This window comes from Siphateles boraxobius, unplaced genomic scaffold, assembly GCF_051911475.1.
Source record: "Siphateles boraxobius isolate OS27281-9 unplaced genomic scaffold, OSU_SipBor_1 9, whole genome shotgun sequence".
NCBI classification, from domain to species: Eukaryota; Metazoa; Chordata; class Actinopteri; order Cypriniformes; family Leuciscidae; genus Siphateles; species Siphateles boraxobius.
In genome coordinates, this window is record NW_027509219.1 from 13645900 (window position 1) to 13717988 (window position 72089).

The 72089-nt window shown below is 40.6% G+C and overlaps 1 long non-coding RNA gene across 3 annotated transcripts; it reads right to left on the reverse strand.

The window, feature by feature from the left end:
- Positions 1-13631: 13631 nt before the first annotated feature.
- Positions 13632-15342, reverse strand: LOC143733019 (uncharacterized). Of its 3 annotated transcripts, XR_013201235.1 has the most exons (4): positions 15244-15342; positions 14266-14343; positions 14002-14124; positions 13634-13894 (listed from the first exon to the last, which is right to left on the reverse strand). It is a non-coding gene; the product is annotated as an uncharacterized LOC143733019 (long non-coding RNA). The 3 variants fall into 3 exon arrangements; XR_013201234.1 differs by having other exon boundaries at positions 13632-14124; positions 15240-15342; XR_013201233.1 differs by having other exon boundaries at positions 13633-14124.
- Positions 15343-72089: the final 56747 nt, after the last annotated feature.

Here is a 72089-nt window from a genome sequence, read left to right on the forward strand (position 1 = left end):
GGAACTACATCTGAGGGGTCCCACTGCGCCACCCACACCCCCAGTTCAACCCATTCCACCAGAGCCGCCACTACAGCGTGAGCCACGCCTACCCGTACCAGAGGGCTATTCAGGTGAGTCTGAATATTGCAGAGCTTTCCTTACCAGGTGTTCCATGCACTTTTCACTAAAGCCACAGACTTTCTGCCAGGAACAGGCTAAGGTGGCGTTCGTGCTCACGTTGCTTTCGGGTAAGGCGGCTCTCTGGGGAACGGCGGTGTGGGAAAACCAAGACCCATGCTGCACCTCGTTCCAGGCACTCTCCGAGGAGATGAGGAGGGTCTACGATCGTGCGTTGGCGGGTAGGGAGGCGGCCAGACTACTCGCCGATCTCCGCCAGGGAGACTGCTCGGTGTCGGAATATTCCATCCAGTTCCACACCCTGGCCGCAGAGTGCCATTGGAACGAGGAGGCGCAGTGGGACAGGTTCCTGCATGGGTTGGCTGACCGTGTCCAGAGGGAAATTTACATGTTGGATTTACCCACTAGCCTTAATGGACTGATCGAACTGGCACTAAGGGTCGACGTTTGGCTGAGCAGGGTGACTCGACTCCACCGGAATCATCAGTTGGGTGTCACGGAGGACGTCCGGACCAGCAGCAGCGACACGGTCAGCCCCGCTTCCGATCACAAGCCAATGCAGGTGGGTAAAGCTCGGCTTTCCCGGGAGGAGAGAGAGAGGCGGAGATCCCAGGGTCTTTGCCTGTACTGTGGCAAGGCGGGCCACTTCATCCACTCCTGCCTGGTAAAAGACCAAGCCCGGTAGTAACTATGAGGCTACTATCGGGTGGGATCTCCGCCGAGAAGACCTCATCATCATCGACACACCTCCCGGTAAGACTTAGGTGGGCAACCAACATCTACGACACTAGGGCTTTACTGGATTCAGGTGCTGAAGGTAATTTTATGGACTCTAAACTGGCTAACCAACTTCAGATTCCCATCTCCCCACTCACCCACAAGATATCCGTCATTGCCCTTAATGGCCAGGAACTTCCTATCATTTCACATGCCACTAAACCCATTACACTCATCACGTCTAGCAATCACACAGAGACTATAACTTTTTTCCTCATGGACTCACCACTGGCACCCATAGTTCTTGGTAACCCCTGGCTCACCCAACACAACCCTAAAGTCGATTGGGGTCACAGTTCCTTGTCCGCTTGGAGTAATTGGTGTCATGAGTCATGTCTTGTGTCTGCGTGTTCGTCTGTACCTGTTTCTATGTTCCAGGAGGAGACAATGAATCTGTCTAACGTGCCCGAAGAGTACCAGGACTTGAGGGAAGTGTTCAGTAAGTCCCGTGCTTCTACTCTTCCTCCGCATCGTCCCTATGACTGTGCTATAGACTTAGTACCGGGTAAGTCTCCGCCTAAAGGCAAGTTATATTCACTTTCTGTTCCAGAGAGGGAGGCTATAGAGAAATATATTTCTGATTCTCTAGCTTCCAGGTTCATTCATCCTTCCTCATCTCCTGCTGGGGCGGGGTTCTTTTTTGTGGGGAAGAAGGATGGGTCTCTGCGACCGTGCATTGATTACCGAGGGCTGAACAACATCACGGTAAAGAATTCCTATCCTTTGCCGCTGATGTCTTCAGCCTTTGCAGGGAGCATCCGTCTTCACAAAATTGGATTTACGTAACGCTTATCATTTGGTCCGCATAAGGAAGGGTGATGAATGGAAAACTGCGTTTAACCCTCTGAGGTCTAAGGGGTTTTTGGGGTCCTTGAGGTGTTCTGACATGCTCTGACATTTGTGCTTTTTTCAGTTATTTATAAACATGTTAATGGCAAAGGTGTAAATTCACTCTATTTAGCACAAACGAGGCTACCGTAATATGTGAGCAACATGTATGTACATGTTTGTATTTTTTAGAGAATAATGTTTATGCTTGGTTATTGAAAAAACTAAAACTTAAAGTGTCTGAAATAAGGCCACAAAACACATACTAAATATGTGTCCACAAGACTTTTGACTAATGGGTGTTGTTGCCTAGAATTTTTGCTTCAAAATGATCTGAAAATCATCCTGCCTAATCATTTACACAAAACAATACATTGATTTAAATTTTATAAGACACCTTTTGTTTGGAAAGGTAATATGCGTGGAGGCGTGTTCACACCTGAGAAGACAAAGGCCGGATAATGTGCCACATACATAATGAGCTGCATATTAATTAACCCTTTCACACAGGTGTGACACTGGGTCCCAAACAATGCAAGGACAAAAGAAATTATCTATATATACATATTTTACAATTAGAAATTGTAACAAATTACAAATAGGTTACAATTATAACAACAATTACAATTTTAACAATATTTCAAGTGTATTTCTTTGTAAAAAGTATACATTTTATCATACGTATTAAAAAAGGTAAGGATTCATTAGTTTGAATATTGGAACAAACACTATAATAACATCTTAGTTGATAATTCAATATACCTAATTTATTTTTGACAAAACATCATACTATAGTATATTTAACTATGAGCAGAAATTGGTGAACAAAACCGTACCTGTTTAATGTGACAGTAGTCTTTTTTTACAGTCAAAACTTTATAATCTATCCAAAACTAATCACAAATGTGTTCATGTGTTCATGAAAACATAACGTTTACTAATGTAGGTGCGAGAGTGAATGAACGGCACAGACACGCGCTGTATAACTGTAGTAAACAAAGCGCTCACGCGCCTGTGCCGTTCATTCATCATTTAGCCTACACACAGACACGCAATTCATATTTAAACAGTCTTTTTGCCGTTTACAGTCAGACACTATTCAATATCGCGATTAGAACAAAGCACTTAAGAATAAATGACTTACTACATCAGCTGGATCCGTTGCTCCGCGAAATGAAATTACCAGCACTTCTGGTACATTTTCCAGGGTTATTCGATAGTATTATTCCTCACAGTGTAGGGATACACTGTGTACACAGCTCTAGTAAGATACTTACTGGACACGATGCGATTTATAATCCAGCTGGTGGGCGTTGGCATGTTTGAATGGCTTGCCTTAGATCATTTGCGTTTGAATACCGCGCGTTTTCCGTGGGCGTGGCACATTAACACGTAATCAGCTATAATGAGCTGGAAAGAAAAAGATTGACATCTCTCCATTTTCATACAGATTACATAAACTGAGAATATTAGTTTTTTTTATATAAATTAATTCATTTAAAAGAAGAGAGTTCCAGCTTCATTATGGAAAAACACTCGTGCCTGTATGACAAGTATTCGCTGAATTACAGTTAATTTTCGGACGCGTTTCAGAATGGACTTAACTGACAGAGAGAAGGCAGAACGCGCATCATGTTTGTTTTTCTTTATTTGGCGACAAGCACAACACTTTATTTTTATTGTGAGTATCCACAAAAAAAATAGACACTTATCAGGATCTTGAGTTTCTTTTGCACTGATAAGAAAAAAAGCGAGACTATCGCGCCGACCTCAGAGGGTTAATACCCCCAGGGGTCACTTTGAATACTTGGTCGTGCCTTTTGAGCTGTCCAACTCCCCAGCGGTTTTCCAGGCACTCGTCACTGACGTGCTGAGAGATATGGTTGATCAGTTCATATATGTTTACCTGGATGACATATTGATTTTTTCATCTTCTCGTCAGGAACACGTGCCGCACGTCAGACGAGTGCTTCAGAGGTTGCTAGAGAATGGGCTTTTTGTCAAGGCGGAGAAATGCGTTTTTCATGCACAGTCTGTTCCTTTCCTAGGGTACATCGTTTCATCTGAGGGAGTAGGTATGGATCCTGACAAGGTTAAGGCTGTGATAGATTGGCCAAGTCCAGATTCCCGTAAGGCCCTACAGAGGTTTCTGGGGTTTGCCAATTTTTATCGGCGTTTTCTTCGCAATTTCAGCCAACTAGCCGCGCCTCTGACTGCCTTGACCTCCCCCAAGAACGACGTTCAGGTGGTCCGATACAGCCGAGGCTGTATTCGCTAAAATGAAAGGTCGCTTTGTTTCGGCTCCCATCCTCGTTGCCCCTGATACTTCACGTCAGTTCATGGTGGAGGTCGATGCGTCAGAGGTGGGGGTAGGAGCAGTTCTTTCCCAACGTGCTTCCACAGACATCAGGATGCATCCTTGCACGTTTTTGTGCCATCGTCTATCACCTGCTGAACGCAACTATGACATTGGTAACAGAGAGTTGTTGGGAGTCAAGTTAGCGTTGGAAGAATGGCGTCACTGGTTAGAAGGGTCAGGGGTACCTTTTATCGTTTGGACCGATCACAAGAACCTTGAATATATCAGAACCGCCAAAAGACTCAACTCTAGGCAGGCTCAGTGGGCACTTTTTTTCGGACGTTTTGATTTTTCCCTTTCGTACCGCCCGGGTTCCAAGAACATCAAACCCGACTCATTATCTCGTATTCTTGACCAATCCGAACGCCCGTCTACTCCCGAGTGCATTTTACCCGAGACCCTATTTGTCTCCACACTCAGATGGGAGGTTGAATCGAAGGTCTTGTCGGCCTTAGAAGGGGTAATGCCTTCGCCCGATTGCCCACCGAATCGTTTGTTAGTACCAGAGGTGTGTCGGTCCGACGTTATTCAGTGGGGACATTGTTCCAACGTAGCGTGTCATCCAGGTGCTAACCGTACCAGCTTTTTGGTAAGACAACGATTCTGGTGGCCATTAATGGCTCGTGACATCCGCAGTTTTGTTTTGGCTTGTTCGATTTGTGCCACTGGTAAGACTTCCAATCGTCTCCCTGATGGGTTACTCTAACCGCTGTAAGTCCCTTCGAGACCCTGGTCCCACATCGCACTAGATTTTATTACCGCCCTCCCAAGGCAAGACGGTCGTTTTGACTGTCGTGGACCGGTTCTCGAAGCCGAGAATTTATTGGAGAATTTATCTAAATGTATTGGCCCGTGTACTGTCACCAAGATTATTAGTCCGGTGGCAGTCCGACTCAAACCTCCTGCGTACAGGAGAATACATCCCGCCTTCCATGTTTCTAAAATAAAGCCCGTGTTTCATGCATGCATTAATCCGCCTGTCCCGGTTCTACCCCCGCCGCGACTCGTAGACGGGGAACCAACTTATTCGGTAAATCGTATTCTGGACTCGAGAAGGAGGGGACGCAGATTCCAGTACTTGGTGGACTGGGATGGTTACGGTCCGGAGGAGAGAAGTTGGGTACCTGCTAGGGACATATTGGATCACTCCTTGATCGATGATTACAATCGGCAGGTAAGTCCGTCGGGGAACGCCAGGAGGCGTTCCTAGGGAAGGGGGTACTGTCACCGTTCATAGATTCACTTTCTCTATCTCGTCCACGTGCTGTTGTTAATTGTTGTCTGTGGGCGTGGTCTCTGATCACCGCTGATTACAGCACCAGCTGTCACTACTTGTTTGTCCCTATATATTGTTCAGTAATCAGGATCTCTGTTTTCAGATCGTTGTGGTTCTCCCCGTGTGTGTTCGTGTGCCGTGTCTGCCTTTCCTGGACTGTGGATTTGTTATCCTGTGGATTTGGCACCTGTTATCTTGCCTCTCTAATAAATGAGTTGACTTGCTTTTGCATCCTGCTTCATTACTGTTACAGTTTTAAAGTAAAAGTGCATTTTTAAAAGTCAGTTAAGAAACATACACCTACAATGATATTGTAGTCTCTCTTTAAGTGCACTTAAGTGGTCTTTAGATTAATCAAAAGGGTCATGAATTGAGAACTCAAATTTTCCTTGATATTTTGACATGTAAGAGGTCATTGTACTATAAAAACATCCTATAAGTTTCAGAACTCAACTTCCTTGTTAGTCCAAAAACAGCTTGTCAGTTTGTCACATTACGACGTAAAAGTGCGCCTGTCTTTCGTCTCACTATTGCATCATAATGGGCCAAAATCCTAGTCAGCAGAATCAGATCAACACCGACTTCTACATCCTCGTGTCTTTGGCCTCACCCACTGGTGTGCTAGTGAGATGAGAATGAGAGAAAAGAGATACAGGATCACTAGACTAAAAATAATATTACCGTCAAAAGGATTATAATGCTAAAGTGGTTATTTATTTCCTATCATGTGAATGTCTCAGTAGAGCATAATTTTTTTGTTCGTATATTTCACTGTGGATTATTTGGTAAAACAGTCACAATTTCAGCGCAGGCTTTGCAAACAGACCTTTTCTGTAAAATTCCAACCCGTGTAAGTAACTGTGCAATTCTAATACCTAATCTGTGATCAGTGATTTCTGATATGTAATGAATGTGTTATGTTCAAGAAAAGACACACAAACACTGCTTTGGCAGAATTATACTTTTACTTACTTAAAACTTCAGCAGCCACAGAATACGGAACCCCTGAGAGAATGACGTCACAACAGTATCACAGCATGATACTGCATGATACATATGAATTATGATAACAGATAATGAAAAACTGGTTAACAACCACAACAGCATGAACCCTCCCTTTATTTTCCCTGGAGCTGCCAATCAAACAGCGTGAGTTTATCAGTGACTGAAATCTGGACTCTAGCCAAAACTCCTGTTATAGTCAATGACACTGTCTACACTAGACAATGAATCTTTTATTTACATAGTGTGTGCACTGTTCATGAGAGTGCAGACATCGAGTTGCAATGAGAAAATCACTGCATTCATGCACTCAACAGACACATTTCTGTCATCAGCTTCAATGCTCATCACTGCAACCTTTCATGCGAAAGAATAAGTAAATGTAGGTATAATACTATAATGAACACTTTTCATGATTAGTTATATCTAGAAAGCTGTAATAGTAAAAATGTAGCAAAAGATTATGAGAGAGTTCCACCTGTAATACTTATTTAACATGCAAATATGTTAGCCAATCATATGCAAATATGTTAGCCAATCATATGCAAATATGTTAGCCAATCAATGGGTGTTTACACTGAAGTTAGACACACGCCCCGTTCAACAGAGCATTCAAAACAGAGAACTGTAATCTGTAATCCTGTAATCAAATCAAATTAACATTATAAGTCCACACTTCTTGACCAAACATCTTATCAGTGTTGGGCAAGCTACATAGAAAATGTAGTGAGCTAAGCTAGCAGTTACTCTACATTAAATGTAGCTTCACTACACTGAAGCTACCACCCTGGGAAATGTAGCAAGCTAAGCTACAGCAATATGGCAAAAGTAGTTTACTACATCTAAAGCTACTTTTTCAAATTTAATTTTTATATTGAACCAACTTAATTCCAAGTCAGTGATATCTCAGTGATCAATAAAATTGTCAATCAAATATAGGCAGGCATAATTTGTCAGTTCAATTGTTTATTCAACAACTGTTCCAAACCAATTTGGCCAAAAAATAAAAAAAAAACATAACTATATAAAACCATAGATCTATATAAAACTATAACAAAACCAGGTTTCTAGAGTGTGTGCATCTTTTTCCATTTCTCACATGTCAGCCCAAGGATTGATACTGGTACGTGATGTCACACCATACGTAATGCACCAAAAAGCTGGTTTGTAGGGCCCTATGAAATCCATTTTATTTTTTCCCACATTCACAATTTAGTTTTATTTTGTTTTAATTTTTCTGGACTCCCATTTTAATGGTTAAATAACATTTTAGTAATCAAAAACGTGTAATTAATTGAAATCATGAAACGTATATAATTTAACAATAATTTATTAACATTTTTAACTAAATTACATTTTAAGGGCTGTATAAAATAGATTTTTTTTAATGGTTTAAATTGTAATGACCAATTATTTAAAATGTAGGCCTAATGATTTAAGCAAAACCTTTTCAAAGGTTAAAACCAACCTTTTATTTTGACAGGTTGCCATGTAGCTAGACCTTTGAGTCTCTGTTTTGTTTTGTTTTTTTGATATGACGATAGTTTTTCTCAAATCAAGCTAAAATGCTGCTAAAGTGACTCTCAGAGCGGCTGTGTAGATCAAGTTCATCGATCCATTAATGAAAACATCGCAAGCGTCATGGGTGCTTATTGTGTGGTAAATGAATCCGCGTGTCTGAGCCATTCATTCACAGAGACACAGAACATGCATGATTCCGTTTTATATAGTCTTTAAGCGGTTTAATATTCACAGACACTAGTCTATATCGCGATTTTATTTAAGTTTAGGCTACTTACTAAGATCTGACAAATTCCGTGAAATTCCGCGTTATACAGTAAATTTTGTTTTTATGCATGGATATCGCAATTCAGTCCATGTTTTCAGTATTGCGGTAACTTAATGAAATCATATGGCCCTATGGTTGCCAACCACCGTAAAACAAGAAGAAGAAGAAGAAGTCACCGTCACTAACTGATCCAGCATCAGTGATACTTAGCAGTTGTATTTCCGATTTGAGCTTGAGCTTTAGAAATGCTTGGAAAAATGTAACGTTAGCTTGTGTGGAAGATACCGCACTACTTGATCAAAAAAATAGCTACGCTACTGAAAAGCTATTTGATTCAGAAAACAGCAACGCTACCACCACGCTACTGAGAAATGTAGTTAAACTAGTAGCGTCACTACTTGTAGCGACGCTACTGCCCAACACTGCATCTTATAATCAAATCTAATGCGATACATCAAGAGGCACCATATTTGATTTAAGAACTACAGCAGAGGACAGGATTATTTGCAACTTGACGAAGTTATACACAAAGCTATTCCATACAGAAGACTTGGAATATAGCCCAAAAGTTTGGACCACTTTTATCCTTATTGGGGCTTGACAGACTGTTGTTGAATGGATTATGTCTGTGTGATTATTTAAAAATTATGCAGCTCTCAATAAAATTACTATGAAAAGGAGGTGTTGTTAACTACTGCACAATAACATAGTAACTCACTGGTTGTTTGTTTCCGTTTAATCTGTCTGTTTTAATTATGCGGTGATGCTTGGATATCACTGCAGAATAGATGGATTGATAGATGAATGAGAGCAGTGGGATATACATTATTGATTGCACAGTATGCCAAGGTTAAAATGTTTTGAACTATGCATCTACTTCCTTTGTGGAAAAGGCTCATGTTTCACAAGCTATTCTCCATTAGGACCCCATTAGGCGGATAGGTGATGGCCATACTGTAACTGACCTTGATTGATTCCGGCACTGTGTGTGTGTGTGTGTGTGTGTGTGTGTGTGTGTGTGTGTGTGTGTGTGTGTGTGTGTGTGTGTGTGTGTGTGTGTGTGTGTGTGTGTGTGTGTGTGTGTGTGTGTGTGTGTTGAGAAGTGAGAAACTGACTCATGAACTCATGTGATGATGTGTCGTTTAGCCTTGGATGGATTTTAAGGAAATGAACACCTCGGCAACTTTTGACTATTAACCCACAAAGACCCGAACATATAAAAAAACAGTTATATATATATTTTAACCTTTTACTTGTTGTTGAAGGAGACCTCTAATGCAGATTTTTTTATTCAATTTTTGACATTTTAGTAAGTTTTTAGGCAAATGTATTATTGTTGGGTATGGCCCGTTGGGTAGAATTTCAGTGATTTCACTCACTGTCTGAACTAATGTAGAGAACATCTAAGGGTTAATTTGCAGGGTGTACTGCTTATGTAGCTCCATAACAGTAGCCTACATATACACTAATAATCACACAATATTAATAATTGGACAAGTCATATTTTTTTAAATAAAATTATTTATTTTTTAGTACAGATTGTATTTACAAAACCTGATGAACTTAATGAAAACTTTGCCATTTATGTGATTTAGCTCTGTTCAATTATGAAGAGATGAATTATGAATGATGTATCAATTATATAGTCCCAAAGGCAGTGAAAATTGACAGAGAAATAGCACATTGCACTTGCTGCAAAGTGTGTTGCTGTAGCCTTTACCACAGTGTCTGCAGCATCCTCTTTTTTGTTCATATCTTCTGGCACAAACTTTCGTAAATACTCCAGTGGTGTTTGAAGGGAGATGGCATCCTTAGTGATATCCTGACCTGAAAAATCAGTGTTGGGAATGATAAAAGCCTTCATCAGCCAGTGATGCCTGTCACGGGGCATGGTCTGTGTTCTTGAATGGCTTGATTTTGTTGGCATTATGTCCACATAATCATAAGTTTGGGGGTCAATGAGTTGTTTATTTTCGTTTTCCTTTTCTCAGGATGCTTAGAACACAACAATGTTATCTGGCAACGAATTCAGTCAGCAAAAAAGGAGAGGAAGGAGCTCCATGTGACATTCCTGGATTTGGCTAATGCATATGGTTCAGTGCCACATGAGCTTCTTTGGGCAGCATTTGATTTTTTCAGAGTACCAATGTCAATAACAAAATTTAGTGAAAGCCTATTTTGGAGATTTGCAATTTAGTTTCTCAACTCCAAAATTCAGCACCGCATGGCAATGCTTAGAGGTTGGAATAATGGCAGGATGCACCATTTCTCTACTGGCTTTTATCATGGCAATGGAAGTAATCATTAGGGCATCAAGATGGGTAGTAGGAGGAGAGCGCTTGGCTTCTGGGATGCGACTACCACCAATCAGAGCATACAAGGATGACATGACAACCATGACTACAACAGTAGCCTGCACTAATCGGTTATTGGGGAAGTTAACAGATAATACTGAATGGGCACGAATACAGTTTAAGCCCTCTAAATCAAGGAGCATCTCGATAGTTAAAGGAAATGTAGTAGATAATACATTCTTCATTAATGGTGAGGCAATACCAACAGTTTCTGAGAAGCCAGTGAAGAGTCATTGGAGATGGTACGATGGGGAATTAAAGGGCACAATTCGAGTGGGAGAAGTTAGACGAGAAGCAGTGGAAGGGTTGAAGAGCATAAACAGCTGTGGTCTATCAGGCAAACTAAAACTCTGGTGCTTTCAGTTTGGTCTACTGCCAAGGTTGCTGTGGCCACTGACTGTGTACGAGGTTTCTTTGACAACAGTGGATAAGCTGGACGCGTTACTAAGTTCATACATCAGGAAATGGTTGGGAGTTTCACGCTGCCTCAGCAGAGTGGGACTTTATAGTAAAGGAGTATTGCAGCTGCCAGTCTCTGCTTTAACCGAGGAGTTTAAGTGTGCCAAGGTCAGACTGGAAATGACTTTAGCAGAGTCATGCGACAAATGTGTAAGGGAGGCAGCCCCTGTGGTAAAAACTGGTAGAAAGTGGTCAGCAAAGAAATCTGTAGGAGAGGCAAAGGCTGACCTTCAAATTGTAGATATCGTGGGAGAGGTACAGCATGGAAGAGGGGGTTTTGGGCTAAGTTTAGCTCCTCCTAAATGGCACAAGGCAGGCCCAGCTCAAAGGAGGAAGCTGGTAGTCAACGAGGTGTTAAATCAGGAGGAGAGGATGAGATGTATAAAGGCCATTTCCCAGGCCAAACAGGGAGAGTGGATGAGATGGGATAGTGTGGAACAACGCAAAATGGGCTGGCAAGACCTTTGGTCAATGGAAGAGAGTAAGATCAGTTTCCTTATTAGGTCAACATATGATGTTCTCCCATCACCGCAGAACCTAAACCTCTGGGTAGGAGAGGATCCCTTTTGTCCTTTGTGTTCATCACCTGCCACATTAAGGCACATTTTGACAGTCTGTAAGGTGGCTCTTGGCCAAGGTCTAGAGATGCGCGGATGGGCTATTATTTCATCCGCATCCGTCCGCCATCCATCCGCACCAACGTTTTTGACCAATTTTCCCGCCCGCCATCCGCTGATACAAGGGGCTGCTGATGACAGCCGCGAGACTAGAAACCACCCGCCACCCGCCTGAATTTAATTAAAATATTTTTTTTCGTCACGTCATCCGCCCGATCCGCGGTTTATCCGCGGAGTCCGCGGCTATAACCGCCAACCGCGCATCTCTACCAAGGTCGGTTTACTTGGCGCCATGATCAAGTATTGCGATGTTTGGCTTTAGCATTGGACGGCAAGCGTAGTATGACCAATAAGTTGCCGCCTGTTCTAGCAAAACATTACACGCAGAAGACAATATTCCTCCGCCCAGGCGAGCAACCACCAAGAAAAGGTGCTAACACCAATTCTCGCCCAGGACAACTGGAAGCTGCTAGGGACTGGAAGATGCTGGCTGATCTTGATCAACGGCTTATTTTTTCACCTGAGTTTGCCACCACTAACCTACGACCAGATATTGTTTTGTGGTCTGGATCAGCACGCATTGTTCAACTGATAGAGTTAACAGTGCCATGGGAGGATGCGGTAGATGAGGCATGTGAGAGGAAGAAACTGTGGTATGCTCATCTGGCCACTGAAGCAGAACAGTGAGGATGGAGAGTTTATCGAGTGGAAGTGGGTTGTCGAGGTTTTGTGGCACACTCTACAACCTGGTTCCTCAGAGACGTCGGATTCAGTGGCCAAGAGTTGCGTCGCACAGTAAAGAACTTATCTGAAGCAGCAGAAAGGAGCAGCAACTGGCTGTGGTTGAGACGGAAAGTTTCTAGCTGGCTGTGTCCAGGCCGCCATGCTAAGGTTTCGTAGAATTCTTGAAAACTTGAAGAGTCTGTTGGTTTATTTGTATAGGTTGTATAGTATTTACAGTCATAACGTTCCTGTGTATATTGCGTAAATGACGGGTGGTTGGGCAGATATTATGTTTTGCGATAGGTGGTATGCCATACGGAACCGTTGCCACTGAAACTGCATATTAACGCACCAGTGGGCTCGACAACTTTAGTCAAACGGGTTGGTGCGTATGGTTGGGTTGCGGAGAGATTGTGAGATTGTGGTTAGGTCTCAGCAGCAGGAGGGATGTAGAGGTCAGTAAGCTGGGCTCAGTTGAGTGGGGGAAGGAGGGGGGTGACTCTGGGATGCCAGAGTCACTGTCGAGCCCTCTTGAGGTGTCGTAGGCTAGTCGACGAAACACTGAGGACGGAAGGTGCCCACTTGAAGACCCTAGAAATGTCCCCTACTTGGCTCAATCCAGACGGTTGTCGCGCTGGTCCACTAGGGAGACCACACTGTAGTTGCAGCCGTCGTGTGTGCTGACGAGCCAAGTACACTGCAGTCGTTAACGCCGGACAGAAGGGGAGTCACACCACCATATGGAAAGAAGCGTAAATGGGTGAAGCATAGTTTACTGTAAAGCTACGTCTTAGTGTTGCTTATCTTGGCGAAAGCCGAGTACAAATCAGCATGAAGTTTTAACATCTACTCTCGTGTAACGGAAATCATTCCAGTTCACAGGCATCTCCACATTCCTCTTCAATGCTTGTATCAGAATCCATTTAAAAATCACTGTTCCCATTTTGGACCACATCAATGACGTCATACACTTTGTAGAATCAGATAATTCAGTCTTTTCTGGCTACTTACACATTTTAAAGAATTCACACATTCCACAGAATTCACACAATACTGTCTGGCTAGCTTGTGCCCTCTACTTATCCCACCAATAGCACTTATACCCTCCACATTCCAGAAACATTATCACCTCTCCCACATGCAGCAAGCAGATATTTGGGCAAACAACAAAAGCCCAGTAAAGAAAACACAACCAGTTAAGTATATTTTTTATAAATGATAAGATACTTTATTGCTGATCAAATATTGCTGCACAAATACTTTCAAATTCTCAAAGAAATAATGTATTCCTTAATTCAACTTGAACTTATCATTTAATAATAATTAAATTTGGATTTAAACTCAAAATTATAAAGAAGACATTTAAAGTATGTGCATGATCAAAAACATTATGTATCTTTTAGTATTTATTTCACATGGAACAGATGAAGGTGAGTAAATTAAGACACCACTTTCATCTTTGGGTGAACTATCCCTTTAAGATTGACCTCTGAAACACTGCCCTCCATGATTAAAACTCTCAGTTGAATATGATGAAACGTTTCTCCGACGAAAGCACTAAACAGGACTTCGAGGACGTCACGCAGATGTCTAAGAAAAATGATCCCAATTCATAACGGCATCAACTTCTCATGCTCATTCCTCTTGTGAGTGTGAGGCTCAAATTGAAGAGCAGCTATATAAAGACATTCATTCACCTTCAATCTGAGTCCTTCATGCAGTCAGCTCTCCGCTTTCCACTGCTGGTATCTATCACCTCTGACAGACTCAAACTGTTTTCTTCCTTTGAAAGACACCTCATGCTCTGCTATCCAACAAACCTGGATCACAAAAGGTCATTGCAAGGTCAAGTGCGCTATAAGGTTTTGAATACACATAACGGACATATTTTCCTTTTATAATCATATTAATATTCATTAAAAGTATAATATGCTTCAATGTTACAGTAAAATAGTTTATACCTTGCTACATGTACAGTAGCAGTCCTTGATCATTCATCTCAACCCTTTATCTCCTTGTGCATGCAGTTGGTAAATCTTCTCACATATCATCATTAAACTTTTAGTTAAAATTTGTTTTATAAATTCACGTTCGCAAAATGTCAAAGCAGTATTTGTGGACAAATAGTAATGACATAGTTTACCCGCTATTAGCTTTAATTCACTTGACCTTATACAAAACTGTTTATGCACATGGTGTTAGACACCTCTTATCAATGAAATATGTTGTGACAAGTTTTTATTTTATAATTCTGCAGAGGCCCTCTGTTTAAAACATTGCAGTGCATTTTGCTCATTTACACAAATTATTATTGTGAGAGCAAAAGGGAACAACAGCAAACTATACTATGCAGTTCAGACGTTTGGGTCAGTAAGATAAATACAAAAATTAATTCCTTCTTAGATACAGTAATTCATTAAATTTATCAAAAAAAGTTTAATTTATTTTACAAAAGACTTTATTTTCAAATAAATGTTCTTGAACTCTCTGTTCACTAAAGAATCCTGAAAAATGGTATCATGGTTTCCACCAAAAAATTAAGCAGCCATTTTATTTAGTATTTAGGACATTACTAAATAACAAAAAAATAACATGCATTTTGTATGATCCCTATTATTTTGTTAAAATAACTATCATTTTGCAGATTCTCCAAGGAGTATGTAAACTTTTGACCATGACTGTATATAAACGTTTCTTGAGCACCAAATCGGCATATTAGAATGATTTATGAAGGATCGTGTGACACTGAAGACACTGAAGTCAGCTTTGCCGTCACATGAATAAATTGCATTTTAAAATATATTAAAATAATAAAAAACCGTAATTTTAAATTATATATTATAATAATATTTCACAATATCAATGTTTTTACTGCATGTTTGATCAAATAGGCAGCCTTGGTGAGCATAAGAGACAAAACATAAAAACATCTTACCGACCCCAAACTTTTGAAACACTGTGTATAATGTGAATAGTTCAGTTGATGTGTCTGGCTTCTCATCCAACTTCATAAAACCATCTGTGTGACCATGAGAAACTGCAAGACAGTTTGGCATGCAGATGGTAAGGACTTCGGCATTCCTAAAACAAGCAACTAACTTAAAGGGGTCATCGTATGCCCATTTTCCACAAGTTGGTGTGATTATTTAGGGTCTTCATGTAAAGTTTGCAACCTACTTTGGTTAAAATTCCTCAATGGTTGTGTAAAACAATACATCTTTTAACTCCTCAAAAACAGCTCTGTTCACAGCGACCTGTTTCGGTGCATTTCTCTTTAAAATGATAATGAGTAACTGTTCACCCCACCCCTCTCTTCCTTGGGGGGTGTCACACAAGACTCATAAAGTGCTGCTTTGGCTGACAGTATACAAATGGCTGGGGGAGGAAATATACTAATACGGGACAGTCCGTCAGTGGTCGTGGGCAGACCATGAGCAATATGACATCATATTGCTCAGAAAATCCAAACGGCTTTGATTATTGAGAGTGTTTAGACTTTTTGAGGATTCAAAAAAAAGGAGTGAATGGATTTTCCATTGTATGGAGGTTGTGTCCACACCCTGTAAAGACACATTTACAGTACATGCAAACACCATATAAAAGTGAATTTTGCATCCGCTGACCCCAGTAAATATTAGGAATATTAATATCATTCTTATCTCATATCTTCTTTGGAAATTAAATGGTGTAACTTTAAGAGGAATCCAAACTGAATGATAAGATCTTTCAAGATTCTATCAGCAGCAATCTGGCCATTTCTTGAAGGGCCATACACCCGTCAGGTGTCTTAACTCATCTGTCAAAAACCTTGATATGTTAGATCTTACCACGGTGGAGTACTGATAAGCACCAATATGCTTGATATTCATTTCTTATTGGGTAACAAATGAATATAGTAAATTAACTAAAACTATTGATTGATCTAATTGGGGTATCTCTCAAGTTCTTAAACACATTTTGTGAAATTTAGTAATTTTGTGAATTTTTTTGTGATATGTTAGTAAAATGTACTCCAGAATAGTTTTCTTAATTAGCATCTTAAGTATTCTTGCGTTTTCCAATAAAAAATATCGAATTACTTTAAATTGTCTGAAAAAAAAAATACATTTGACATTAAAGGGGTCCTATTATGTTTTTTTTTTTTAAGTTTTCAACTTTCTTTAGTGTGTAATGTTGCTTTTTGAGAATGAAAAAAGCCTGCAAAGCTACAAAGCACTAAATACAAGGAGTTATTCTCTATATCAGTAAGCACTGTTTCTGAACGCCTTGAAATGCCTCGATTGTAATTTTGCGGTTTTTTCCAGGAACGTACATGTCACAAGATCCCACATTTAAATAATTCCTGCCCAAAGCATAAAAAGGGGGAAGGCCTGGTTGGGTTGCATTAGTAGTATGTTAAAACTTGTGGTTATGGCAAGGGGTGTGACATTTCTGAAAGACGCTCAAAGTGGTTGACCAATCACAGCACACTGTCAACCAATTGCACATTGCACTTTTCGGAAGGAGGGGCTTCATAGAGACCAGAACTAAAAAGTGTTACTAACAGACTGGGAAGAGAGGTGCTGCAATAATGTAAAATATGTGAAAAATAATGTGTTTTTTAAACATTTAAGCATGACAACATTCTAGTTGAGAACAAAATACTATTTCAAGACTCTGAAAAAGGACATAGTAGGTCTTCTTTAAGGATTATTTTTGGAGAATATATCTTTTGTATGTATCTTTAAAAGGATAGTTCACCCCAAATTGAAAATTCTTACATCATTTGCTCACCCTTGTGTCATTCCAAACCTGTTTAACTTTATTTCTTAATAAAAAACAAACCAAAAAGTTATGTGATGACAAAAATAAACTACATTTAAATATTCACAATTAAGAAGAAACAAATGCATGTTATATGCTACTGACAATTTTGCATATCAAGAAAGTTTACAGTATCTAAGTTGTAAGACAAACAGTCAAAATGTTTCTGGTCACAGGTTACTTGTCTTTGTTGATCCACAATAATCAATAGTTGGCATATAATTCTTCAGCATATCTGAAGTGTCAACTGAAAGTGGAGAAAATCTGACTTATGACCTTGAATGCTGCCTGAATCATAATCATACACTGTTTGTAAAAAAAATTTCTCTTTCCATTCTGTCACCTGATGGAATTTTGGTTCCTTCCCATTGTCGCCTTTGGCTTTTGGCTTGCTTAGTTGGGGACACTTAATATTCAACAATATTATTGATCTGCCTGCATTGACACCATTATATGAGAACAGGAAAAAAACTTTTTTACAACAAAAATGAACCATCACTGAACTTATTTAAACTGGACTATGACATTATTTTCTTCTAGATCTGCTGTACAGCCAAAACAAACTTTTCTGCATTTCTTTTCCTGTTATCACTGTAAAGCTGCTTTGAAACAATTTGTCTGTAAAACTAAATATATAAATAACGGTGACTTGACTTGACTTGACTTGAAAGGTACATAAAGTCACACTTTTAAAGGGAACCTGTACACATACCTCATTACTAGTGCTGTATGTGTTTGGTTAATGACGTAACTTCATGACACCTGATTTGTGAAGAAGATAAAGCTGTAGACTTAATCCAGGAGAGCACGTTTGATCAGGGAAAACTGAGCCCACAGTCTAATAAAGCCCTGACATATTGTGATCTTTCTGGCTTATCATCGCGCCTTGCATCATCTACCTTACGTTTCTTTGGGGAGCAGTGGTGACCTAATGTTTAGAGAGTCAGACTTGGTTCGATTCAGGCAGGAAAAATGTAGTGTGAATGAACAGCGCTCTCTTCCACCCTCAATACCCACGACAATACCCAGCAAGGCACCTAACCCCAAATCGCTCCCTGGGCTCCACAGAAATTTCTCTGGGTGTGTGTGTCCACAGTTTGTAGTGTGTGTGTGTCTTCACTATTCACTGGTTAAATCCAGAGGACAAATTCTGAGTATGGGTTACCATACTTGGCCTTCACGTCATGTAACTTTACTGCTTGGTTAAAGTAATATTACAAAAAAAATTTTTTTCAGTAAAATATCATAAAGATCCATAAAACGTCTCAGGTTATGACTTTAACCATAGTTCCCTGAGAAGGGAACAAGACACTGAGTCGATGACGCTTTGGGAATGCCTCTGCATGATTGCGTCTGAAGGACGTGTGTCAACTAGTCGAATAGCGAAACAGAACATCTCGGGCAGGTGATGTCACGACCAGGAAAATATAAAACCACATCCGGAATGACCAGCTTTAGCTTTATAGGAGAACTCTGGGCAATTTTTAAGTTAATCTTGATTGTTATTACCTTTGTGAGTACTGTCTATAGAAAAAAACAAACGAACCGGATTGGTGATTGCAACACAGAGCTGTTACAGCTAATGCCCAGAACTCCAACTCAGCTAAAACGACAGTTAACGGGGCATATACATAAAGAGTGTCTTTGTGCCTCTTAAAAGACACAAAATGCAATTAAAATGTCTGTCCAACATGAGCAGGGCCCTTACATGTGAACTTAGCAACTTAGCCATTGTTTAAATTCACCTAAATAGTGTTTTAGACGGCTAGCTGTAGTCTCGCGCTGAAGTCCCCTGAGAACTCAGTTGTAGCCGGAAAAAGGTAAATAGAAAGGCAGAAGAAATGGTTCGTGTTTGTGCCGTTCCGAATTGTGGCAACAGTATGCGAAAATACAAGAACTGAAATTTTCATCGTCTTCCTTTCCATGACCTCGAGATTCTGTAGTTGTGGCTAGTTGTACTTCAACTTGATGTGCAAACTCCCATATAAGTACTACGCGCTAAAGATTACCGCATATGCAGCGAACACTTTGACAAGGATGACTACACAGACACAACACAGCGGGACAAGTTGAAGCACCGGTTGAAGAAAAAAGCCATTAAGTGGAAGAAGACGGGTGCAACCACTGTGGAGGTAATGTAAACTGTATTTATCCTTCCATTTGGGCACACACGGCTTGAGGAGAGATATTTACCTTTTTCCGGTTACAACTGAGTTCCCACGGGACTTCAGCGCGAGACTACAGCTAGCCGTCTAGAACACTATTTAGGTGAATTTAAACAATGGCTAAGTTGCTAAATGCATCTTGTTCACATGTTAGGGCCCTGTTCATGTTGGACAGACATTTTAATTGCATTTTGTGTCTGTTAAGAGGCACTAAGACACTCTTTATGTATGCCCTGTTAACTGCTGTTTCAGCTGAGTTGGAGCTCTGGGTATTAGCAGTAACCGCTCCGAGTTGCAATCACCAATCCGGTTCGTTTTTATTTTTATATACAGTACTCACAAAGGTATAACGATCAAGATTAACTTAAAAATTGCCCGGAGTTCTCCTTTAATTAGCCGAAGCAAGTCGATCACAGGGGTGAAGGAAGTATGGCAGACACAGCGTCTCATTCCCTTGTCAGGGAACTGCAAATATTATGATGCATTTTAACGTGTTACATTGTTTATGAAAAGATAGATCGCAGTGCCGTAGATCATATGTATTTGCATTTCATATTACTTTTTTCATTCAATTTGTTAACATTTCAAAGATTCCTCCTTGCTTGTTCACATTCCAATCAAGTAAAATTCCATCCAACGAGACTTCAATTTTCGCTTCTGCTTGCATGTACATGCACACGCACACAAATACACAGACAGAAATAAACACATTCCCCTATAGAAAGCTTTCCTAAAGCTGCTCTCTGCCTGTGTTTTGCAGGAAGTGTTGCAGTCAGCAAATAAATCACCAACTCAATGCACAGCTATATGTCTCGGTGGAGCTGGTCATCTCACCACACACACACAAACACTTACACAAACTCTGGTCAGAGGTAAGAAGAGTTCTAGATACTCAACCCTGAATTAAACTCAATAACACAGTGAACTCATGCTAGTTCATTGTGGCAGATTAGATCTCATGTTCTATGTGTCACGTTCAATTCTCAAACAAATAAAATTTAAGACTATGATAAAGTCATGCGTGCAGATTAAAGCTTTGAATTGCCTTTGAACAAGTAACATATAAATCAATATATTTAATCCATATGACACAAGCAAGAATGCTGTTATTCAGAATATAAGCACAGCTGTGATCATATTTTAATTTTAGTTTTGAGTAACTTACATTTTAGATACAATTTGGCTAGTTTGACTGGTTTTGCCCCATTAAAGAAAATAGTTCAAAAAAAAAAAAAAGCCACAGAAGAATGAACCGTATAGCATGTCTCCAAGCTACAGGTATTCGTGAATGAATCAGTGTTTTTGTATGAATCATTTAAGTGAATGATTCAATGTCTCAATCACAAAAAAACAAACAAAGAAAACAAACTAACACTTGGACTACATCCGAATATGGATACTGCCCTACTATTTAGTGGGCATAAAACAGTATGTGAAAAGGTTAGTATGTCTAAATTCACAGTAGTCTATTCATAGAACGATAGGCAAAAAAGTACCCAGATGACTTCTGTGTGGACAAAGTGTGGACAATTTAGTAACAATCCAGTCACATGACAATAATAACATGACTAATGTAATATGTTGAAATTTCATTCATACTACACACTTTCATATGATAGAGAACACTATTTTAATTTTCCGCAAAACAATAAATTATGGAAAAAAGTACCTACTCATATATGTGAGTATATGATTTCAGATGCAGCCTTGTTTTGCTCCTGAATGAATCAGTGGTTTTGAAAAAATTTATTGAATGAATGATTTAGTGACTCAGTAATGAAGACAGTTGCCACCTACTGGCATTACTAAAAAATCACCACCACTAATTGTGTCTTGTCCTTTTTAGTTTCTTGCTCCATGTTTGTAATTTAAATAATATGCTTGATGTTTTTATCAAGACATTTTCTTTGTGCAGAATATGTAATAATGTGCCTTTCCAAACATTAATACTACATTTTTTGCAAATTTGTTTTTATTCTCTAATGTTAAACTCTTAAGTGTACACACTACCGCTGTTCAGTGCTTTTACTAGGTCTCCATAAGCTGCTGATGTTCTCTGCAGGAAACCTTCACAGTCTATGACTATAATAAACAGACCCCACCAGCTAAGACAAAATATGTCCTTAATCTGAGATCACAATGATGTGTTTTTACGTATGGGATTCTCTGTGGTTTGGTAACTACTCACTTACTGACACACACATTTTATTGATGGCTGTCTGGTGAAGAGCAATAGGTCAGAACAGTCATGCATTTAAACTGAAGTCATTAATCTACTTGTTTGATGGAGAGGAAAGCTGGACAGTTTGTCATCAGAGCCTTCTGATGAATGCTAAGTCTACACAGAAGACAGAAGCAGCCGCATATAAATTAGTTTTGCATTCATGAACCTTCATAAAGCACCTGTTATTCTTTATTTTAGCATCAGGTTTAAACAATTGCATTCTGATAGGATAATGTGTTAGCCTGTTGATTTCTGGAGTCAATAACAACAGAAACGAATACACGACATTATTTATTACTGCACAATGCTATTTCAGATAATAAGACACCACTGGATAATAAGACACCACTGGATTGAAGCTCTCTGGAATGAAGACTAGATGAATATTTAATATCACAGGTGTGTGTTCGACACACTCCGACCCCATTGTGTATCAGCTGACACCTCAAAGGCTGTTTTGTATTCAAATGAAAATATCCTGTTGGTCTTATACTGTACATCTGCTGACACAGAATAGCTGTTTGTTGTTTGGCACGGAGGTAATCTACTGGCCACAAACAAATCCAGTCCTTTCAGGTTCACATAATCAGAGGCTATTCACATTTTTTTCCACTTTGAAAGCATTTTGTCCACTTTGGTTATAAAAGTTGAGAGTTGCTTTTCCACTATTTCTGTGACAAATTGCGAAATGCTGCCCGTACTCCAAGCCATGTGCATCCATATGATAACAGACACTTTTAAAAAACATTGTATTTCATCCCCAGACTGAGGTTTTGAAGTCTATGCGCATCTCCTACACCCCTACACCCCATTACAACCCACACACACACACACTTTTTTAATTGAATTTCATTGCCTGGACAAAGGAGCATCTTGTCAGCACTCCTAATTATGTGGATTTTTAAGGAGGAGATTTCATGCTCTGGAGATGGCGCATTTTATTTGTCACTGTATGCAGTTTATTCATGCACGATGTATGATACATTTTTGAGCACTTTCTTCTTTCGTCTCATTTCCAGTATGTTTGTTCACATTCTGAATATTTAGTGTCATAAGTGTAAAATGAAAAGCAGTACTGCACTTTTGATAGCTGATGTTCTACAGCACCGCTCTGTACATTTGTGATTAATTAAAATAGTGATTAAAGTGTGAACTGAAACCCAGAGGGATAATTTTTTTTCAGGCTATATATTGTCACCCATATCTAAATCACCAGGAAGGGTATACCACCATTTAATCTTTCTGATCCCAAATGGAAACTTGTCTAGCAACCTCCCAAAGCCTTTGGACCTAGCTTTTGTAGAACATATTTAATTACATGCTTATGTGAAGAGAGATTTGGCCTTTTTTTATAATTTTAGACTTCAGAAAAAAATGATCATGGTGGTAAAGCATATCGACTACGGCCCTGTCCCAAATGGCGCACTTCATGTGGACTTTCGGTCTTGTCGACTTAAATTGCGCGTGCTCTCTGACCCTACGAGTTTGTAGGCCGTCACATTTTAACGCTCTGAAGTGTGCTCTTTGTACCCTTGAAGCGGTCTTCCGCAAAGACCGCAGGCTCCACACACTTTAACTACCCAGGAATCCTTGCGAAAGGCCAATCAGACAACGGATGGGAGGATATTTCACTTGCGTACAATTGTTAACAAGGCTGAGAAGAAAATATTTAAATGTAAGTAGCTTATCATTAAGTTTTTTTATGATCCAGGTGTATTATGTAAAAAAGGTGTAAATATGATCCAGCATATTTCCCAGAACCTGCAGCTCCTGTCCATAACAACAACCAGACCCTCTTCCTATTTCCGGCGTGATGATCGAGTCTGTCCCCAAAATACCTCTCAATGCGCCCTCGTGGACTCGCGCCAAGGGCCCTATAGGTCGGCACTACATGACATCACCAAAGTGTGGACTCTGAGGAAGTCCACAAGTCTGGAGTGTGCCATTTGGGACAGGGCCTACCAATAGGCCTATTTCACAAAATGGAGACCGAGACCGGAAGTAGGGTCGCACCACCACCCGCTACGATCGCCATTCATTCACAAAATAGACTGTGAACAGCTTGTTTTCTCTCAGTCATTAATTTATCTGCCAAAAGTAAGAATAGCAGTGTTGTCCGTTTAGTTGATCGTTTTCAGTGAGCTATGAAAAGATCGAAATTGAACAAAGGTTACAAATTCTTGATGTTTGCTTACATAAAAAAAAAAGTTCCATTAATTTAAATGGCATGACACTTGATGACTAAGCTCACACTTACTATGGCTAAACAAAATAAATAAATACATTTAAATGATGTCTGATTGAAGGCTATGTGTGAAATCTAGTGGCTTTTGTTGAAAATTCATGTTATGAAGTGTTAGTTGTCCAGGAGATTGCAGCAATCTTCCACTAGATTATTGGTAATTTTTCATGTTACCACAATGAATGAAACTAAGAATTGTACATATTTACAGTGAATTTGACCTAACGTTGCTAGTAGGTCTAATAATGAAATTAAGGCAAATAATAAAAAAATGGTTAGACTAAAACCATTAAGGAAGTGAGTGATATTATATGTTTTAAAAAATCATAATGTTACAAAATCACATTATACTTGCAAGGATCCACTGGAGGCAAGTTGTACATATAACCCAAGTGCAGTTTAATTATATACAAACAAGATCAAACATCAAACAAAAACATGACGTGGCATGAAATTCAAGACTTAAACGTGAACATGAACATGAACATCCAAACAGTGGTTACAGGTAACAAAACTTGAAAAAGACACATGGCAAACATGAGGGCTTAAATACACAGACTAATGACAAGATAAGGGACACCTGTAAACAATGAACAGAGGATTAACCAATGACAAGACACATGGCAGGATCACATGACAAACAGGGAATCACCTGACAGACATGTAACATGACATGAACAAACCAAAACGTGACGGAGACAAGACCAAAATCGCCTGCGGTGTAAGATATCTACGACCGGACTCTTGTACACAGATGTCGTCCTCCGTGTAGTGCTTAGCACACAAAAAGTGCCCCTCTTCTCTTCGTATACCCCAAATCCAACGCTGTGAAATGATAAATAGGGTTTTTTCTTTTTTGAGACATAAAAAGGTACGCCGACTGACCGCTTTTAGTCTCCGCATTTGTTCTCCGACTGCTACTGCTAGCGCTCTCTCTGGAAAAGAGTTTACCCTACTTCCGTTCTCGGCGGCCATTTTAGTGAAATAGGCCTATTATCGTGCGATAATTATCTATTAACTATTACATTCCATGTGCATAATTGAATCATATAGATATTGTATACATAATACAAAACAATTTAACATTACTGATTGATTTATACGAATAAAACAACAATGGAATTTTGTTTTCTTAAGGTAAATTTCATAGGCAAAATTTTGCTGACAAAATCAGTAATTTCAATAGAAATATACAAGCGTGAGTTTCGCCTGAGGGCGTAAAGGTTCCCGGAACAAATTTCTTAAAAAAATGCATAAAATATTGTTTAATAGAATGTACCTCGAATTAGGTAAATTTTCCTTACTGTGTTAATTTTTTTTTTAAAGCATAAATAAATCCTAGTAAAGTGATGTCTATGTTTATTTCAAGATACATTGTGTGAAAACTAGTTTTATTATATTACACAATTTTGTCTCTCAAGTGAATGTATCTCATTTTAAATGTTCAGTTATGATGAGATATTTTACAGGAAACAAGAAAATACTTATTAAAATTATTCTTTTTTTTTCACCTGTGAAAGTTCATGTCTAACATTTTAATCATCTGCATTATCTCCTGAAATCACTCAGTTCTCTCATTTAGGCTCTCAACAGCATCTCTGGATTTTGAAAATGATGAGAGACATGGAAATTTTCATTAGCATGATCCTTTATCCTGTCATCTTTTTCATGCTTATTTGATGCTGACCTTTTCAGGTATATTATGGGAAATGATTTGCAAAATCATTAAAGCAAGTGCTTTATTTAACATTTATAGTAATCCTCGGTTGAAAGATGGAGAAAAAGACAGTAGCAAGTAAAAGAAAAAGGCTTGTTCTTTGTAATAGCCCGTCTTCTCTGGCTTTTCTTTGAAAAGAGAAGCTGTCTTAAAACATTCTCTTCAGAGTGAATTAACTTGCTTTAGGGTGATGGACTTTACTTTTATTCAGTGGCATTTGAGAAGAACTTTGAGCTGCCTTTATTTAAGATTTTCTTTTTAACTAGAGGCGATCTTCACGGTCCTTCTCTTTTTTCATCTACTCTGCGGTTTGAAAATGCCTACAGAGTGAAAATTGCAAAGTTAAAAAGTAATGTAAACTAAAATAAAAGTACAAATAAAAATGAGGCCAGTTGACTTCAGGATTACATCATTAATTGTGATTATGGCACTTAGGGTCATTAAATAAGTATATAGTCAAAAAAGTGCCTGGTTTCCTGAGGTTTCTAGTTATGCATGCAGGTTTCTGATTGTGTAATTGTTAAGAAAGTTTAATAAAAAACAACAACCTGTAATTGACTTTGCCATCAGCGAAATCAATAAGAGGCGGTGAGAGAGGATTACCACTTAAACATGCATGAAAGAAGGTAGTGAGTGGAAAGACCACAGCAATTTATCAGCAATTAATGACCGGGATGAAAAAGACTCTCCTCTCTTGACTAGAGCAGAAAACATTCAGCCTGCGGCTATCCATTCTCATTAGTGCAGGCAGACACTTCTGCACCTCCATTATCGTTTCTCACATATCACATGACTGTAGCATGTAGAACAAGAGCATATTAGAAATCAAACTGTATACTTTCTGATCAATACTTCAGTGACTAGCAATGAAAATGTGGTGGTGGCTTTAAAAATGCAAATAAATAAATAAATAAATTGGATTCACCAGAATATTTCCACTTAAAAAAAAATAAAAATCTAATACGTGCTGTGACTGACTGCTGGTCCCGCTTCCCAGCCCGTCTCGCTGGCTCATCTGTACCATCAGACTCGGCTATGCGATTCAGTTCGCCTGGCGCCCTCCCAAATTCTTTTGGGCAGAGATTGATGTCCTACATGAAGGGTTCTACAGTCCCTACTTCATTGTACCCGAGAAAGGCGGTGAGTTACAGCCGATCTTGAACCTGTGAACCTTGAATCAGGCCCTCCACAAGCTTCCGTTCAAGATGCTCACACATAAACGCATTTTCGAATGCATCCTTCCCCAAGACTGGTTTGCACCGATCGACCTGAAGGACACGTTCTTTCATGTCTCGATTCTTTCTCGACACAGATCGTTCCTGCGGTTTGCGTTCGAGGGACGGGTATATCAGTACAAAGTCCTGCCCTTCGGGCTGTCCCTGTCACCCCACGTCTTCACGAAAGTCGCAAACCTTCAGCCCGTGGTTGGACCCTTCGTTTCTACGCGCAGGTGTTCCCCTAGAACAAGTGTCCAGGCATACTGTGGTCTTCATGGATGCCTCTGCCACTGTCTGGGGGGCCACGTACAACGGACATGCAGTTTCAGGTATGTGGACGGGGCCACATAAATTGCCTCGAGTTGCTCACAGTACGCCTTGCGCTGGGCCGCTACATGTCAAGCTCGTACTGGTCTGTACGGACAACATAGCGACCGTTGCGTACACCAACTGCCAAGGTGGTCTACTCTCCCACCGCATGTCGCAACTCAACCGCCATCTCCTCCTATGGAGTTAGAAGTATCTGAGGTCGCTTCATGCCATTCACATCCCAGACGTGCTCAATTGTGCAGCCGACGAGCTCTCACGACAGCCTACTCTTCCGGGAGAGTGACATCTCCATCCCCAGGCGGTCCAGCTGATATGGGACTTCTTTGTAGCCACACAGATAGATCTGTTTGCCTCTCTGGACTCGATCTATTGCCAGTTGTTTTACTCCCTGACAGAGGGGACCCTCGGCACAGATGCACTAGCACACAGCTGGCTCCGGGGCCTGCGCAAGTATGCGTCACCCCCAGTGAGTCTTCTCGCACAGACACTGTGCAAAGGACCTGGTTCCCAGAACTCATGCTCCTCGCGACAGCACCTCCTTGGTCCATTCCTCTGAGGAAGGAGGCACTCTATGGCACCCGCATCCAGACCTCTGGAAACTCCATGTGTGGTCCCTGGACGGGACTCGGAGGTTCTAGGTGACCTACCCCAAGCAGTGGTAGACACCATCACTTCTGCTAGAGCCCCCTCAATTACCCCTTTTCCACCAAAGCATTTTGAGAGCCGGTTCGGAGCCGGTGCCAGCGCGCAAACAAGTTCTTTGTGTTTCGACAGCCAAAGAACCGGTTCTCGGCAAGGAAAACTGGTTCCAAAGCGGCACCAACTCTTTGCTGGACTAGAACCGTTATTTTACCACGTCATGCTTACGTTGGGGGCTGAGGGCGGGTTTAGATGTGTTCTAAACATCATTTCTGACCATAGTATAGGATCGCAAAGCCAGAAGAAACATTTGAAGAAACACGATGTAGTCCGCCATTGTAATTGTTATGCTTGAAGTTGGCGGAAGCGTTTCTAGTTTTTTTTTTATTGAAAACATTATGTAAGCAAAGAAGAAAACAGTCACAATATAGAACAAATAAATGGAAAGAAAAAAAGACACAAGACAGGGGTACATAACTAATCAGAAAATATTACATATCAAAGGAAAAGGTTAAAAGACTTACATATTTCAATTGTTTTTAAAGTCTTTTTGGTTCACGAGTTAGAGATAATCCCAATGTAATGTTACAGGTTTGCAAGTGCTTCTAGCTAAGATGTATGGCGACGTACACAGTGACGTAACGACGTCGTTCGCTGGGTGCTCTAGTCAGTGGAAAAACAAACAGGTTCTGAGAAGGTTCGCAAGTTGAACCAACTCCGAACCAACTTTGAACCAGCACCAGTTCCGAACCAGTTCTTTTTTGGTGGAAAAGGGGTAAGAGAGGCGCCTCTATGCTCTGAAGTGGAACCTGTTCATTAAATGGTGTTCTTCCCACCGGGAAGAACCCTGAAGGTGTCTGATCTTGTTTCGTGCTTTCTTTCCTGCAAGATGGGTTGGAGCGAAGGCTGTCTCCCTCCACCCTCAAAGTGTATGTTGCCACTATCGCCGCACATCACAATGTAGTTGAAGGTAAGTTGTTGGGAAAGCATGACCTGATCCTCAGGTTCCTGAGGGGAGCGAGGAGATTGAATCTGCCTTGCCCCCCCTCTATACCCTCTTGGGACCTGTCTCTGAACCACTGCAGTCAGCTGAGTTAAAGATCATGTCACTATAGACAGTGCTCCTGACTGCTCTGGCTTCCATCAAGAGGGTAGGGGACCTGAAAGCATTTTCGGTCGACGATTCGTGCCTTGAATTCATGCCGTCCAACACTCATGTTGTCCTGAGACCCCAGCTCGGATACATGCCCAAGGTGCTCCTGGCTATACGTGGTCATGCAGTATACGTACTATCACTCCCTTCAGGGACCAGGTAGTGAACCTGCAAGCGCTGTCTTTGGAGGAGGCAGGCTCAGCCCTGGCTTTTCTCTGTCCCGTCCACCCCTTGCGGTTGTACATGGACAGAACGCAAAGCTTTATGGACTTCAGATCAGCTCTTTGTCTGTTACGCAGCCATCAGAAGGGAAAGGCTGACTCCAAGCAGAGGAAAACCCACTGGTTAGTGGATGCCATCGCCTTGACTTACAAAGCCCAACGCATTCCTTGCCCATTCGGGTTGCGAGCACACTCAACTAGAAGTGTTGCTTCCTCCTGGACACTGGCTCAAGAGGCCTCACTGACAGACATATGTAGAGTTGCGGGCTGGGTGACACTTAACTTGTTCACTAGATTCCATAGCCTCCATTTAGAGCTGGTATCTTCCTGTATACTCGCCCCCAGTGGCCAGTAGCGGGACCCATTCTTTGTGTCTGCTTGCAACACCACTCTCGCCTCCATGGGCCTGGATACGTGCGTCTATTTGCTCCAGTAGTGTTCCCCAGAAATGGCTAACCCTCTGAGTTCCTCCGTCACCCCTGCGGCCGTCATACGTTGTGGAGCGTCTGACGCCAGGCCTTCACTCGTTTGCATTGTGGAACCTGTGTTAGGCTGGGTTTCCATATGTAGCAGTCCCTGCAGCGACCCCATAGGTTTATTCCTCCACGATCAGCTCCTCTGCAGACGAACCAGTGTCTTTCCTTCAACAGAGCCCGCTCTGTCGTCTCTGCTGGTGTTCTTTCCCTCCTATAACTAGGCTGGAACCACCCCAGAGATGGCCATAAGTTGTACTACCCTGCTTTGCTAGTCCATATCTGTAACCGTCACAGTGCCTCCCTCCAGGGTAGAATGTGGCTTCCGCAGCGTTCCCTTCCCCTAGGGCACGCTTTCCCAGAGTTATCCAAAAAGTCACACTGAGTGGGTCTTGCGGAACAGCAGTGACTGACCTTCTCTGCTTAGAGCTCCTACTTTCTGTCCAACACTGCAGTCAGGCCAGGAGGCTCAAGCGGAGCGCTGGAAGGGCCAGCAGCCGTGGCGTTTTGGTAGATATCCCCATTCATCAGAATTACTTCTGACTTTCATAGTAGTGAGCTGACGAAGGGGAACATCTCGGTTACGAATGGTAACCATCATTCCATGAGGAGGGAACGGAGACGTAAGTCCCTTAGCCACAGTTGCTGAGCTTCCGCTGTACGGCCGAGTTACAAGTCCGGCTCCTCAGCGGAAAAACAAGGATGCGACGCAAGGATGCTGTGATGCACAGCAGCTGGTGCAATTATTGCATACCAATGTGCATTGGCACGTTTAGTTTCACTCGAAGTAGATTGGCTCTCGCAAGCAATCCCCATTCGTCAGAATCACTTCTGACTCACGTACTCGTTCCCTCCTCGGGGAACAAGAGTTACCATACGTAACCGAGACGTTTTTTGTTTTTAATTCATTTATGAAGCCACTGTAAACTTTATAGTTTATATTGTTATATTACAATGCTATCATATATTGTCCAGGCAATCAGCTTATTTTATTGTAAATAAAGAAGCCTGACAATGTCATTGCTACAATTATTGTGGTGTTCCATCATTTTTTTCACTGACACACCCGCAACTCATAAACTCAACTCTCGTATTAACGACATTGTGATCAGCGCCGCCGCACCCACCTGACGCCAACCTGAAACCACATCATGTGCTGTGCGTAGGGCACCAAGTGCTGAGGGGGCACCAAAAATAGCCTAATGAAAAATCAATCATATTATAGTCATAATAATTATGAAATATAGAAATATAGAACAGTATATAAATATTATTGGGCACTTTTTAGGGATGTATATAACAAAACAGGCGGAACAAGAGTATTTTATTGCTCTACAAAGCAACAATGGTGCTGCCGCCGCCTCAGTGGGAGTGGGAGTTGGGGGGGCGGTATCATAAAGGAATTATGCTTAGGGCACCAAAATGGCTAGCAGCGGCACTGATTTTGGTGGCGTTCATGTGCATTCAACTCGTATACATGACAACATGACTTCAACGCACCATTATTGTCAGATGCTGAATATTTAAAATAAATAGGCCTGTATGTGTGGAAATCTAATTTTCAAGAACAATCTAAGGCATGCCCATTCATACTGAACTATCACAAAATAAAATAAATAAATAAGTAAACAAACAACCTGAATATTGCTAGAACATTAAGTCTTGTTGTTTGTTTGAAGTATACATCTAGCAAAATTTAATGAAGTGTATACTCCCTGGAAACAAGTCTTATTATTTTATACAGTTTGTCTTCTCAGGACAGTGTATCTTATTTTTCGTGTTGTGATATTTTGACTACAAGACAAAAACAAAGGAGTCATTTGCATTTACAGTTGTTTGTATGAGTACTGTATGTGACAAAATCATGGAAAAGCTGCATTCAAAAATACATTTAACCGCTTTAGTTTGAAGGTGAGACAATCTGGCACCTTTCTATAGCTCAATAAGAGAGAGAGAGAGAGAGAGAGAGAGAGAGAGAGAGAGAGAGAGAGAGAGAGAGAGAGAGAGAGAGAGAGAGAGAGAGAGAGAGAGAGAGAGAGAGAGAGAGAGAGAGAGAGAGAGAGAGAGAGAGAGAGAGAGAGAGAGAGAGAGAGAGAGAGAGAGAGAGAGAGAGAGAGAGAGAGAGAGAGAGAGAGAGAGAGAGAGAGAGAGAGAGAGAGAGAGACTATTCTTAGAATCCATTGTGTACTTGTGTTTGGTTCACCACCTGTGCAGTAATTTGCCAAGAGGCCAACTTCTTCCCGGGAAAGAGGCCAGAATACGGATACACTGGGTAGCAGTCACCAGGTTAGGCCAGAGGAGCTTGTAGTTTGTGAATTCATTCTTAAAAGGCCACTGGAAGGTCGGGCAGGAAAGTGAACTAAGACCTGGAGAAGTGTTAAAGTATTCAAAGCACATGTTGCTTGTCCTGCCTCCAAATAAGCTTTTTTTTACAGCATTGTACAGTGTTCCCAAAAGGTATTTGGACACTGTGGCGACGAGGGCCGTGAGAACGGCGCAAGGCCAGTGGCGTGATTGCCACAGACACCTAAGCTATATTTAAAAATGTATGAATGTCATCGCATTGTATATAAGCAATATCATATGAGCAAGAGTAATGTGTTTTATAATATCAGAATGGCTGAAAAGAAACATCCCTGCTAACAGGGAATGTTCTCAGATTTTTGACTAAAATTCAGGTAAGGTTCTCTTAAAGTTATGAACAAATTTTCTTCCAGAAACATTAACAGAATGTTCGTTCAAAGTTTTATGGCACTGAACAAAATTATCAAAACATTGGCACATCAATGTTATTTTTTAAATCATTAATGGAACATTATTATGTATTTTTTCTTTTTTACTTTAGTCGAATATTTTTAAAAAAGCTATTTAAATTTTTTTCCCAGATGATTGTAATACTTGCAAAATGATAAAATAGAGAAAACATTCCTTTAATATATATAAATAAAATATTTTTTATATAAATAAATAGAAAATCTTTAAAACATTTAAAGCATTTTAAACATTAGCTGGGTTAAAAACAAAGTTACTTTTGTTTGTTTTAATCAATTCAAATGACTAATCAGAATTACATGACGCAACTTTGTTTGCTTCCGTCTAAAATGTGGTCGGGGAAAAAAAGCAAAAGGAGATTTCCCTCCTGCTACCTACAGTATATAACAAATCATTACCAGAGGTAGCCAGCTAATCAGCTTTCAGAATCACCTTAATGCATCATCAAAAGTGCTTGTGATTTAACTTTCAAAGTGAGTCAAAAGATCGATCATATCCAGGTTGCAAATTAATTAATGATCTCAAAACAAGTGAGACTAAATGACAGATCCATATATAATTTGCCACAATGAAGGAGTGGAGTTCCTTTTCAAATAGGTGAGTAGATGTTAGATGGAAATGGGTTTTCCATGTATGAATGTTTATCTGATATATGGCACTGGCACTGCCCTGCTCCGTGATTTGTTTTGTTGATTTGACGGAACCAGTGCTGGTTATCAATTATATTATATATCTAATGTATTGTCAATTATCCAGACTATTTTAAGATATTAAAGGGATACAATCATTTGAGTACCTGATAATTATTAGTACATACATTATATTAAAAACCAAACCTGCTACAATCTTTTATCAGTGTGATATATATTAGTCTCTCTGACAACGTCCACTAATAGCTCCCACTGTAATCACAGCTAAATTCATAATGTTTGCGAGTGTTATGACCACAGTTCAATTTACAAAAAAGGTAATACCAAATAACTTAGCCAGTTACTTTATCTGTTTTTCTCAGCCATGAACATAGTTCAGATTTCACAGCAGACAGCACATAATTGTGGTAGTTGTTCCTTTATAAATTAATCAGAAAAGTGAAGGATTTAATGACTCACTCATAAACACATTCATTTATTGTTCTTGAATGAATTGGAATTTTTGAAGGAGTTGTTTGAATGAATGATTCAATGACTTACTCGTAAAGACAGGCCTGTCCAAATACCCAGACTTGTGGTCTTGGCCACTTGACAAGAACACAACAGAAAGTAAGTGTGTGCAACAGAAAGTAAGTGCATGCAACAAGAAGTGTCTAAGGCTGTCCCAATTCTTAAAAATGCAAAAGCTCAGTGCCCTTAAAGCACACTAAAGCCACGGTAAATGTATCATATCATGCATCAGTCTACTCAAGTACGACATCATTTTACAGTAAACATCTGTACAGTCTGTTCAAATCTGAAACATATAATAAAAATAAACCTATATATATATAGCACATAACACATAAGAAAATATCTGCTCAATCTGAGCACTGAAACTCACAATACACAAGAATACAACTGCATGCACCAGTAATAGGATCCCTATGCAGAATAAATGAAGCTGCTTTGAAAAATAGCACTGAGCACACTGACATGTGTTTAGCAAGTGCAACGTTGTGTAACACAAAGTCATTTAAAGTGCAGTTTAACAGCAGGGGGGCAAATTAACTGGGATCATGGCTAGAGTCTCAAAGTTTATTATTAAGCCACAGGATGTAATTATGGTCACGCAGACCAGCAGTGATTGGCCTGACACCAGGAATCCATAAAATCTCCAGCCTCTGGAGGTGCTGATGCTGTGCAGGAGCTTGAAGAACAGGCTTACTCTGGTGCCAGGGCATAGATGAGGGATGGTGTCATCTGCTTTGTAACCAGAGACAGCATTTTAAGGCATTATTGTGGTGCAACATTCTAACATAATCATAACTATAATCAAATCCTGTTGCGGCTCCATTGCATAGTGCTATTGGTGTGGTGGGCAGAACTGCTGCCTATTGAGAGCTTTCAAGATAGATTTACTTACTATATAGGGCTTTGAATCGGTGTGAATGATTCATTTTCGCATACGAACTGACAGCGTTCTCAAGTTCAACTCATTTGCTAAGCTCTTTTAAGGACCAGGGATGCGTTTCCCATACTTTGATGTAACTCGCTGCTTAACTACCATAGTATGATGCATTGTTGAAGAAATCAACTATCCTAGCTAGGCAAGACTGTTTCCCGAAACTGTATTGTCGCAAATTTGACGATGAATACACAATACCTGTGTGTATACATTTTGTGTATACAATGTATACATACAAATGTATGAATACATTTTAATGAATCCGTTTGAAATCGAATTAATGCTAGATGTTTTGCTATAAAAGACAGACATGGTATCTGAAGACTAATTCTAATTTTAATTCCAGATTTAATCATAGGCTTGTTTTTACGTACAAGAGCACGTACGCACACTCACACGCACACTCTTAAAACATTAACTGACATAAAATAATATACCATTAAGCTACAAAGTTATAACTTATATTACATTCAGCTGGTATGCTTATAGCTGTAAATAACTTGTAAATATAGTATGTGCAGCTCAACAGCTAAACTAACAAACTATTGGCGACCTGTTAGCTGAAAGGCTATACAATAGCAGTTTTCACATGTTAACAAATAAATATTCAAGTAAAATCACAGAATGTCTACATGACACTTGTGTATCAATATAATTAACTATAAGTTCAAATACAACGTACAAGCGATGCTTTCCCGAGGCACAAACAGAGTGGGAACAGGATAAGGTGACTGTAGCTGCAAGCTGACCGCATGGAATATAACTACTAATGTGTTTCCTGATCAGACTGCATCATGTGATAAAATCAACCAATGAAAGCAATGTAAGAATTATTTATGAACACAATGAATTACTACAAGATGACCACTAGGGGAAGAAAGTAACAAACTAAATGCAAAGGTCTTACAGAACATAACAATTACAGTCACACAGGCATGGAACTAAATGTACATGCTGAAACATAAAATATGGACGTATCTGCAACATTTAAATGTAGCACAATTAGTTTTTACAGCTACAAAACATGACATATTTAGGAATCTTTCATATATCAGATATCTGTATAATTGCCCTTTTACGAAGCAGAAGAGAGCCAATGAGCGTTTGATATCACTGCCGTAAAACATGTCGTAACGCTTCACAATTTTTGAATTTGAATTAATCATAATCAGCATTGAACAAATGCTAATTTGACATCTGCGCATGATTTGACGTCCTGCTTCTGAGAATAGAGATAAAGATCGCTGTATAATGGGCTGAATTTGGATCTGTTCCCTGCAAACGTATGGATTCTGAAGATTTGGATTACATCGAGCAAATAAAATTGATGTATTTTGTGAATTTATGTTGTGTTTTGGTGTATTTTATGATTTTATGGTCATTCGCTGTATAGGAGAAAACACCTTTTGTGTCTCATGAAAAACAAACAAAATATTTCAAAATGGTTAAATGATTAAAGAAATGTTATTCATTTTAAGATTTTAAAGTGTAGTCTTGTTTAACATTATGTAATCCTCCGAAACGAGTTTGCGGCAGAAGTCACAAACAGAGCGAAATGTTATTATTTCTTATTTTACATTTACATTTATGCATTTGGCAGACACTTTAATCCAAAGCGACTTGCATTGCATTTCAAGGTACTGTTGTAAACCTTGTTCTTCTTAAGTGTAGAAGATTTAGAAGCGAAAGACCAGGAGACGTTGGGATATCTTTCAATGCAGAAGTTACTCTTTATTGAAGACTTTGCTGTTGCGATGATGTAGTCACCAAGTCTAACTCAAATAGCTAAAAAACACAGAGTTTATACCTTTCAAGGGGGATGGATTAATTACATAGAGGAGGGGACTCTTGAACAAAACATGTAAATGAAAGTACATGATTCAGCTGGTTACCTGATTTCATCAGGTAACAGTGTAACTCAGAGCCTTGAGATGCTAATCCAATCAGCCTGATTAGATCAACAAAAGGCCCAGCTGACCTTTGAGATGTCACAAGAGGTTAATGTCCGAAACCTTGATTGCCTCAAAATGGAAAACATTGTGTGCACTTTCTCAGTTAAAAATACTGTTGAACCTAAATAAAACATTTAATTATTTGTAACTACATTTCCACAACAGCACATATTTTACATTCTTATCAGTTCTTTCTTTCCCTGGAAATCGAACCCATGACCTTGGCGTTGGAAGCGCCAACGCTCTACTGTATACAGGAAAACTATTATTAAGTAAATGAGTAAACTGGATTTAATAAATGCAACTGAAAACATGTCATTGATATGATAATTGAATACAATAGTAAAAACATCAAAGCCACGATTTTAATAATCATAAATAGGAATACGTACAAATTTGTACATCAGTAAAGTTGTTCATATGTAAATAAATTACGTTTTAGTGCTGTCAAAACGTAAATACTTTACATTTTAGTGCTGTCAATACTAAAACTAAAACTACTAATACTAAAAAGATACACGGATTATCATAAGATCATATTAGAACTATTGCTTTAAACATACTTCCCTTTCTCTTTAAAACATCCAAATGACCAAATGAAGTAATTTTCGAATGTAATAAAAAAATAAAAAAAATTCTCTCTTGGGCGTGATTGTGACATTTTGATTCGCTGGATATGTGAGATTCTCTGACAGATTTATTGCAGAGCCCTCAAACTGAAAGCATCAAGTGCTGCAATCTTTAAACATGGCAGTATTTTTAAAGTCAGGCCCTCTCAAACACCAAGTGCGTGTTTGATTTGTCTTTACTTGGGAATCTGTCATTTAAACAGAAAATCATTAACAGAATGCTGTCGAATCTGAATAGAAACATTGACGCCCTAATTACTAGATATTGAACTTGTCTGTGACAACCACACCCCATTGTGCTTCTGCAAGACTAAAACATGTTTAGGGAGTCTTTTTTCTTCCACAATCATAAGCACTACTCCATAATTTCTGAAGAATGCCTGTCTCACTCAATTAGATTTGGTCTATTATGACTCTGATTCATTTTAAAATCTACTAGTCAACTCAAGTACCCTTTCATCGCTAAAAAGTAGAATTTGGTTTGTATGTTATGTGATTTGTTTCTAGCTATTTTCCTCCGATCTACCGCACAGACATAACACAAGAAATGTATTCCTCTCACTTTCTTGCCTTTCTTGTTCTGTAAGAGTAAAAACGCAGAGCCTTTGTCATGGGGCGGTGCATGTTGTGTCACATTTGGGTAGTTATCAGCGTGTATTTATCAGTAACCTGTAAATGGGCTGACAAGAGCGTTTTATGCCACCCTCTTTCCCCTCCCCTGTGTCATTCATTCCTCAGAGCCATTGATGATTGTGTGTTTTATATCCCCACAGGAAAGACACATTTGTCAGACTTCCTGAGGCTCTGTGAATTTAATTAGTAAATTAATTTAATTAAGATTACAGTATATCATTTTTTCTTGTTCATTTATCTTTTCCCCCCTCATTTATTACTCCAACTAATCAAACAGACCTTTAGAAAATGTACTATGTTGGTATCCACGGAAGAGTGATCGTATCAGTGTATCATGATACTGAATGATTACCTTATTCATATGCTATGGTATTTCCATGGCACTTTTTTTTTTAAAGAGAACATGCCTTTTTCCAATGTATGTAAAAGCTGTGCATGTATGTAATAGCTTTACATAATATTTAAAATTGATTTGTAGACTTACTTTTTTCTTACCACAGAAACCACCACCTTGAGGGTTCCTCAAGGGAGTGTCTTGGGCCCACTTTTTTTTCCTTCTATATATAAATGACCTTAAGTGTGTATGTTCATGTGAACTTTTTTTTATATGCAGATGATTCTGCATTATTGGTTTTACATAAAGATAAGAGCATAGTTGAAAGAACTCTCAGTGCAGAACGATCAAAAGTCAGCAGATGGATGTCAGACAATAAGCTATCACTTCAATTAGGGAAAACGGAAGCCACACTCTTTGGGTCAAAAATAAAATTGAGAAGATCCCCTGGTTTTAAGGTTTTAGTTGGAGATAGTGAGATTAATGTAAAGGACTCAGTTAGTTACCTGGGTTGTGTGCTGGACTGCCACTTGTCTGGAGTGGGCCAAGCGCAAAAGGTGCTTACCAAGGTAAATCAAAGAGTACGATTCTTGTCCAGAATCTCAAAGTTTTTGGACAAAAAAGCAATGTTAACTCTGGCAAGTGCTCTAATTCAGCCTTATTTTGATTACTCATGTTGCTCTTGGTGCAATGGTGTTTTAAAGCACCTGAAACATAGGCGTCAGATTGCTTAAAATAGGGTTATAAGGCTTATTTTGAACCTCCCCATGAGATCTCATCTTGATATTTCTCATTTTGAGACTATTGGGTGGTTAAAAGTAAAAGATCAAGTTTCTCAGATTCACTTGTGCATGGTACATAGGACTGTGCATGGGGCTGTCCCCAAATATTTGATTCATTATTTTAATAGAGTGAGAGATGTTCACTGCTACTCCACCAGGGGCAGCTCTACTGATTTTGTACCTCCTAGAGTAAAGAGTAAGTTAGGTAAAGAGTCCTTTTTGTATGTAGCAACAAGCTTGTGGAACAGGTTGCCAGGAAATCTAAAGATGACTAGAAGTTTAGTAGGTTTTAAGCTGGCACTGAAAAAATGGCTCAGATGTCAAACTTAGTATGATAATATTTGATGGTTTTGTCTTGATGGTTCTATTTAATATATATATATATATATATGGATGTGATGATTGATGCTTGATTTGTTGCCACTTGTTCTGCCCCTCCTCCCCCGGGACCACAATGGAAATAAGCCCTAAGTGCAAAGATGTATCGTATTTTAAACAAAAAGGTCAAATAAAATCAATCAATCAATCAATCAATCAATCAATCAATCAATCAATCAATCAATCAATCAGAGTCCACCACAACATTGTCACAGTGTCAACTAGCTGATAATGAAAGCTCTAGGCAATGTAGACTTCACAGCATAAATAATTTACCTTAAATGTACTCATGAAAAAGCTGAATCATCTTAAATTTCCAAGCAGAACTTTATATAAAGAAAATAAAAGTTTGCTGCGAAATAATTAGCTCCTTTATGCCCTCCATAATGACCACAAGAATGTTTTGAAAATGAAGTGCATGAGAGTGAACATTTAAAAATTCTGTCATTAAAGGGTTAGTTCACCCAAAAATCAAAATGATGTCATTAATGACTCACCCTCATGTCGTTCCAAGCCCGTAAGACCTCCGTTCATCTTCGGAACACAGTTTAAGATATTTTAGATTCAGTCCGAGAGCTTTCTGTCCCTCCATTGAAAATCTATGTATGGTATACTGTCCTTGTCCAGAAAGGCAATAAAGACATCATCAAAGTAGTCCAGGTGACCTTTCGATGCTTCAATAATTTTTTGAAGCATCGAAAATACATTTTGTTCCAAAAATAACAAAAAGGACGACTTTATTCAGCATTGTATTCTCTTCCGGTTCTGTTGTCAATCCGCGTTCATGAGTCCGCTGACGTAAGACGAGCTGACGTGCTATCTGGTGCGCCCGAGCTTCGTTTACAGTCCGAGCGAGACACACGCTGTAAACAAAACAATCTTTGCAAATATGTCTAAGGATTTCGACACAGGGGAAGACTTGCATTTTTTTTTAACCAGACATATTTATTTGAACCCGAATACACGGACGCACCAGATAACACGTCAGCAGCATCTTACGTCAGCAGCGTCACTGGCCTCGTGAACGCGGATTGACAACAGAACCGGAAGAGAATACAATGCTTAATAAAGTCATCGTTTTTGTTATTTTTGGAACAAAATGTATTTTTGATATTTCAAAAAATTCTAACTAACCCCCTGAGGTCACGTGGACTACTTTGATGATGTCTTTATTGCCTTTCTGGACAAGGACAGTATCCCGTACATAGATTTTCAATTGAGGGACAGAAAACTCTCGGACTAAATCTAAAATATCTTAAACTGTGTTCCGAAGAGGAACTTACGGGCTTGGAACAACATGAGGGTGAGTCATTAATGACATAATTTTCATTTTTGGGTTGACTAACCCTTTAATTCTTCCATTTATTCTGTGTTCTGTCTTCTTGGGTCTTTTCTAGTGATTATATTCACTGTGTTCTGTCTTCTTGGGTCTTTTCTAGTGATTATATTCACATGTATGTGAGCATAATTATATCAAGAGATTCAGGGTGCTGACCTGTTGGAGATTCATTGCGGTGAAAAATAAATATATTTTGATGGAAATGTGCTGCATGGTGTCAAGGTGTATCCCGACGTGTCCAATATGTTAAGCCAAGTGTAACTTGGCCTTTTCTGATGAGTCCCTTTTTCCCTTTACATCACGTGGATAGCCGTGCACATGTGCACCGTTTACCTGGTGAAGTTATGGCACCAAAATGCACTGTGGGATGACGACAAGCTGGTGGCGAAAATTTGATGCTCGGGGTAATGTTCTGCTGTGTCCGTCCATTAATGTGGACATAAATTAGACACATGCCACCTACTTAAACATTGCTGCAGACCAGGGGCCTATACCATGAAGTCGGTTTAGGTGGATAAACAGGTATGTTTCAGTTTAGTTTGCGCCAACCCTGGGTTTTAGGCACCATGAAAGTGGTTTGACTTTTAGCAGTGTTCATCACCATAGTAACTTACGCTCCACGGCTAACATGGCTAACACGGCAGGTTATGTTCCAGGTAAGAGGTTGCAAACCGAACTTGGACCAATCAGCTGTGAGCAAAGTGACACATGTCTGATGCGATAAAGTCACTCCACCTGTTTCTACTCCAAATTAAAGGTCATTATAGTAAATGATTTTTGAAGACAAAATCTAATAAAGCATATTAGACTCTCCCATGTAGGGTTGTAATGGTATGAGATTTTTACAGAATGATAACGTCTCAGAAAATATCACGGTTTACAGTATTAATCAATTATTAAATAAATTATTAAATTATGGTTATCATTATTATCATCAGTTAAAATTACAGTTAAATTAAAGATAACAGTTTTTTGGGGGGTTGAACAAATGCTTTTATTATAACAAACTTGAAACCATTTGTTTGTTTTGTTCATTAAAATTTCAATAGAACATGTCTAATCAATTAAATTCAATAATTGATAATGAATTAGATTAACAACTCATTTTTAACATTAATAATTTATTACTTTTTTTAAGAATAATATAGTCCTATGAAATGTATTTTATTCAGAAAATTAATGTTTCTTTTTATGATTTAATCCAAATATATTATCAAAAACAGTGGCAATCAAATGAAAATTTAAACTTATTTAACTTAAATTTATTTTTGGGGGAAGAGCTGCAAAAAACAGATTTACTAAATTAAACCATGGACAAAAAATATATGCCTTTATTTATGTTTAAATAAATTGTATTATTATTGTTGTTGTTATTATTATTATTTTGAGAAGTACGTTCTATTGTATGCCTACAATAGTAATATATTTCTGTCATAATTTCTAGTTAAACCAAACTTTTATTTTGACGGGTTGTAGTGAAGACCGTTTTCAAAGTGTAAGCCTATTTTGACAATGGTTTTTCTCAAATAAAATGATGAAAATGCTCATTAGGCGTTCTCTCAGAGCAGCTCTGGAAATGTTCATGTATTCATCATGTTTCAAATTGTTTGTGAGACGCTGAAAACACCACGCGTACTTGAGTATGTAGTAGACAAAGCGGAGCAGCTCATTCACACCGATTCACAGAAACGCAGAACAAGCAGGTTATATATTTACATAGCAGTATTTTTGAGTTTAAATATTAACAGACCATGTCGCGATTGGATTTATTGCACAGTTCTACTTTCCATGTATTCATCCATCCATCATTTTGCGTGTTTTACGTGACATCTTCTGCATTATGTAAATTCCATTTTCATGACTGGATTCCGGGATTCCCTCTGCATCACGTAAATCATTCGGGACATAACTTTTATCTGCAGGAGGGATGGTGTCCTATGTATCCTCCTTTTGCAGCCACTTTGTGTCCACATTTTTTGCAAATTGGATATCTATCCTCGTGGACAACCACACTTTTTTTACATCCAAAGTATTTCCATACTGGCCATAATTCGCTTCATAAAAATTTGAGGGCGCTTCGCTTTCAGCTTCAGCTGGGTCTGCGTCACCTTTTTTGCGTGTTTGTTCTCCCGCCCTTCAATCAATGCAGTAGTTCCCTTTCAAGGGAACTCGAGCTGGGTTTGAGACGCGGTGGGAACGCTCTGCGTGATTACGTCGTGATGCACGTGTAAAATCAGTCCAATGGAAGCCCGCAACGACATAGGTGACGTCATAGACCAGGAAACCCCTGAATTCAGACCGCGACAGCTTCTGCACCTTCAGCAAGCGCTCTCTGTATATCTGTCCTTGTCTATTTATTGTTGTCTGTCAAAGCCCAATATATATATATATATATATATATATATATATATATATATATATATATATATATATATATATATATATATATATATATATATATATACATACATATATATATATCATCATTATGGCGAGCAAGCAAGATTATAGATGGTGTGCTGTTCCCTGCCCTCGTTATATTACGGGTGGGGACACACATCAGCTTTGTGTTGCTTGTTTGGGAGTGGAGCATGCCCAGTCAGTCCTCGAGGGGGCTGATTGTGAGCATTGTATGAGTCTATCTATAAAGACGCTCCGCTCTCGCCGATCGTTCTTCAAGAAGGACGGTTCGGTCCGCTCCCCGGGGTGTTGGTACTACTGTTGCTGAGGCACAGCGTCGACTTTTATCTTGGGGTTCGCAGATGGATCTAGTAGCGGGGTTTGAGACGGGCCCTGCCCTTTCTCAGCCCTTACCTGCTGGATTCGGTGTCTCTGCCCAGGAAGGAGCCCGCCCTGCGGTTTCTCCTTCCCAGGCTGGGGCACCAATATTGTGGCTATCCAGTTCTGAGGAACTGGATGTCGCGGGTATGGGGGATTTTGAATGTTCGCCAGCTCATACCCCTGCTGATGAGGAGCTTATGGAGGTTTTAGCTCGTGCTGTAGCTAGATTAAATATTGAGTGGCCAGCCGATAATGTTGATGTTGTATCTAGAAAAAGTCTGTTAGATGAACGTTATCTACCATCTAGATCACGACCTCCTCGTCGGGAACTCCCGTTCTTTCCCGATCTCCACACTGAGGTGTCGAGATCGTGGACCAAACCGGCATCTTCCAGAGTACATAACCCTCAGACCAGTAATTATAGCAAAATTTAAGGTATTGAGCACTACGGTTATTTATCTATGCCTCGCGCGGAAGACACATTAGCGAGTTATCTTTCCCCCGAGTCATCTTCTTCTCTGAAAGCCCCGACGTTACCCACCAAACCTTCAAAAAATACATCTTTATTGGTGGGTAAAGCGTATTCGGCAGCAGGTCAGGCAGCGGCATGCTTACACACTATGTCAATTCTCCAAGCATACCAGGCTGACCTGCTGAGGGACATGGACGATTGTGAGGAAGTTAGTGCTGATGAAATTCGAGAATTGCGTCGCACGACAGATCTATCTCTCCGGGCCACCAAGGAGACGGCCAAGTCTGTGGGCCGCTCTATGGCAGCCTTGGTGGCCACGGAGCGTCATTTATGGTTGAATTTATCAGAAATAAAGGATAAAGACAGGTCTGTTCTTCTGGACGCACCGCTGTCACCTACAAGTTTGTTCGGCGACACTATAAATTGTGTCGTTGATAGGTTTCAAGAAAATAAGAAACAAGCGGCTGCGTTTCAGAGGTTTCTTCCACGCCGGTCCAGTGTCCCCGAGGCTGCTCGTACTATAAAGCCTGTGCAGCCTCGTCCGTCTACGGGTTCCGCACACCGATCCCAGCAAAAACAGGTTAGAGGTAGACACGATCTGAGGACTGTTATCTCTTAAAGAGCTTGGTCTAAGAAGAAGTCCTGACGCTGACTATAAGGCTTCTGAAGGTGGTCCCCTCCAGTGAGGAACGATTCCTTGGCACCCTCCGGAGGGGCGACTCTCAGAGGAGAGCCGCAGCGTTGCCACTTCGGTTGTTCCCTGCCGGTTCGCCGCTTCAGGGCGCCGAGGTGTCAGCGTCCCTATGCAATCCTCTGAGGAGGGTTGTAGAACGGTCAGTTCGGTTGTTCCCTGCCGGTTCGCCCCTTCAGGACGCCGAAATGATTGTTCAATCAAATCCAGAGGCCAGTCTCGAGAGACTGGTTCCCTTATCGGAATTTCTGGCAGCGTGGAAACTTCAGCCAAATATTTCTCTATGGGTCCTGCACATAATAGAAAAGGGTTACAGAATTCAGTTCGGTTCTCGTCAGCCCAGATTTCAAGGGGTCCTCCCTACCATTGTGGACTCACAGCAAGCTCTGGTTATGGAGCAGGAAGTACTGACACTTCTTCAAAAGGGAGCTAAAGAAAGGGTTTCTCCTCCCAGCAGAGAGTCAGGGTTTTACAGCCGTTACTTCATTGTTCCAAAGAAGGATGGAGGGTTGCGTCCTATTCTAGATTTGCACCAGTTAAACAGCAGAGTTCAGAAACTCAAGTTCAGAATGCTTACACTCAAACAGATTGTATCACAGATTCAGTCCGAGGACTGGTTTGTCACAATAGACTTGAAGGACGCGTACTTCCATGTTTCTATCCATCCTCATCACAGGAGGTTCTTGAGGTTCGCTTTCGGGGGCGAAGCTTACCAATATCGGGTTCTTCCATTTGGCCTAGGTTTATCACCCCGCACCTTTACAAAATGCGTGGATGCAGCTCTGGCTCCGTTGAGACTCCAGGGCATCCGCGTATTAAATTACATCGACGATTGGTTGATTTTAGCTCAGTCAGAGCAGTTGGCAGTTCAGCATCGAGATGTTGTTCTGTCCCACATAAAGAGTTTGGGGTTGCGGCTCAACACCAAAAAGAGTGTGCTCCTCCCTGCTCTGAGGACCACTTTTCTAGGTGTAATTTGGGATTCAACCACAATGCAGGCACGTCTGTCTCCTGCACGTATTTCTGCGATTCTCATAGCCGCAAAGAATGTGAAACTAGGCCAGTCACTCACTGTAAAACAGTTTCAGAGACTGTTAGGTCTCATGGCAGCTGCGTCCAACGTAATTTCTTTTGGCCTTCTGTACATGAGACCCCTGCAGTGGTGGCTCAGGACCAAGGGGTTTTCTGTTCCTGGCACATAAATCGTTTGGAGATGATGGCGGTATTTCGAGTGCTCAAATATTTCCTGCCAGACCTGAGAGGCCATCATGTGTTGGTCCGCACAGACAACACATCGGTGGTCTCTTATATCAACCATCAGAGGGGTCTGAGGTCATGTCACCTTTGCAAACAGGCCCATCAGATCCTCCTATGGGCCCAGGGGAAATTGCTGTCACTCAGGGCAGTATATATTCCGGGGCGTCAGAATGTGGGAGCAGATATTGTCGAGACAAGGGGTGAGGCCCGGGGAGTGGAGACTTCACCCCGAGGTGGTAGAGCTCCTGTGGGAGGAGTTTGGTCAGGCTCAAGTAGACCTTTTCGCATCATACGGTACAACCCATTGTCCGCTATGGTTCTCCCTCACATGTCCAGCTCCTCTCGGTCTGGATGCGATGGTGCAGGTGTGGCCGAGGCTGCACCGGTACGCATTTCCCCCGATATCTATTCTTCCGGGGGTTCTGGAGTGGGTTCGCCGGGAGGGGGCTCGTCTGCTATTAGTAGCCCCTTACGGGCCGACCCGAGTTTGGTTCTCGGACTTAGTGTCTCTTCTGGATGGCTCTCCCAGGGAGATTCCACTCAGGAGGGCCTGCTGTCCCAGGCAGGGGGCACGATATTTCACCCTCGGCCGGAGTTGTGGAAACTGTGGGCCTGGCCTCTGAGGGGGCCCGGCTCAGCCAATCCGGTCTCTCGACGGATGTCATGGAGACAGTTCTCCAATCCAGAGCTCCTTCCACGAGAAGACTTTGTGCATTGAAATTGAAATTATTCACCACCTGGTATGGTGAACGTCACTTAGATCCTGTTAACTGCCCTGTTGGTTCAGTTCTTGATTTCCTGAAAGATCGTTTCTCCGCCAGATTATCTCCTTCCACCTTAAAGGTTTACGTGCCGGCTATATCGGCCTACCACACCCCTCTTGGGGGTACTTCTATCGGGAGAGATCCTTTAATTCCTCGTTTTCTCCATGGTACACTGAGGTTGAGACCTGCACTGCACTCTAGAGCACCGGCTTGGGATTTGGCCATTGTACTTGAGGGTCTGGCTTTGGCTCCCTTCGAGCCCATCGAAGAGGTTTCTGAAAAATTCCTCACTTTAAAAAACGTATTTCTCCTTGCTATTTCTTCGATCAAGAGAATTGGTGATTTGCATGCACTGTCGGTTGCTCCTTCATGTCTGGAATTTGCACCTGGTATGGTGAAGGCATTTCTCTACCCGAGACCGGGTTATATTCCTAAGGTCCCAGTTAATGTTGGGGGCCCAATAGTGTTGCAGGCCTTTTATCCTCCACCTTTTAATACACCAGATCAGGAACAACTTAAACTGTTATGTCCCATTCGGGCTTTAGATGCCTACGTCCACAGAGCTGCCCTGTGGCGTAAGTCTGAGCAGTTATTTGTCTGCTTTGGGTCACTCAAGAGAGGATGCCTTGCATCTAAACTGGTGATGAGCAAATGGATAGTTGAGGCTATATCATTGGCTTATGAATCGGCCGGACAGCCTTCACCTATGGCTGTCCGGGCCCATTTTACTAGGAGTATGGCAGCCTCTATGGTCTTAATTTCGGGTGTTTCCCTTCTTGATGTTTGTCATGTGGCAGGATGGTCCTCTCCGCATACATTTGTCAGGTTTTATGACCTTGACCTCTCCACTCCTGGGGCGAGGTTGCTTGCTTCTTAGTGTGCGCCGGACTTCACACAGAACGGGCATTTGTCACTATGGCGTAGTGGGTATGGGGTTCCAACCGCGTCTCAAACGCAGCTCGAGTTCCCTTGAAATGGAACGTCTCAGGTTACGTATGTAACCCTGGTTCCCTGATAGGGAATGAGACACTGCGTTTATCTGCTATACTTCCTGCATGCCCTGATCAACTTGCTTCAGGCTTATCAGAAGCTGACGCGGTCTGTTTCAGGGGTGCTTTATAGTTTCCTGGTCGATGACGTCACCCACCTATGATGTCTCGTCTCTCCATTGGACTTATTATACACGTGCTTCACGACGCAATCACGCAGGGTGTTGCCACTGCGTCTCGACGCAGCGTCTCGTTCTCTCTCAGCGAACCAGGGTTACATACGTAACCTTAGACGTTTTATTGACAAAGTTCGGGAGGGGCACGTTCAGATAATTAACCTATTAATACGAGAGCACGCCAAATACGCATAACCTTTACTAATAATAATATATGTAAGTGTGAACTCGTGAAACATGTAAGAAGTAGCAACTTTACTTGACCGCTCGCTCTAACGTTAACCTAGATAAATGTGCTCTATTATTAGGTGCATATCTAAGTGTTTGTACGAAGTGTGGAAGCTAAAGTATAACATACTTACTAAATGAAATGGAGGCACTGGCGTGATCTGTGCATTTTTCCTGATAACAGCAGAAACAACCTAAAATAGGCTATACTCCAAAACTTTTGGTCATGCAGGTAAAATTAATACATCATTTGAAACGTTTATTCGTGTAAACTCACAATAACAACAAATGACGTGCATTTGTAAAATAAAGAAAACAAAGAGGATGCACTTTCTGCCGTCTCAGTCTCTGTGAACTGGAGCATGTCATAAAAAGGAACCAAAACTCAGCGTAGGCTACTTGCCTCACATACACGAGAAATATATCTATAGAAAACGTGAAATGCCTACTTTTAAACAAACCAATTCAAATAGGAAACAAAACTCTCTGACTATGTAATCCGTATGTAAGATTAATTTCTCTTTAAAGGCGCGTCTACTATATTGCAAGTCAGCATCGTAAACTTCATCTTCTAAGCTGACACTAACTACGAAAACACTAGTTTATTAATACACAATTAAAAATTATCTTTGCTATTTTTTTCTGACACATTCCTAATCATTACTTTTGTCAGTGCTTTGCAGCAAGCTTTATTTGTGCGCTTGAGGGCGGAAAGAGCTATTTATTATGTCTATAATAAAGGCTTATTATGGTTTAGTATTCCCCCAGTATTAAGTAAATAAATTAATATAAATGTGATTAGTAGACTAATGGCTTATATGAATGACTACTTGGCAAATAGTAGAAAAATCTTGGGGCAGCCTATATATATATGCTTTTTTTCATTTTACAAATTTACAGACAACATCTAGTGCCACTTGTACTACTTCAAATAAATCATTCAATCATCAATAAAAAGCAATTACTAAATAGTCTACTAGAGAAGTTAAATGATCATTTGAAAACAGCTTAAAATGAATTAGCCGTACACCAGTACGCTATACGATGTTAACCTAACGACTTGCATAATAATGACATTTAATGAGGCACATATAAATGCTATTACACATTCAAATCCTGGAGGCTTCGAAGGCAAGCAAATTGCTATGATTTCAGCCCATGAACAGATAATATCTTTCATCCTTGGAAGCCCAGTGTCTCAGCAGTATCTTACCACAGTTAACAATTTTAATTTACATCATTATCGCCCCTACCTGTGAGCTTAGATTACCTACAAAAGGCACAAAGTAACATTCTTTTGAATTTGGCCTTTAGTGCTGGCCTGCCCCAGAGCTATTCCTTGCATGCTGAGCATGTAGAAAAAGCCTTGCGGGTCTTGACTCTAAGTGTGGGGGAGTGGATTTGGGTGAAGCATACCTCTAACCCAGAGTTAATGAGGACCCTCTGGGCTTTTCCCTTCATTTGTGTGAAGGGGAGTTACTTTGAAAAACACAGAGGAATAGCTCCATCTTACCCAGAGGGAGGAAGTACTGGAGTGTAAAGTAGCATTATATTCTTGCATGGTTCATGAGGTCATTACTGTGCAGGGCATGTTGATGTGGTGAGAGTACAAATAGATACTTGTTAATATTAGAATAATAGAAAATATATGACTGTAATAAAAAAAAAAGAGATCAGAATGGACATGGAAGAATTAGTTTTTAAATTGTAAAAAATAAAAGAATGTTACAAGAAATAATGTTTACTATTTTGTTTTAAAATGAAATATGTATGTTTGAATGTAAAGCAAACATTGACACTCCATGCATTTCCTGTGTTTCATTTGTTGCAGATGTAGAGTCAGTGAATTAGTTCAGGCAATTACTCCTGGTAGGCTGCGCCCCAGCTTTGCTCATTAATTTAGCCTAATTACCTAAACATATTTAATGGAGGGATGGGTAAGTGATAGATGGAGTTAGTGACTTCAGATCAAATGGGTCTCATTAATTGGTCCTTCCTCGTTCTCCTGGTGCAATGAGGGGTCTGCCGAGTCAAAAGGAGACATCTTTCTGAAAGACTTAATTACACAAAAGAACAGCACATTGCTTATGCTGCATCGCGTACATAAGATACAAGAATGTGAAGGAGAAGAGCAAAGAAAAGGCAAAGGAAATGATTTGTGTACATTGTGTAAAATAATTAGATTCCATCCCTTTAAGTGAGTACAGGAGTCAGTTGTTTTATTTCTGCCCTTCCAAATACATTATTAATTTGTGTGCCCAATTTTATAAAAAGGCCTGTAAGACACTATTTGACTTGATCTGAAAACATTTTTTCCTCTCCAGTAAAGCAGACTTTCTATTTTTTTCAGGATCTTTGATGAATAGAAAGTTCAAAAGAACAGGATTCATTTGAAATCTTTTGTAACATTATAAATGTATTTACTGTTACGTTATAATCAATGTAATGCATCCTTACTAAATAAAAATGTTTTTTTTAAGTAAAATAAAAAAAACATACTTTTTTACCCCAAGCTTTTGAATGAGCAGTTTTTTCCCCACACCTTTCTCGTTAATTCAGCGATATGCCACTTACTAATGAAGTTTTGTTGTCGTTACTGTTTCAAATGACAGAGTTTGATATGCATCCATTTTGCATGAACAAGTATGATATCTGTGATTATGTAATGTAATGTAATGTTTTTTTTTTAAACATGATCTTCATTTCTCATCATGCAAATCAAGCAAAGCTTTACAAACCTCTCTTCACAGCAAGACAAGAAATGCATGTTACGTGAGGAAGTGCGATATTGTGACTATAATCAGTGTTTATGGAAATGTGCTGACACCTGATAAATGCAGAGGTATTATGAATGGTGCGGCGTATGCATATCCAGTGTATATCTGAAATGAACACTAAGCACTTCACCTGCCCTCTAAAACCACAGGGAGTGACTGTCTTATGCTAAAATACACAACAAATCTGAATATGGGTTGTGATTTTGATTTTGCTGGAGTTTAATGGTCCTGTCAAAACAGATAATACATGCAGGGCAATCCCAGCACCCCTGCTGTTCAGGCTTTTTGATGACTGTATTTTTCACCCTGGCTTCCACTCAACTTTGCATTCAAGCATCTGTTTCTTCATCATCACTAAAAGTCTTAAAAGAATGGTTCATATAGTTCAATAAATGAAATAAAATAGTTCAATAGAACTTTTTTCATTTAAAATTTTTGCCTTTATTGCAACCCTCTACGCACATATATTGTGCTGATTCAGTTGTTTTATTTTATAATAAAACAACTGATTCCTGATATATATATTTATAAAATGGTATATCAGTCTGGTGAGTAACCAAAAAATGTACTAGCCAATAGCGATTCTATTGCCAAGGTGTGTATATACTGTATATAATTCCACCAAATCAGCTTATCTTTGTAAAATGGCAAAACATCTAAATGTACACTTTTAAAATCAGCTAATCAAGCATTATATTATGATATTATGATAATCAAGCATTATTTAATGATAGAATTTAGTAATTAGAACTAACACTTGACAATCATGCACAAATACATATTTGTCATTTTAACTGAACTTAGGACTGGTGGTGGTGCTTAAAGGATTAGTTCTCTTCAATATGAAAGTTTCCTAATAATTTACTAACCCCAATGCCATCCAATATATCCATGTCTTTCTTTCCTCAGTGGAAGAGAAATTAAGTTTTTTGAAGAATGACAACCAGCGTTTATGAAGTCCAAATCAATGCAGTTTCAAAGGTCTTTAAAGTGCTTTAACGGACTGTGCACAATCGCAGCTGAGGAGGGGGGTCTTATCCCGTGAAACGATAGGTCATTTTCAACAACAAAAAAAATTATATATATATATATATATACTTTTTAACTACAATTGTTCGGATTGAGCTGATCTGCAACGTGCCGGGAACTACGTCATCTTGTTGAAAGGTCAGGCTCGATATCGCCGGCGTCGGGGCGGAAAGTACTGCCCCATTGTTTACAAAGTGACCAATACAATTTGAACTATCTTCCTTCGCACGGTCGAGTGGGGCGGTACTTTCGCCGACGCCGGCGATATCGAGCCTGACCTTTCAACGTGATGACGTAGATCCCGGCGCGTTGCAGATCAGCTCAATCTTTTGGGGGTTCTGTCTTAAAATCTGTCTTAAAAACTTCAAGTGTGTGGCCAGCCTAAGGATACATTAACACGACAGCGATAAGCTTATAATGGAGAAGTTTTTCCTTTGAGTTTTACGTAATTGCATAATATTACAGATGTAATTACATGCTGGAATTTTTAAATCAGTTAGGGTACAATGGGGCTAAAGGCACACCTTAAGAACAGTTTGCTTTTCACTACTCCCATAGTGTATGATTGCTGAAAAAAATATATAATGTTTTTATTGAACATTGATGGAGCAACAGGTTTAGTGTGAAAGTCTGTCGTTAAGAGTCTCACAGAGCAGGAGCGGAGAAAGGCAAAGCCTGGCTGACATGGTAAATGACGTTGCCTGTCAAATGAGAAAAGAGAGGCTTTGTCTTTACAAGGTGCCAATTCTTATTGCGGAGGTGTATTATTGACTAGTGCTGTGCTGTCACCGGCGTCTCTGATACTGACAAGCAGTGGGTGGCACTTCTCATGAATCTGACTTCATTGAGATGTTTTACCATCTTAGCCAGGCTCTGCCTTTCTCCGCTACTGCTCTGTGCCAGCTTAAGGCTTTAGAAGCATTTTCCTGTGCCTCGGCTCAATAATTTGCATGTCCACACACACACACATCCAGCACAGCTCTTTGTGCCATCAGAGCGAAAAACTCTGGCATGATGCCTACACCAAAAGGCCATTAATGCCGGTATCCAGTACACATGGACAGCTGTAGACACAAAATGGCCAAAGTCACTCACAGGTGAAAGTAAGAAGGAAAATGTCTAAGACCAGTGCACATTTTAAAAATATTGTTGGAAAAAAATTCTTATGCTTACCAAGGAGACGGCTATTTCTATCGGCCGGTCTATGGCAGCCCTGGTGGCCACTGAGAGACATTTCTGGGTCAATTTGAGCAAAATTAAAGAAATGTCCCAAGCAGAGGGCTCTACAGTATATTTCACCCTCGTCCCGAACTGTGGAACCTGTGGGCTTGGCCTCTGAGGAGGCCCAGCTCATAGGGTCATATCTCTCAATTGAGGTTGTGGAGACCATTCTACAATCGAGAGCTCCCTCCACGAGGAAACTTTATGCCCTGGTTTTTACTTCATGGTGTAGTGACCGTCAGCTGGATCCAGTTAACTGTCCGGTTGGTACAGTGCTGGAGTTCCTGCAGGAGCGGTTCAGTGCAGGTCTATCCCAGTCTACTTTAAAGGTTTACATGGCGGCCTTAGGTGCTTACCACACTCCTTTGGGTGGAATGTCTCTGGGCAATGTCTCTTGCTATCTCGGTTTCTACGTGGCACTTTGAGGCTGAGGCCTGCTGCGCGCAGGAAGGTTCCAACTTGGGACCTGGCGATTGTCCTCCAAGGCCTTTCCTAGGCTCCCTTTGAGCCCCTGGAGGAGGTTCCTGGAGGAGATTTCTAACTTTGAAAACTCTGTTCCTCCTCGCTATTTTGTCTCTCAAGAGAGAAGGAGATCTTCAGGCACTGTCGGTTGCACCCTCGTGCCTGGAATTTGCGCCCGGCATGGTTAAAGTTCATCCTAGGCCGGGTTATGTTCCCAAGGTCCCCACTAATGTGGCCCGATCTATAGTGCTGCAGGCCTTCTGTCATCCTCCGTTCTAGGCGGACCAGGAAAAGCACAATTTGCTATGCCCGGTTAGGGCATTGGATGCTTATGTCCACAGAGCTGCCCTGTGGTGTAAATCCAAACAGTTATTTGTATGTTTTGGACCCCCTAACAAGGGGTCCCCTGCATATAAGCAAAGAATGAGCAAGTGGGTGGTCGAGGCTATCTCATTTGCTTATGAGTCGACCGGACAGCCTTCCCCTATGGCTGTTCGGTCTCACTCAACTAGGAGTATGGCGGCCTCTAAGGCCTTATTGTCAGGAGTTCCTCTTCAATACGTTTGTGATGCGGCAGGCTGGTCCTCGCTTCACACATTCGTTAGGTTCTATTCTCTGGACTTGGACTCTACACCAGGGTCCCGAGTGCTCTCGTCCTAGTGCTGCTCGCCCTGATTTCACACTGGACAGGCACTTCTCGCTATGGTGGCGTTGTTATAGACGTTCCCTTAGCGTCAACCGACGCAACGCAAGTTCCCTTGAAAGGGAACGCCTCAGTTACGACTGTAACCTCGGTTCCCTGAAGAGAAGACGTTGCATCACCTGCCATATCTCCTACGTGCCTGTAAGCGACTTGTTCAGACCTTACGAAGCTGTCGCGGCTGGGTTTGAACAGGCTTATATACTTCCTGGTTCATGACGTCACCCGCCTCTGACGTCCCGTCACACCATTGGACTGATTTTAAATGTGCTTCAATACATCAACACGCAAAGCGTTCCCTTAGCATCAATCGACGCAACGTCTCGTTCCCTCTTCAGGGAACCGAGGTTACAGTCGTAACTGAGGCGTTTTCCTTAGGGTGAACAGGTTTGTTATTTCAAACAAACTGCAACTTGACACAACGAACAAATGGATGTTTGATAGAATTGAAAGTTTCCAAAGGCAGAGAAGCGACCCAAAAAAGCTTGTAATTTAGACTGTAACATTGACTTAACGTGACCTGTTGAGAAGAAAGCAGGCAAGTTCAGTGTCTCTTTTGAAAGCTTTCTCCTGCATCAACTCTTTCCACCTGGAAAAAGCTATCCCGACATTAAACCTTGTTTTTTGCAATCCTGTGGCTCCACATGGCTCCACATAAGTATGGTCCTCCATTATAAATAACCGTGCAGTGCAGCCTTTTTAACTTGCCGGGGCAGTGACAAGCATCTCTTGAATCTTCTTGTCCGGTTCAGCTGCTTTCAGTCACGTGACGCTGTAGAAACGCGTTGGCCTAGTACTTTTTGTCCCTCTCTGCTATTATAGTTTTTCAAGATGGCGGAACGACATGGAAGCCTCCGTGGGCCTACCCGTCCCGTGTATATAAAGATTCTTCGTTTACGAGGATAAGTCAGATCATTGGCAGAGGTATTTGTACACGATTAAGGACATATTTATTAATAAAAATATTGATTTTAGATAATAAAATACTTAAAAAAACTACACATTGTCCCTTTAAAGTGACAACCATCAGTTAATATTTAAAGTGTGTTTATGAGGTATTTACATAGACGTTCAATGTGATTGAGCTTAAAGGGAGCACACTGAGCTTAATTGGAGCAGCAACAATTTTTAATTAATACATATTACGTGAAATTTTAAGGACTAGATTGTGCTAAATAAATAATCTAGGTCATGTGTTACTTTTATACATATTTTTACGGTGGCCGAGAGAGCTCAATGTGCTGCAACTGAAGAAAACGCATACAAATTGAAAAAAAAACGCATGCTGTGATGCCCCTGTGTGGCTTGACTGTTTATGTTTGTCAGTACTGCAAGGGTGATGTGTTCTTATGTTTTTGAGGAGCTGATTGCAGAGGTCCTTCCCGATTGGGAACACCTGGTCCCAGTGCTCCACAGAAGATAAAAGCTCCACCTTCAAGATCGTCGCGCTCTCTGATCCTTGCTACCAGCAGTCACTTGTTTTGGTTCTGTTACATGTTTGTTTTATTTTAACACTTCAACACTTTACACCACGACCACTCATCCACACTTACACAACTGAGGTTGCTGACTAACCCATCTCATCATTCAGTTATTGTTTTGATTCTTTTACGTTTTAATAAACCTTGTTAAATCAATCCCTGAGTACTTTCCCAGTTTTTGTCATGGCCTTTTGAGCTCGGTCATGACAAAATGGGGGCTCGTCCGTTTTTTAACCGTTTGAGTAGCCCAATCTATGTGGAATATTTGTAAATTTGTTTAAAATAGGTTTGTGGAGTGCTCGAACAGTTGATAGTTAGTCGTGCATGTTGCTTTGTTTGACTGTCAAATCCGGTTTGATTTTGAGCAGGGTAGCTCAAGTACAATAAATTATTTTGTTTTTTCCCCATTTTTACGATGGTTATGGTTTGATTGGGGATGTTTGAAGGAAGGGGCGCAGTGCTATTTTGGCTGATTTAGCAGGGTAAGTGTTAGGCTTGGTTGGAATTAAGTTGTTGTGGAATTATTTATTTTTGGTGCTGGCTTGCTAGCTAGTCGCTCTCCTGGTCCAGCGGTCTTCAGTGCGTAAATACCCCCCACAAGTAACCACATGAAGACTAGAGGGGAGCTTAGTTAGTTGGGTGATTTTTAGGTAGCGGGGAAACTCCAAACCGGATTGAGGATTAGTCCTCTCAGTGCTCACAGGGAAACGCTACTGTCTAGCTGGGCCTGTTGGAATGGTAAGTTGTTGGGATTTTGCTGATTGTAATTAGTAGTGGAAATGGTTGACTGTGAAACGTTCGTTGCGGCTCCGTCTGAGGAGGCTTTGGAGAAATGCACAAAGGAGCAGATCCTTAAAATAGCGGAGTACTATTCCATAGTGGTGGCTGGGGATAAACGTATTAAAGAAAACATTAAAATGGCGGTGAAATCTGAATTAATTGAAAGGGAAATTATAAGGGTAGAATTAGAGGAAGAGGAATCTTCTCTAACGTCTATTATTAGACCTCTACAGGCGCAGGGCCTCACTTTTGAGCAATAGAAGGAGCTACTGTTGATTCAAATGGGGCATGAGAAACTTAAACACGAATTGGAAATTAAAAAAACAAATTGAGGTAGAGAGGATTCGTCAGCAGACAGAAAAATCCAAGTTAGATCTGTAGGGATATAGTCTGTCTTTGGGTAAAGGGGGCAGGTTAAGATGGTGTTAAGCATTTGCCTGCTGGGGTTCGTCCCTTTGATATTAATAATTTACGATTGTTACCGCAGTTTAATGAGAGAGACCCAGATGTTTTTTTGTGATGTTTGAACATGTGGCTGAGGCGAGGGATTGGCCTGATGCAGATTGTGCTCTAATGCTTCAGTGCGCCCTTACAGGGAAAGTGCAAGAAGCTTATTCGTCCTTGAGTGTGGACGATAGTTCTAACTATGATAAAATCAAATCGGCCGTGCTTAAGGCTTATGAGCTGGTGCCAGAGGCATATGTGACCAGTCACGGAAACTAGGGACACAAGTCGGTTCTGGGGCATTTTGAGTTATTCATAGATTCTGAGAGTGTAATATCCAAGCTTTCCAACGATGTGTAACGTGGAAATCTGATAATATTTGGAGAAGTTGTGGCCATTTTAAAGTAGGCACTTAAAAAAGCTCAAAGAGGAGAAAACGAGCTAAAGATTGTGCAGTTCTCACCTGTCTCTGCTGCTGGGGGTGACAATAGGGCTCATTTACATCTCATTTAGATAAGCCATACCCCCTGTAAAGCTCCTCCATGTGCTTTACAGCTTTTTTTACACTTCGAATGAGTGCACTTCTGCCGCACTAGGCGAAAAACAATTGTGCTGCCCCTCTATTTGCAACGTACCAGCAACAACACACAAAGACCAATAATACCATATAGCCTGCATATAACGCGAAACCAGCAACAACACATAAAGACCAATATGCCATATACATATAACGCAAAACCAGCAACAACACACAAAGACCAATATGCCATATAGCCTGCATATAACGCAAAACCAGCAACAACACACAAAGGCCAATATGCCATATACATACAGTATAACGCAAAACCAGCAACAACACACAAAGACCAATATGCCATATACATATAACGCAAAACCAACAACAACAAACAAAGACCAATAAGCCATAGGCCTACATATAGCGCAAATAGTACGCAACGCTCGTGTGCCCAAAATGTCAACAATATTAAAGTTTATGTAGGAGGCAAATGCCTGCTGGCATTTTTCTTTAAGCAGTCATTTCTGCAATTTTCCAAATAATCACATTTCACCTCCTCAAATTACTGTTGCAAATCTCTTTACACCACTTTCTTATGTGCGTATACACACACAAATGAAATGTCCGCAAGCACATTATATCATCAGCAGGTTCAGCTTCTTAAATAACGACTAAAGAGCAAATGAAGCTTAACTTACATTTCAGAAACACGCACGGCAGGCCTTCATCGCAGCAGCAAAGGTCTTAACTGCATCCTCTATTTCGATTCTCCGTCACATATGAAACAGCCAGCCACCGCTGTCAGCGAGCCGAGCCGCCGTATTGAAGCACTGAGGGCGAGCGCGCTGCGCCCATACCTCCGGTTCAGTTTCCCGAGCCCACGAAGTGCGGCGAAAACATTTTCGGTGTAACTGCCAGACGGTTCATCTCGTCTGCGACAATCTTTGCGGCATCCATCTTCATTGAATTTTGATATCAGAGAGAGCTGGCCAGAGCACAGCATAATAAGTAGCCATGTGGTTGACTTGGAGGGCGGGGGCAAAAGCGCCGGGTTATTCAGTATGGAAATACACACAGACAATGACACGCCACGCCCCTACTGCATGCTAGAATCTCAGAAAACAAGCCGATTTCAACCTCAAAATGTAAGCTTTTAAATATACCAATACTGCTATCTCAAACAAGGAGAGGCTTCTTCGTGATTTCAATTAACAGATTCTCCAAAAAATTGAAAATCACCAATTTTGAAAAAAAACTCTTCTTTCTCATTTTGCTCGAAAGTTGTGCTGCCGACTTGTGTCCCTGGTTTCTGTGACGGGTCACATATTGTCAGCGGTTTAGGTCATGGGAGAGAGGGAATGGCCAGACATACATAGAGTTTGCTAGGGATTTGACTAACCATTTTAAAAGGTGGTTGACTGCCCTGGAAATTCGCACGTTTGATGACTTGTGTGATTTGGTTATTTTAGAACAGTTTAGAAATACGCTTCCAGGGCAAATTGCCACATACGTTACAGAGAAAAAGTTCATTACTGCTGCGGAGGCGGCTGAGTCAGCAGATGAGTATGTACTACTCCATAAGGGCAGTTTTAGAGAGCGCACGGCGCCGCGTGAGGATTTTGGATGGAGAGGCAAGAGTGTGGGTGCGGCTTCAGGTGACAGGATGCGTTCTGGCAAAGTGGGGTTGTTTAAAGCAGGTACTATGTCTCGAGGGAATGTTGATCACGATACAAGTTGCAACTATTGTCATGACAGAGGACATTGGAAAGCTGAGTGTCCGGTGTTGCAGTCCAGAAATAAGTTTAGAAAACACCAGGTTAAGCCTGCTGCAGCGGCTGTGCCTGTAGATACTGGGGAAATCTCTGAATTGTTTGCTTCTGATTGTGAACCTGACGTTTTGGCTGCATATGGTCCTTTTATTAGAAGTGGTTTTGTGTCACTGGTTGGAGATGACACTAAAGTCTCAGTGAAAATCCTAAGAGATATAGGGGCCTATGATTCGTTTATAGTGGGTTCTGTACTACCGCTATCGGAGGCCACTGACTCTGGTGACCGAATATTGAGTTGTGGGATGGGGTTAACTGTTTTGCCTACTCCTTTACACAAAATAGTTCTAAACTGTGAGCTGGTGCAGGGTGAAGTAGCCGTAGGGGTGCGTCCGGCGTTGCCCATTGAGGGGATTCACTTTATTTTGGGCAATGGCCTGACTGGTAGTCGGGTTTGGGCTGACACTGCGCCATCACCGGTGGTTACTCCTAGTCCTATTTCTGATCAGAAGGTAAATGACTCATCTGAGGGTGTTTCTGCCGGTGTGGTCACACGAGCAATGGTTAAGTCTGATGTGGAGGCATCATCTGAGGGGAGTGGTGGTGATGAGTTGGTGGCTCCGTCTTTTTCTGATTTTCCTCTGTCCGTGTCACTGAGTGAGATGTTGCAGGAGCAGCAAAGTGATCCCTCCCTGAGGGGTTGTTTCTGCTACAGTGATAAGTAGTGCAGGCAGTGGCTACTTTGTGCGGAATGGAGTGTTATTTAGGAAGTGGGTTACTCTTGGTCATGACTTTGTGGGCGATCCAGTGTTTCAGTTAGTGGTGCCGGCTAAATTTCGTTCTCTGGTCCTAAAAGTGGCTCATGATGAGGGTGGGCACTTTGGAGTTAAAAAAACGTATCTTAACATCTTGAAACATTTTTTTTGGCCGCGGGTAAAAAGAGAGGTCGCAGCATATATTAAAAGCGGTCATGTGTGCCAGCTAACGGGGAAGCTGAACCAGTCCATTAAGGCTGCTCCACTGCAGCCAATTACTGCTGTAAATGAACCTTTTGAGTATCTCATTGTGGATTGTGTGGGCCCATTGCCGTGTTCTAAGTCTGGATGTAAGTATCTCCTGACAGTGATGTGTCAGAACACTCGGTATCCTGCTGCGTATGCGCTGAGGTCGATAACAACTAAAGCAGTGATGAAAGCTTTAACTCAGTTTATTTCGGTGTATGGTATACCGAAAGTAATCCAGAGTGACCAAGGGTCCAATTTTTCATCACACATGTTTGAACAGGTGTTAAAAATGTTATGCGTGCAGCATAACCAGTCATCTACGTACCATGCACAGAGCCAGTGTGCCCTGCAGAGGTTCCATCAGACTCTGAAAGCACTCCTGCGGGCGTATTGCACCGAGCTGGATAAAGACTGGGAGGAAGGTCTTCCATGGTTAATGTTGGTGGCTAGAAAGGCAGTGCAGGAGAGTACGGGGTTTAGTCCCAATGAGCTGGTTTTTGCACATACAGTGCGGGGGCCCTTGGCAGTGTTGAAAGATGGCTGGGTGGACACTGAACCGCCTAAGAATTTGATTGACTATGTAAATGGGTTTAGAAATTGGTTGTGGGTAGCAGGTGGGATGGCAAGGAAAAAGTTGCTGAAGTCACAGAGCAGAATGAAAAAGGTGTATGATCGCCGTACGGAACACCATGAGTTTAGTCCTGGAGATCAGGTTCTCGCTCTTATGCTGATTGTGGGTTCTCCATTTCAAGCCAAGTACACCGGTCCTTACACAGTCGCTGAAAAAAATTTCTGATTTGAATTATGTCATTGCAACCCCAGGACGGGAAAAATCAACACAACTGTGTCATGTCAATCTGCTGAAGCCCTATTACAGTCGGGATGCTGAGGTCAGACAGGCAGATAAAGATGAGGTACGTCCGGCTCTCGTAGTCAACTCAGTTTCGGGGTCGCAGGAGGAAGATGGGGTACCGTAGCCTGATGATAGTTTATTATACGGCCGTTTGAATAATTCAGACTCACTCAATAATTTCGACAAACTATCATCCCATTTATCTGAGTCCCAACGCGGTGAGCTGTCTGATTTGGTGCGGAATTATTCCTTTTTGTTTGGAGATGTTCCTACTTGCACGGATTGGATTGAACATGATATTGATGTTGGAGAGGCGCAGCCAATTAAACAGCGGTTTTATCGTATGTCGCCAGAGAAACTAAAACATCTAGATTCTGAAATTAATTACATGCTTAAAAACAGTATTGCTGTACCGTCATCCTCAAGTTGGTCATCCCCTTGTATTTTGGTTCCCAAGGTAGATAGAACACCTAGGTTTTGTACGGATTTTAGAAGAGTGAATTCTGTTACAAAACCCGACTCCTTTCCGCTGCCAAGGATGGATGACTGTGTAGATCAGGTGGGATCGGCCAGGTTTGTCAGCAAATTTGATCTACTCAAAGGGTATTGGCAGGTGCCTTTGTCTCAGCGTGCTCAGGAAATATCTGCATTCGTTACGCCGTCGGGACTCTATTCCTATAGAGTGATGGCATTTGGTTTGAGGAACTCTCCAGCAACGTTCCAGCGCCTTATGAATCGTGCTGTGTCTGGTTTGAAGGTTTTGTGCAGTTTATCTGGATGACCTTGTCGTTTACAGTGATGCATGGCACTCTCACCTTCAGCCTCTCTGGCTTTGTTTGAGAGGCTGGCTGAGGTGCATCTCACCATTCATTTGGCTAAGTGTGACTTTGCTAGGGCTACTGTGACATATTTGGGCCCCGTAGTGGGACAGGGCTGGGTGGCTCCAGTTCAAGACAAGGTGAGGGCAGTGAAGAGGTATCCTCAGCCTACAAAAAAAAAGGAATTGCAGCGTTTTCTGGGTCTGGTAGGTTACTATAGGAGTTTCTGTAAGAACTTTTCCACTGTGGCGTTTCCTTTAACGGAGTTGTTGAAGGCCAGGGTGAAGTTTGTTTGGCCCTTTGCATGTCAGCAAGCTTTTGATAGTATTAAGTCTCTGTTATGCTCGTCTCCCGTGCTAGCAGCCCCACGTTTTGATAAAAACTTTATGCTCCAGGTAGATGCCAGCCAGGTCGGCGCAGATGCGGTTTTGCTTCAGAAGGATGATCAGGGGGTGGAAAGACCAGTTGGTTTTTTTCCAAGAAGTTTAACCGTTACCAGTTACAGGCGCTCTGCACACGTTACCGGAGTCTGCAAACATAATCCAACACATTAACTTTCGGGCTCAAGTCATTACTAATGCCCAGCATTTGTTCCTTAAGCACCTTCAAAGGTCCCCTAACAGAATGTCCGAAGACCAGGTCAGCTGGACTAAACCTTAATGACTCCTGTATTGTCTCCCGTATAGCGAATAAAACGAAAGGAAGTCCCTCGTCCCATTCATTACCTGTGTCCACACAGTACTTTTTCAACATTGATTTCAGCGCTTGGTGAAATCTTTCCAGGGCTCCCTGACTTTCAGGATGATATGGACTTGACACACAATGTTTTATATTGAGCGAGCTCAACACCTGTTCAAACACTCTGGAAAGGAAATTCGTTCCTTGATCAGTCTGTACGAACTTCGGCAGTCCAAAAGTAGAAAAGAACTTAATAAGGGACTTAATTACAGCTTTAGCAGTAATTGTACGTAACGGAATAGCCTCTGGATATCGAGTAGCAGAACACATGATCATGAGAACATACTGATTACCCGATTTCATCTTAGGAAGCGGTCCCACACAATCCACAATCCACAATTACATTCTCAAACGGCTCACCTAGTGCTGGGATAGGCACCAGTGGAGCCGGGGGAATAACTTGATTCGGCTTTCCCATATACTGACGTGTGACATGAACGACAAAAATTTACTACATCTTTCTTAAGTCCAGGCCAGAAAAAATGTCGCAAAACACGGTCATACGTTTTAGTGACCCCCAGATGTCCAGAAAAAACGTGATCATGCGCCAGGGAAAGTACGGGAGGGCGGTATGTGGAAGGAATCACCACTTGATATACTAATGCACTCTCCTCACTCGCAGTGATAGTCGGGTGCCATTTACGCAACAACAAACCATCATCGATGATTTTATACAAGACTCTCTTGTCTTTCCCATCCCTTGCTGCAACGAAACACTTCGACAAAGTTTCATCCATCTTCTGGGCTTCCACAATTTCCTCACGAGTAATTGATAAGGGCAGAACGACATTACCGACCTTTATAACTTCTGTATCTTTACTAACAGGACCACTGTGTGCAACAGCTTCACCAGACTCAGACACACACAAAAAGGTATCCTCCAACACAACCTTTTCATCTTTTTTTTTAACCTGCGCACGAGTGAGAACACATGCAGGAAAAAGATCAGGGTATGTCTGGGCAAGGCATCAGGCATCAGCACATATAAACGAATAAGCAGCCCCTGTATCACGCGAAATCTGTATTTCCACCTGCTCCTCAAGTTTACCACTAAACGATACAAACCCTTTCAATAAGAAAGGCTTGTATATACCATCTGGTGACACTTTTGTGGAATCCTCAGGAACCGTGTTCACAAAAGCAACAGGCTTCTGCTGTGAACCATTCTGCGATTTGCGTTTCAGCACTAGACAATCTGCAATAACGTGACCAGTCTTATGGCAATAAAAGCACTCGCGTCTCTCTTTCGATTGTTCACCCACCACCTTTGTCTGTTCGTTAGCAGATCTCCCCTGGAACAACTGAGGCTGAGCTGCACCCACAGTCGTGTTTTTATCCGGGCGCACACTAAAAAACACATTCTTATGTGTGAGCGCAAACTCCTCAGCGCGCACGGCTGCCGTGGCAAGATCAGTGACTTTTTGCTCATTCAAATACAGAACAACGCGTTCTGGAAAGCATTTCTTAAAATCCTCAAGCAACATTAATTCTCGGAGGGATGCAAAATCAGTTACTTTACTTGATTCACACCATTTATCAAACAATACCCCTTTCTCGCGCGCGAATTCAACAAACGTCTGATTCCCACTCTTCCTGTGGTATCTAAACTTTTGCCGGTATGCCTCCGGGACTAACTCAAACGAACGAAGGATAGCTATCTTGACGGTCTCGTATTGTAAACTATCTGCTAACGAAAGTGCAGAAAAAACTTACAAAGCTTTCCCTGACAACCGGCACTGCAACAATAATGCCCAAACATCTTTTGGCCATCCTAACGAAACCGCAAAACGTTCAAAAGCTCCAAAATAGCTATCTACTTCCAACTCTCTGAACAAGGGCACCAAGGGAAGATTTTTACTCACATCAAATACAACAGAGGCTATAGAACCGCGACCTCTTGTATCTTTATTCCCCAAGTTAGAAGTGATTGGACCAGCAGTGACAGGGGCGAGCGTCCTCCCCATACGGAGTCGGGTGAGACGAACTTTCAGTTTCGAATCCCCTAACGATCCTGGCGTAGTAGGAGAAAACGGCTCGAAGTGTGGCAAAGCTGCGCGGGCTTCGACGCCGGCCTCCGCCCCAGCAAGTTCCACAACCTCCCTAGCCTCTATACCTTGCGCACCATCGATGATTTGACCTGCTTCTCCCTCCATCTCCGATAACACCAAAACATCCAATTCCACTAATCGATGCAACAACAAATCTTTAATTTCCCTTTTTAGTAATTGTTGTCTAACCAAAATTCGAAAATGGTCAGCTATAACAATCAATTCATCCTTTCGACATCTCTCAAATGCCTCAAATGAAGGATTCTCAATAAACTCCTGCGCGTGCGATGTCATAACGAAATCTACGAACGAACTACAGGCTACCCACTAAATGATGTCAACAAATGTACTCAACAAATGTACTACACCCTTCAATCCCCTAAGTAGCTTTACCCAACAACTTGAACCAGCACCCCAACAACGTCTCTAGGCTTTAAGGATAGGACGAGCCCCCAATTTATGTTACGTCCCTAAAACGGCTCAGGGAATGAGGGGACACAACATAAAATACATTTTTTGTATTCCCAGATTAATTATCCCTGTTGACGCAATTAAGACGCTGGAGCAACATGACACGAAGACATAAGGAGGTTTAAATCAAGTAAATGAATAAATTTATTCATTGCAACCACGTGCACAAAGACAAAAACAATCCAAATACCGTACCCAGGGAGTAGGAATCTGAACGGGGCTTAAAGCAAAAAAAAAAAATATAATCAAAACAAAACCCACATTCTAACTACATTCCCATTCCCACTAGACTACGACATCAAAGAAAGAAACAAAACAAAAACGACGGCGTTCAACACACCTTCGCTAACCTACTCTACATAAAAACTCAAAACATACAAAAGTAGCACCAGCTCCTTACCTGGTGTAATAACAGCGTGCTTCCCTAAATGTTGCATGAATGGAAGTCACGTGACATGCTTGCCTGATTACTACTCCCTGGCCGGGTGTAAAACATTATAAAAGCGACCAAAAGAAAACATAAGAACTCACGTTCTTATCATAATCCAAAATAAACATGAACAAACTATTTAACTCCAAAGTATAAACCTTCAGTAACAAAAACGAAACAAAGAGAGAAAAAAAACAAACAAGGCACGTCAACATCCCGGCGTGACCCAAAACGAAAAACAACAACTTCCTACTTCTCTCTCTCTCTCTCTCTCTATCGCTTCCGGTCTACGTCAGTCTCTTATAGCAAGGACGCCCATTCCGACAGACCACAACGGAAATGCTTCCAGGGGAACCAAATAAGTGACAAACTCAGCTGGGACGCGCTTACAAAATTCGACCTTTTTAACTTTTTTTTTTTTTAACAAAACATACAGAGATTACATTTTTATGACATACAACATGAGCTGAAAACTAAAATAAATAAATAAAAAAGATTGAGAAGGAGAACATGAAGGAAAGATACTAATCTATACATCAGTTACACTGTACAAATTGTTTCATGTTATGTTTACATTTTCATAAAGAAAGTTTCATAAGAAATGTTAGGTAATGTAGGGTCCAAAGTTTTAAAGTTGAGACACTGATGGACAACGTGCTGCGTTGTCATGGGAACATCCCAGGTGAAAATAATGAGTAAATTACGTTGTCTTTCGTTGCTCTCTTCATCAAGTGCATTCCAAACGGCTATATAAATGGCACACTAGTACCATGATCACTCCAAAGTCCTACTTGAAGGGCTCTGCCGTCTGCCCTTTGAAGGGAGTAGGGCATAGAGATGCTCACGAGCAATAAGCACGTCTCAGCTGGGTTTGTCATTTATTTGGTTCCCCCGGAAACATTTCTGTTGTGGTCTGTGTTATTTGCAGCGCGTTTCTGTATTTGGTTGTGTTGTGAAGTTTTGCAGCGCGTTTTTGTATTTGGTTGTGTTGTGAGCTTTTGCAGCACGTTTCTGTATTTGGTTGTGTTGTGAGTATTTGGAACACATGTGTGTTGTGAAACTGATGAAGATGTTTTCTTAATTTGCGGGTGTTTTTTTTTCTATTTACATGTGTTTTATTCTATTTGCATGCATTTTCTTCAGTTGCAGCACGTTGAGCTCTCCTGCCACCATATATTTTAATATGAACAACTATTATTTACAATATCTGTGAAATTACACTTTTTCTAATTGATGTCACACTGAAGCTCTGTGATTTTCATAGTGCACCCTTTAAGCTCACCTTACAATAATATTAAGTCTTATTAAAATTAAAGCAGTGTAAAATCACAGACCATCAATAAACTGTAAATGTATAATATTTTGGATTTAAAAGTACAAACCATTAATGCCTGTGAAGTAATATATTAGTGTAGCACACACTCTTATAAAGCTAGTAAGGTAACTATGTTCTGTAGTATCTGCGCTATATTGCTAAAACTATCTTTCGGATCTATCTGTAATTATTTCCATCCATGTCACAGGTTATAATATGCAAAGGTCTAAACATGAATCAATTAATTTTGCAGTGAGTAGTTATACTAACCAAAATTAAAGGCTTAAATATTAAAAAAATGCACATTTAAGGGGCTCCTCTTTTGGAGAAAGTTTTCAGACAGCTTTCAAAATGGCCACCAGACAGTGTGAACAAATAGATACCCATATCTCAGTGTGCAATGGTCTGATTTGCTTGAAATAACAGGAGGTATGAAGTAAGAAACACATCAATTGGTTAAGACATCAAGTAGTAAAAAACATTTTTTTTTACTTTTTATAATCTGAGTCGAAATATGGTAGTGTGCTTAATTGGTATTTGAGCTTAATAGGTACATTTACTCTATTATATACATATATACTAACATGTGTATTTATATGTATTAATTTGAAGCAACTTGAAGGGAATTAATTTGTTTGTCTGAGTGCATGTTGTCTGATTGTTTGAATTTCATTTATTTATTTCAATTACAGTGCAGGTAATTGGCTCAGAAAGTTGAGCAAAAATTCAATTTTTTAAAAGGCAAATTCAGTTTTTGGTCTATTTAAATATGTAGCTCTATATCTTTTGAAATGAATTAGATTTTTTTTCAAAGTGGAGAACCCCCCCTTCCACAAACGTTCACGCTGCGCTGTCAGACACAAGAGAGCGTCACCAATGTGGTATGTTGTGGATCAGAGGTATGGGGGTACAAAGGAGACAGAGATAAAGTAAATAAGAGAAAATGTGTTTAGTAAGCGGGACATGATAGGGCTTATCTCCTTGTTTCTGCACTAGATGGCTGACTCTAGTTACACGCTGATGCATTGTACATCCTTCTAGCACACAGAGCCAAAAGAAATCATGACACACACTCCTCCCACGGGGGTTAAACGCAAATCAATTATTCACTACTGAGACCGGAATGCCTTCAGTAAGAGGACTGTTGTTTTGCAGATGTCATCAGACATTCATGTGACATTACAGGTGGAGAACCAAGGGGATCTTTCCCTTCCTTCCTCTGGTTGTTACGGACAGTGAAACAGAGATACATGTCATCTTTGTCAGCTGAAATCAGCAGTGTAGGTCAGGGAATGAAGCTGTGCGGGACCTTACAGGAAACATGCATGAATTAAAACCATGTACTGTATTAAAGGGATAGGTATTTTTCTAATAATTCAACGGCTACCACACCTCAATTACAATAATTACACCTCAAGGCATTGTTTAGATGTTTTATTTCAAGACTTTTGTGAGTTTTTTTGTCCTTAAAACGCTCTTGTGTTTTGAACTAATTTCTCATGCATCTCATCCCAACCCTCCAATGCTAATTACCCTATTACCCTATTGGTAAGCCCTGCCCCCCTTAGTTACTGTTGCTAACTTGACAAACAAACTGCTAAATGTCTTACAATGACAGCTGTCAGTGTGAAAACTATCTCCCATGATGTTTTTGATCAATCTTGGACACAGATGGACCACCTCTCGTAATGGAGCATTCAAGTGAGACTTAAATGTGCCATGGAGGGATATATAAAAGATTTTAAAATAAATATGATGGGTAACAACATTAATTTGGAAGCGAGGGTTTACCGATCACAATGCAAGCGGGAGAAGCCTCATGTTACGGTCGTCAATATGGCGATGATACTCAGCTGTATATCTCTTCGCGCCCCGACAAAACTTCCCAATTCAAGAAATTAATGAAATGCATAGCTATAAAAATATGGATGACTAGTAATTTTCTATTACTTAATTCTGAAAAAAAGTTTCTAATGATTGGAATAAAAACCTCTGCACGTACTAACCTAGAATACTGTCTAACAATTGATGGCTGCTCTGCCAAGTCTTCGTCGTCGGTTAGGAACCTGGGTGTGCTCTTTGTTACCAATCTTTCATTTGAAAGCCACGCATCTGTAAAACCGCATTCTTTCATCTTAAAATTATATCTTAATTACGACACATGCTTTCAATGAAAAATGCGTAACAGTTAGTTCATGCGTTCATGACACCAAGGCTAGATTATTGTAATGCTCTAATGGGTGGTTGCCCTCCACGCATAATAAACAAACTACAGCTGGTCCAAAACGTAGCAGCTAGAGTTCTTAGAACCAGGAAGTATGACCATTTTAGCCCAGTTCTGTTAACACTGCATTGGCTCCCTATTAAACATTGTATCATTTTAAAATATTGCTGATTACTTGCAAAGTACTAAATGGTTTAGCTCCCCTGTACTTGAGCGAGCTCTTAACGCACTATAGTCCTTCACATCTATTGCGATCTCATAACTCTGGCCAGTTGATAATACCTAGAATATCAAAATCGACTGCTGGCGGTAGATCCTTTTCCTATTTAGCACCTAAACTCTGGAACAGTCTTCCTAACATTGAAGCAGACACACTCTGTCAGTTTAAATATAGACTAAAAACACATATCTTTAACCTGGCATACACATTGAAAATTATACATTCCTATTATTCAAATCAATTATATGATTATTAGGCTGCATAAATTAGGTCAGCCGGAACCGGGAACACTTCACACCTGATGTACTCGTTACATCATAATACGTATGGCATCTACGCTAATGTTAGTCTTTCTGCTTATTCCGAGGTTTACTGTAATACTGGATCCAGGCCGTATCCAGATCAGATGGTGGACCTGCACCTAGACACGTCCATAATGCATGATGTAGTCAGCCAGATCCGGGCCGTATCCAGATCAGATGGTGGACCTGCGCCTAGACACGACCATAACGCATCCCTGAAGTTTCAGCAGAGATTGTGTCAACTAGCCTCTCCCCTCTATGAAGGCTTCATCGACTTTTTTGCATATGCAAAAGTATTTTATTGATGAAGTCACAGGGCACTGCTGACGAAAAGTTTCTATGCACGTGAACGTTTCCGTCTGTGTATGTACTGTAGATATTATCTAAAGAGAGCGTGCTTTCCATAGATAAACATTATTTCGTGGGCAAAACAAGTAAACAGTTTGACATTTTTATCGTGTTATTTTTTTTTATCTTTATTTGTTTGATCATTATTATTTTGTGTTTGGGTTCTTTTGCTGTTGTAGGCTCTAAGGACCTTTGAAATAACTGAAATCATCTGGCAAAGTGACATGGACATGGAATGCGCTCAAGACCTGCCTAGAAGTACTTTTGAAGTCCATTTACTGGAAAATAATTACAGACCTTAGATTAAGCTTTCAATAAGGCCATGCTTCAGACTTCCAGCAAAGTCTTTGCTTTTTTTTGCATATTCAGATTGTATTCAGATGGGTTTTTGAAAGTCTGGACAGCAAAAAAACATTTTTTTTTTTTTATCTGATTCAAACCACATATGGAGGTGTTTTAAAATGCGATTCAAATCAGATTTTTCAGTCTGCCTGAAAAGATCTGATTTGAGAAAAAAATCCAATTTGCCTGCAGTCTGAACATAGGCTCAGAGTTTATAACGTGCAAATGTAAGATACGTGCAGTCGTGAGAAAGAAAGTCCAAATTGTGAGAGATAAACTAATTGTGAGGCAAAAGTCGCAATGACCTTTTTCTCTGTGTACTTCATGGCAAAAATAAGATTTCATACTATTTTACGTGACTTCTAATGTAATTGAAATGGGCTTCACAACTTTCGGTCTGCAGTATTTTAGATAGTGGATTAGCCTGATAGAGAACTGCTGATTTTTGCACATGTGTGTCAGTGTAGCTTGTGTGATTGTGTGTGTGTGTGTGTATCACCACATTATATCTTGACTGTGTGTATCTTTCTGACTCAGCTCAATGGTTTCAGAGGGCAGATGAAGTGCTAATTATTTCAGATATGTACTGGATAAAACATGCCTAGTCCGCACCATTCACTACCCAGAATACCACTGCATTAATCACGTGTGTCAGCACATATTCATAAACACTCATTAAAGCCACAAGATTGCACTTCCTCACACAACACTACTCCCTGTCAACGTTAGACACAGTTTTCTGAAAAGAAAGTGCAGTCATCTAAGAAACCATATATATTGTCTGATGAACTCAGTGTAGGAAGCTTATTTTAAATTCATAATCACCAGTTCTAAACCACTTTGACAGATTTTGGAGTGTAAACTTATGTTATAAATACTAATTTAATATAAATACAATATCACATTTTCCTTTTACCTGAAAACCAATTCTATAATCACAACAACAATATATATATATATATATATATATATATATATATATATATATATATATATCAAACGTATATGAAATAAGATGAATCAAGGAGAAATATCTATTTAAGATAAAGTGTTTTCTGGAGCATGTTAAAGGTTGTTATGGGACTTTGCCAGTGGAACAAATTTCCTCAAAGATTGAACCACAGGCTTTTCAGGAGATTGGAATATAGGAGATTGGAAAGACAAATTGACTAGTAACGTTCCAATAGAAGCAGACCCTCAAATTATTCTAGGAGGTAAAAAAAAAACTGGATTCTAAAATAAATGCTTAACACTTTCCAAGCAATTACACTTGAACGGAGGCATAATTCCACTTCAGCTCAGCCATAATCTTCATCTGTAATCTACATCACAACAACAATGATATCTGTATCTGCTTCATTGAGATAAAATAATGCAAATAGAAAATATCCAAGTAAATAACCTGTGATTTACACAATCAATTCAAAATGAATTTTTCTTGCTCCAGAGCTTATTTCTGGTAGGTCTAAGAGAAGATGGAATAGACATGGAAATTGTAGTTTGTAAAGTCTATAAACTGGCGCAAAGCAGAGGCAGAAACATGCAGAGCTTGGCAGATGGTAAGACATCTTAGGGAAGTCAAATGCTTTAAGCTTGTCACCGACTGCTCGCCAATATCAGAGGTGAAGGTGACTGCAAAATGATTTACCCTTTCACTTCTTCAACAAGAATTAGTAGTTTGCAATTGCGAAATATTTTTAGAAATATTTTCAAATGACTTCACACATATTTTGCACGCTTTAAGATCAGACGATGGCAAATGCACAGACATATTGGATAGAAATGGAATGAAACTCAAAGTGAAAAATGCAGCTGTCACACGCTGAACCAAAGACAGCCTAAACAGCAGGGGGGTATGGATTGCTTTGTCTCTTGTTTCATCAAATTTGACAATGCCATTAAACTCAAACACAGGCAAAATCTTAACTCATATTCAGATTGGAAGTTTTACATCACGCTCGTCTCGTCTCCTCTCTCCAAGACGTATTTAGATTTGATTGATAAAATAAATAAACGTCTAGATAAAAGAGTGTTATC